At 35.8% G+C, this 72,089-nt stretch overlaps 4 protein-coding genes and 1 pseudogene across 5 annotated transcripts; 2 read left to right on the plus strand and 3 right to left on the minus strand.

Moving 5' to 3' along the window:
- Window positions 1-179: 179 nt before the first annotated feature.
- Window positions 180-5,624, minus strand: LOC143620743 (transcription elongation factor TFIIS-like; annotated as a pseudogene). The gene is made up of 2 exons (XR_013151389.1): window positions 5,449-5,624; window positions 180-1,299 (listed from the first exon to the last, which is right to left on the minus strand). The product of XR_013151389.1 is annotated as a transcription elongation factor TFIIS-like (transcript).
- A 24,092-nt stretch (window positions 5,625-29,716) lies between these two features.
- On the plus strand, window positions 29,717-30,214 carry LOC143620650 (uncharacterized). Its single transcript, XM_077092293.1, has one exon. It carries the CDS (start codon window positions 29,717-29,719, stop codon window positions 30,212-30,214), a length of 498 nt encoding a protein of 165 aa, XP_076948408.1.
- A 9,483-nt stretch (window positions 30,215-39,697) lies between these two features.
- On the plus strand, window positions 39,698-41,416 carry LOC143620684 (WRKY DNA-binding transcription factor 70-like). Its single transcript, XM_077092321.1, has 3 exons — window positions 39,698-40,105; window positions 40,316-40,417; window positions 40,839-41,416. The coding sequence occupies exons 1-3, from the start codon at window positions 39,813-39,815 to the stop codon at window positions 41,287-41,289; spliced, it is 846 nt and encodes a 281-aa protein (XP_076948436.1). The 5' UTR covers window positions 39,698-39,812; the 3' UTR covers window positions 41,290-41,416.
- A 16,161-nt stretch (window positions 41,417-57,577) lies between these two features.
- LOC143620652 (uncharacterized) lies at window positions 57,578-58,039 on the minus strand. The gene has a single exon (XM_077092294.1). The coding sequence runs from the start codon at window positions 58,037-58,039 to the stop codon at window positions 57,578-57,580; it is 462 nt and encodes a 153-aa protein (XP_076948409.1).
- A 276-nt stretch (window positions 58,040-58,315) lies between these two features.
- LOC143620653 (protein FAR1-RELATED SEQUENCE 5-like) lies at window positions 58,316-60,579 on the minus strand. Its single transcript, XM_077092295.1, has 5 exons — window positions 60,462-60,579; window positions 59,718-60,214; window positions 59,418-59,557; window positions 59,089-59,350; window positions 58,316-58,798 (listed from the first exon to the last, which is right to left on the minus strand). Exons 1-5 carry the CDS (start codon window positions 60,577-60,579, stop codon window positions 58,316-58,318), a joined length of 1,500 nt encoding a protein of 499 aa, XP_076948410.1.
- Window positions 60,580-72,089: the final 11,510 nt, after the last annotated feature.

A 72,089-nucleotide genomic window follows, 5' to 3' on the forward strand; every position in this document is an offset into this window, starting at 1 on the left:
TTTGGGAGGAAACATGAAAAAACTGATGTGACATGCAGGATAAAATGGGATAGGCTCCCCATGCTCTAAGTATCTCCAGATTAAAAAGCATTTAGACCCCAAAAGTATAGTTAGCCAGCATGCATATAAACAAAGCAAACATGAGAATGTGTACAAAGTTATCACAAATAAAACAGGTAAGAGAACATAAATAACTAAATGTCTCAAATAAAACAGTTATCACAGCAGCAACACCTATATCTCACTACATTTGACAGAAAATAAAAAAATCATAATAATGTAACTATAGCAGTTCGAAAGTTTATATCACCTGAAACAGGCTGCCTCAGAACAGATCTAAATCAGAGATTCATTCAACTTATTACTCAACAGAACTTCCAATGATTGTCACAGTTCACACACGTTACAAACGTCGTCATGGGTTCATCCGCACTCCTTGTCTGCAACTGATAATACGTGCACTTCCTTTTCCCACACCGACCGCACTTAAACTGATCGGTTGTAGCTTTTGGTGGCTTGCCTCGTTCGCAGTCAAACAAAGCTTTCTCCTTAATCTTCACATTCTCCATTTGTCTTTCGGTACTCGCCATCTCTTCAGGCGTCAACTCCAGAATCCGTTCCGGCTTCACATGCCCCAGCAACACTTTCCTTCTAAAATCCGGGTTTTTCGGATCCTTAATATTAAACATTATTGATCTGTACTTAAACTTTTGTGCACCGTTGGATCGCCCCCACTTTTCGAACATTGCAGACTCCACCGACACAGCAACTCTGTACGGGTCAGACGCCTCTGCTTCATCCTTTAATTCATCGTCAACCTCCTCAGAAACCTTGCATAGCGCCTCTGAAAGAAGCTCACAAATCTTGTCTCTTACGGGATCTTTACAATAAACAAGAGATGTCAGTTTTGGTGGGCCCACATTGTTAATCACGGGTTTGTTAACTTTAATGTCTTCTCACTTTTCGACTTTGACAACATTAGCAACTTTAATGTCTTCTCGCTTTTCGACTTTGACAACATTAGCGACTTTAATGTCTTCTCGCTTTTCGACTTTGACAACAGTAACTTTTTTGTCTGAAGATGATGATGCAGTGCTGTGAACATTTTTCTCAACCTTGATTGAGTTTACTCTCTGCACTTGGGATTTTGAAGATTCTTTGGAATCCGAGCTCCCGTTTTTCTTATTTTTAAATGTTTCTTCGACTATTACATTTTTCCAGATTTCAACTAGCTCGGTAGCTAAAAGACTGGATCTTCTTTCTAGGGTGTTTTGTCAGTTGACGAAGCCGCTTCCCCACCTGAAATGATGGCATTTATGTAACTTTTCACATTAAAAGAAAGTACACGAGTGTCTAAATCAGATGACGGGGAAACAACCAAAATACTAATCTTTCTAGTCATTTATGAGTGATTGTATCAATACAATATAGAGCACTAAAACAAGTCATTCTTGAACATAACTGTATCAAATTTTCACTTCCATGAGCTTACACTATCTGATAACACAGACTAGCAATGCATGTTGAAGTCTAAACTTAAACGAAGACAAGAATCAACTATGATAGCATAAGAAAGAGATGAACTGAATAAGCAACATGATAACGAAGCTTCACAATATTAATGTTATGCCAGAATAAACACATCATTTGAATAATGAAGCACATCAACTAAGCTGATGTTTATAATATTCACTTACTTGAAGACAAGGCCACATCCAGACATGCATCTAAACTGTAATCCTAAATGTTCCATCAGAGACATTTTGTACAAGCCAAGTGCCAAATACTAGGACAGGAGAACACCTCGTACAAACGGACTAAAAACTAACAATATACTTTTCCTGTCTGCTATTTAGTCACCACGGTGTAGCAGTCCAGTTTCTTATTATAGTGTACCGCCAGTGACCAAATAAAAGGAAAATAAAAAAAAACTGTAGAGGGAATTTCTTGAACATAAATCAGAATATGATCTTATTCAACAGCAGGCAAGAAGCCATGATTCCTGCTTGCAATTTGAGTCGCCAAGACTTAATATATAGAAAATACATGTATGTGCCTATATGTGATAATGGTGGCAAACACGTGCTTCATTACTACACTTGCATATGTTGAAGGCCACTTTAAATGAGAAACAAAATTCTAAAAACACTTTAGATTTTAGAACACAACCAAAGCTGATGCAGTTTCGGAAGCAATCAATGGCTCGAGAGACTCATGATTAATCAAAGACGATAAACGAACCAAAGGTTCAAAGAACAAAGTTCTCTTCAATTAAAATTCAATCAAAAACTAATGAAACTAAAGACCTAACAACTTTATATATAAATAAAAATAAACATTTGGGTCGGGCCGGGCCGACTTAATGGACCGGATGCTCCTGCATCATACTCTCCGTCTTCGAAAAAAAACTCGTCCTCGAGTTTTGCCTTCAAATAAAAGCCACCTGGATCAAAAGGAACATCAACCCGAGTCTGATTCATTATTATCATGACCTGCCCAAATAGATCAATTTCTGGGGACGTCTCACTTGGCTCTTGACCTGTACCGCCTGGATCGAAAGGAGCATTGAGCCGCGGTGTCTTGTAAACTGTCAATTTGACTCGCTTGAATAGTCCGTGATCATTTTCTTTCGACTTTTGCGGGGCCTCACAAGTAAACTTTTCATGCAAGCCATGCACAAAATCACAAAGGTTAGATGACTCTTTCTTCTTTTGAGCAGCAAGTTTCTTCTTAGAGTCCATTTGAATTATAGAAATTTGTGACTCTTCCAATAATAAAAAATCACAATTATTAGTATTATCAGAAAGAATATCTATATTTTTGATAACCCCACTAGTTTCTCGTTTTTGAATTTGAAAATATTTTGGAGATCCAATATTCTTCAACAACTCCGTCAATCCTTCCATATTTTTCTCAATTTGAATATTCACGTGAATCTTATTTAAAGAAACAATATTCTTTTTTTCCTTGGAGATCTCATGTTCTTTTTGAATTTGAATTGCCATTTATTTCTTATCGACAATCTCGTCCAACAAATCTTCCAAACAACCATTGTGATTCCCGACAGCCATCATACCACTGGTAGCCACCGTAGAACCACCTACTTCAACACCTATTATTGGATGAACTGTAATACCGTTAAGAGCCTCGCACATCAACAAGCACTCTTCTTCATCACTGTCAATGACGATATCATGATTTACCAGAGAACAAAACAAAACATCGTCACTGTTCTTTGCTTGGCCACCATTAACCAACATATCACCACCCATAGCCACCATATATTCTTCCTCATCCCCGTAAGTATCAAACACGGGTGGCGAATCATAACTAAAATCAACATTAGAAGAAATCACATCTTCATCCTCATAACTCGATTCAAAGAACCGAGGTGGTTGACGGAAAAACGGATGCTCCTCTCCGTCGTCACCTTCGTCCCAGACGACGATGCTCGACTCGGTTTCCGCCTTGCACGTCTCCCGTTGTAACTCGAGATCGCGGACTCGTTTTCGGAGCCGTTCAATCTCTTCAAGATCGCGGACTCTTTGTCGGAGTCGTTGGATCTTCATAAGATCCCGTGGGTCGGAACAGACTCCACCGCTGCCTCGGCCGGCGACTCTGCGAGTAGGACATCGATCTTCTCCACGAGCACGTGAATAGAAAATACTTCGATCGTTGCCTCGGTCGGCGACTCTACGATCAAGCAAGTATTCAACACCACGTCGAGCCATTTGGGAACCAAAAGCTCTGATACCAACTGATGCAGTTTCGGAAGCAATCAATGGCTCGAGAGACTCATGATTAATCAAAGACGATAAACGAACCAAAGGTTCAAAGAACGAAGTTCTCTTCAATTAAAATTCAATCAAAAACTAATGAAACTAAAGACCTAACAACTTTATATATAAATAAAAATAAACATTTGGGTCGGGCCGGGCCGGGCCGACTTAATGGACCGGATGCTCCTGCATCAAAAGCTGTGTACCATTCAGTACTCAGAAATTAATATCGCATCCAATAAACCAAACACAGCGTATAAAACTATAAATAAGTACTACCATGATCATCATAGGCAAAAGAAAGAAGCAAAATCCAAATTATGTAACAAATACTACCAATAGTCTTACTATCTTCTTCCCTCAAATATAAAGCTGAACCTAATCAACTTAACTCTTTCTTTCTACTAATGGTTTACTTCTCTTTGTTGCAATTGCATACCAGCCTTGGCATTTCACAGAACTTCAAATCCAAAGCCTCTCCATGTCTTAATATTTGGCAATTTTGACAATTCCAAAATCTTAATTATTACATATAAATTAGGATTCAAAATATCAAAAACCGTAGGTTTCACACCGTGTAATCACAATTCATCCCCAAATTTACAAAAAAATTACGCATGTGCGAATCCGTAACATAAAATTGATACTAACAACACAAAATCCAAAAGATGTATTATATGCTATTTTTCAACATTTATATACATACAAAAATTTTCAAAATTGTATGTTTATTTTTTCATATCTTTTATAGAGTTTTGACCGATTTCTACCACAATTTGCCCATATTTTTACGATTTCAGACCGGCTTTAACCGACTACCGATTTGTTGGTCCGGTTAGGTGAAATTGAATCGGTATCGTACCGATAAGCGATTAATCAGTGACTAATCGCGATTTTTACAACACTACTGAAGCCTACACTTAAACAAAGACAGGCATCTGATAATACAAATTTACATATTTCTTACTGAAACCTAATCAATTTAACAATCAATTCTCAACTCTTACACTTTAACTCTTTCTTTCTCCTAAACTTTCACTTCTCTTTCACAAAATTACAAATCCAAACCTTCTCTGTGCCTTAATATACCCTACTTTCACACATGTGCAGATCCATATCAGAAGTTTGCAATTAACAATACAAAATCCAAAGTAAAGTATTAATAATTCAGAAAAGAAAATTGCAGTCAGTTAGGTATCCGTGAACCGTTTGCTTGTCCGATAACAAACGAACACAAACAAGACCGTATTTGGTTCGGTTCAGTTCGTTTACATCCCCGATTATATTAATAGAACACTGAAACACAAGTTACAGCATCTAATAACACAGCTTCACACCATATCTTAAAAAGCCTAAACTCAAACAAACACAAGCATCTGATAATACTGATTAACATATTTCTCAATAAAACCTAATCAATTCAATTATCAGCCCTAATTATATCAACAGAACACTGAAACAAGTCATCCAGAAACACAAGTTCCACAGTCTGATAACACTCGTGTCTTAATATACGATAATTATAGCAATTTGATTGTTAAATAAATAAATGAAACCCTAGGTTTACAAAACATTGACTCGTATCCAGATCCATAACATCCACAACACATAACTTCACAATTAACCGTACGGCTTCCAAAACATAATAATAATATTATTATTATAATACCTGAGTGTTAACGAGAAGTTGATAGTTAACCGGAAACTTCTTCAGCGCCTTTAACGCGTCGATGCAGCGATCTTCCTCCGGCGAGTAATCTCCGGCGCGGCTGTCAACGGCGGCGACATCGGCGGCTTTCTTAGCCGCCTCGAACAGATCCTTCAGCTCTGACTCCATGGAAATAGAGACAACGAGAACGAGAACGAGAACGAGAACGAGAACAAATGAACCGTGCGGTGAGAGTTTTGATCAACAAATCATGGCCGTTGATTTATTCTGTCTTAGAAATTGATCGTGTGGTGGATGATCAACAGTTGAAGATAAAGTGGTGTTTTCTGGCTTTTGACTTTTGAAGTGGAAATATTATTTATATTTACCAAAGATGGGTGAATAAATAAATATATTGAGAATCACTTAGCCCTTGGGCCCAAATAAGCCCAATAAGAAACATTTAGCCCAAATGGGCCATGACAATAACTATTTTTTTTTACGTCTAACAGTGGAGGAGGTAGAGGTGAAAAGAATAACCGAACCCGTACCCGACCTTACTCATAGAGTACGGATATGGTATGATTATCAGTACTAAAATTCAGACCCGGTAATACCCAAGAATCAGTTTCAAATACCTGATCTCTATCTGAAAAACACCCCTAAAAACTAAAAAGTACAACCTTAAAAAAATCCCATCTATACCTTAAAAATACTCTCAAAAAAACCCAAAAATAGTTTGTTTTTCAATACCCGACAATAGGGTATTCAAATACCTGGTTTTAAAATACCAGGTTATATACCCATCCTGAACCCTGTTTTTAGAGACAGTACCTGGACCCGACCCGGGTATTGCCAATACCCGGTCATACCCGAAACCGGGTATTTGAAAAATTCGATTTGTACACCTCTAAACAAATCGGGTTTCGTAATACCCAGTTTCGGGTATGAAACTGGGTTCAGGTATGATCACTAACTGGCAATAACTAGGTGACTAGGTCAGGTTCAGGTTCGGGAATTCTCTAAAACCATACCATATGCATCGGGTTCGAGTTGGGTATAAAATCGGATATTCATAAAACCGGGTATTTAAATACCCTATTTTCGGGTATTAAAAAACCCATGTTTTCAGGTTTTGTTGTTACGTAATTTATATTATTTATATTTATGTTTTATTATTATTTTCATATTAGGGAGTGGTATGCTATTTTGGTTTAGTTGGGGGTGTCTTTTTTAATTGGAATTCTATTTAGTTACGTTTGATTTGGAATGAAGATCCGAATGTTTTGAGATAATATTTCCTCTATTTTGGTTTCTTCTTCTCCAATCTTTCTAATTGTATCATAGGTATCAGAGTTTTTTCCAGGCGATCTTCATCGGATTCGCAACCGCTGAGATGACTAACACTCGCAATCAAGAGGTTGAGAAGACAATCAAGGATCACGAAAAAGCCATATCCGAACTCCAAGCAACCCTAGCCACCATGATGAGCCAACAAGAACAGATCTTGAAGGCGATTAATGGTTCCGGTATGGTGATGCTCGCAACACCGATGTAGATGCACGAGTCAATTATCGGTAGATGCGAGTGGGTAAGGTCGATTTCCCCAAGTTTAACGGGGAAAACGTTGAGGGCTAGATTCATCGTTGTGAACACTTCTTCATCATCGATGAGACTCCAGATAATGCGAAACTCAGGTGTGCGGTTATACATCTCGAAGGGGATGCTATCGAGTGGCATCAAGCCTTTATTAAAATCCGCAAGGGTTCCGTAGCAGATCTGCCGTGGGCAGACTATGTGAAGGCTATTTCGGCACGCTTCTCTAATGCCATGTTTGAAGATGCAATGGAAGAAATAGCATCTCTGGTTCAGATTACTGATGACATCGATGGCCTACATGACTATAATACAGGTTTCGATTGCTTGCTTAACAAGGTTACGATTAGTGAACCATATGCTGTCAGCCTATATGTGAAAGGTTTGAAGTCGGGAATAAAAGGGCCAGTAAAGATGTTCAAGCCCCAAACAATACATGAGGCGTATGGGTTAGCGAGACTTCAAACTATCAAAAACACGAGTTTGATGAATCGACTTAAAGATGGTGAGGATGGATCGCAACGCGAAGATACCAAAATTACCCCTCCTATCAATGCTTCAAAACTTCCCTTGTTGCCAGATCCCACAACAGGAGTCACTGAGCCATCGGTTTATAAACCGAAAAACGTCAACTTAAAGCGCTTGACGAGTGAGGAACTTGATAAGCTTAAAAAGGTCAAAGGAGGAATGCTTTTGGTGTTCTGAAAAGTTCGTCCCGGGACATAAATGCAAGAAGAAACAACTTTTTGTGATTCATGTTGAAGCCGATGAGAACCTTGAACAAGATGATCGCGGTTGATGCTTGAGTTGAAGGGCTTACTTTTTTAGGGCAAAAAGTATGTTAACGGAGGAGTATTGTTACGTAATTTATATTATTTATATATATGTTTTGCTATTATTTTCATGTTAGGGAGCGGTATGCTATTTTGGTTTAGTTGGGGTGTCTTTTATAATTGAATTCTATTTAGTTACGTTTGATTTGGAATGAAGATCAAAATATTTTGAGATAATATTTCCTCCTCTATTTTGGTTTCTTCCTCTCCAATCTTTCTAACCGTATCATTTGTTTGGGATATTTTCGGGTATGATTAGGTTTTTTAAGGGGCTTCACTTTTTTGAGGGTATTTTTCGGGTATAGATCAAGTATTTGAAAAACCCAGTGGTTTTAGGTATTGGAAAAACCCGGTTCCGGTTTTCGGGTATTACTAGGTACAATTGGGTCCAGTTTTAGATACGGGTTTTGGTACTAAAATACATACCATATCCGTACCATACGGATAGGGTCAGATGCGAGTTCGAGTAGTAAAAACCCGTATATAAAAAAACATGGTGTTGAGTTCAGGTTTTTTTGTGCACCACTATTCAACAGAGTTATATTTTATTAAGAAAACACAAATAGCTGGCAAAGAAGGTAGAATTGAAAAGCAAGTTACATACTAATATCAAAGTTACACCTGATACTCCAATCAACCTTCTCGAATTTAACTCTATTTTTTAACCTTAAAATTGAGTTCCTCGTAATTAGATAAGAGTATGGGTCATTGTAACCTATAAGGCAATGCAGTATACTTCAGGGAGCATTACTAGTGGTGTTGAGGTTGTCAAACGATGTCATTGAAACACCGTACCCTCTTCCAATAATCACAAGTGAAGTGGTCTCCATAGGCAAGCTTACGCAAACAACTCTTTAACACACCACTCATATTTTTTCACTTTCTTTTAAGATTTTTTTTCATTTTCTTTTGTATTTAAATAATATAAATAAATGGTGAATAATTGATCTTAAATATTAATAAATTAAGGGTTTATTATGTTATATTTATTTTAGTTATTTGAATTATAATAGGTTTCGGAAATGTATGTCTTGAAGAGCAAGTTTAGTAGGTCTATATATATAGTCTAGATTCTTAGTTTTAAGAGAGTTAAGAGAAGTCTATTCTCAATGTACGTTTGATAAGTTCGTGAAGTTCGTTTATGAAAAGAGTCGAGGGTTGTTACCCCAATATCGCATGTTCGTTTGTTTGTTGAGTTCGTTTTATTCAATTGTTTGATCCGTCTGGGCCAACAAATGAAATGGTGGAGAATTAAGTATAACATAGATTGAATGACATAGTTGAAGAGTGGAGTAAACGCATAGCCTAAGGGTGTCAAAAGTTATGATAAGTAGAAAGATTCGGTCGTTGTTGATATCAAATTTCATGTTCATGTTTTTAGGTCAGATTTGATAATTTCCAATCAACCTCCGGGAATTTTCTCTATTTTTAGACCACAAAATTGAGTTCGCCATAGTTTCTTCCAAAAGTTTGTCCGGGTCACTTTTAATGTTATTAAACACCCAAAAAATCCAAAGCGAAACCAAAATGATGTTGAGTCACAACTTCTTATATATTTTCCTTCACTGAGCTTCCCACGACCAATAGAATCCGCACCATGCATTCACAAGGTTCCACACCGAAACCAAAAGAGGGCGAGAGATCAACAAACACATAAAAAACATTATGAATCAATATCTTTTGTGTATGATGTTAAGTTTGTATAATTGGATGTGTTTATCAGATCCAATTCCATTATGAAAAATAATCATATGCAACTTGGACTTATTGGTAATTTGCTAGCTAGCATTTCGGATCCATCAACGCATTAAAGTAATATTGGATCCAACCTTTGATCTATATATAAACAATTTTCAATCTCACTCATCATTAGTAACTTAGGAGTAGTATTTATTTATATTTTTTTTTTGTTTTTAACTCAAAATAATGTTATACCACCTTAATAAAGATATTTTGTTTTTTAACTATATGAACTCGTGAATGAATCTATTGATGTTTCCGATAAAACTATAAAATGAGATAAAACTATAAAATTGTACGTTTCGTAGAAATATAATATGATTTCACAGTCCTTGTTGAATATAATATGTTGTAGACTAATTTAACTACTTATCATAAAATATGATGAAAAAGACAAAGATAAATGAGATATGTCAAAAGAACTAAAACGTCCTTGATAGTTACACATGTACATAATAAATGGTTGGATACAGTTGTTCGTCGTTATATTTGACGGTAAGCTGATATATATTATTACTTCTGAAATTATGAGCACTTGATTGTTAATTAGAAAATTAATTTTGATGGAGATTTGAGATATTGCACTTTAATTGCGTAGAAACGAAGTTTGGTCTACAAATGCATGCCATCTCTCAAATAATTGATCTAAAGTTAAAATATGCTAAACTCATTGAACTTAACATGAATTAAGTGGTATGTTTAATCAATCCTTAACCGAAACCATCAATAGGTTCATGTTTATTACTTCATATTCGGGTTCTAGATTATACAAACATCTAAACGTGTATAGAAGGGCCTTATTTCATTTGCAATTAAATGATCGAACATAACTGTCTATGCACTTAAAATGACCATTGATATATATTCTTGACTTCAAGCTATGCATTAAACCATGAAAAAATATTTAAAAAAAAACACATTAAAACAAAATACGTAATTAACAATGACATATATGTAGTCATAGTGACATCAAGCAAAAGTAAATCATAATGGAAGAAGAAGAAATTGTGTGCAAAATGCAAATCGTGTCTATTGTCTAGCAAACAAATAATTAGCACACCATTAAGTGTCAACTCTTGTGATAACTTGACAAATAATTGGTGTAGTTACTATCAAAGCATATATATAGTGTATGTCAAAACATACAGTGTGTGTATGTAACATGACTCCCCATGTGTATGTCATTCATATGACCAAATATGACCTAGTTTACACTTTGTATGTGCATCAATAAATGATATATAATATGTAGGAAAAGTGGTTCACTTTTAATTAAAATAATAATAAAAATATAATAACGATACTCTTGTTAATCGTGGGAAATTCACTTAGTACAATACCGTTTACAAAAGTACATAAAAAGAATATAAAATACAATTTTATATACCGAAATGATTCAATCCATATCTTACTGGGAGTGCTTCCATAAGCTTGCTTCTAGCATTCATGTCACAAGTCTTCATCACTTGAGTCTCTAACAAATGTTTCTTCAAAACAACAATTCGTTTATTGAAATTGGGTAACGGTTTTAGTTGAGGATCGTGTTAGACACAGGGCCCTTAAAACAGATTTCGTGCCTACTCTCAAGCGCGTATGTTTCCCAGGTACAACAACCGGAACAGTATGTGTACTGCCAGAGATGGCCACGAACCCGAGGAAGTCACCGGCTATATTGGTGTTTATCAAGATGTAGGAAAATTTGTTGAAATTGTTTGACATAAGTATAGAGAGTGCTCCTCTCTAAATTTTGTCATGAGTGTGTGTAAGTGACTCCAAAACTTTTAAGTGTTATTACAACATGAACCAACAAGTTCATTATATACTTACACAAAATGAGAAATATTCAACCAAAATCAATATGTCATAAACAATAAAATTAATTTAGTCATAAACAAGATAATTAATCTTGTAATAAACTTGAAATTAATTATTGTAATTAACATGGTTAAATACTTCTAATTAGATTTAAGTGGTGAATCAAAACCATTATATTTATTCATGACATGAGTTGAAACAAACTATTTGACCAGGTCCAAACAACTGTTCGCAACAGTCCGTTCTGCAGGCGCGACACTCATGCGCTCCTACGTGGGACACGATGTCAAAGATAAATCCAATTTTCTCTCATTTGTTATTTCAACCATACAACTTCGAGCATTGATCTTCATTCATCTAAGCTCCGTTTTGGACACTCAAATCAATATTTATACAACACATATATAAATATATTATTCATGTCCAAAGTTAGTGAAAAACCCATTTTCACTAATAAATTTTCCAACATAATATATATTTATATGTTATTTCAATTCTTTGTAAAATTAGATGTGTCTGAAAATGTATAGGTAGATAGGTATGTCTTTAAATTGGGCATGAACTAAGTGTCTTTGGGGTTTATATATACATGATTATGAAAACCTTAGCGCTATGTTTAATGTCTTCTTCTCCCTCGATACATTACATAGTAGTACTTTGTTACGATGAATTTAACTGACTTGAGCTTTAGAGTGTGGTTTAGAGAATACGAGGTGTGATCATCTCTCCTTTATCATCTAGGAGCATATACACCAATTGTCTAGGAATGTATACCGGATGAAGGATGCCACTAATATAAGGAACATATTGCTAGGGTTTTAATAAGCTTGTATATGTTAGGACTAAATACGGTTATGGCCCAATTTTGAGACATACATCTATCGTATATTTTAGATTTGAAAATTCCCCCAAAATATTTATTTTGATCACCCACTTTCTAAGAATGTCCATTGAATTCAAAAATCCCCAAAACATCCACTATAAAACCCTTGTTCCGACCGGTTTACAAATCCTAGCCACCTAAATTGTAAAGCCAATAAAATCAAGCAGCGTATCAACTATTAGTTGAATTAATAAATGGCAAAATCAAAAAACTATTAATAAATGGCAAAAATTAAAAAACTAACGAATTCGAGAAAGTGAAAAATAAAATCAAAAAGACTTTGATAGAGATCATGATAAGATTTACAGACTTTTAAGCCCATTTCCAACAAACACAAATCGTTATTAATTAGTTAATTATTACAGTCAAAGATGTGATTTAGATTTTAGAATAGGTAAATGATATTAGGAAATCTAACAGGAAAAAGAGAGGTTCTTGCTATTGACTTGAAGGATTTAGTATACATAGTCTTCAAAAAATCAGGAAGTCGTGTGAATTCTATCAAACAAACTCTGATTGAACTCAAACTAGCGGTATTGAAATCGTCTCGTCAAACTTTACGATATTACACTTTAGGTTTTCGTTTTTCGATTTCTAACTTGTAGATTTTAGAATTTTTTTAAGATCATTGTGTATTTTTATTTATCATTGTGTTTTTTATTATATTCGTGATTGTATATATTATTTCTCACAGTGACGGATCTAGACTCGAAACCGAGCCGTAGCGCTCAATTTCCCCCCCCCATATTTAATACAATGTTAACGAAACAAATATAAAGAACACGACAACAAATAAATTTAAACTAACCGGGTTAACGAACCAACAATGGCGGATCTAGGTTGGGCTGTAAATATCTCCTCTTCGGTTTTTGATAGCTTGAAACTAGCGATATTGGAATCGTCTCGTCAAACTCTACGATATTACATTTTAGGTTTTCGTTTTTCGATTTCTAACTTGTAGATTTTAGAATTTTTTTTAAGATCATTGTGTATTTTTATTTATCATTGTGTTTTTTGTTATATTCATGATTGTATATATTATTTCTCACAGTGACGAATCTAGACTCGAAACCGAGCCGTAGCGCTCAAAATTTTTTTCTCCCATATTTAATACAATGTTAACGAAACAAATATAAAGTACACGACAACAAATAAATTTAAACTAACCTGGTTAACGAACCAACAGTGGCGGATCTAGGTTGGGCTGTAAATATCTCCTCTTAGGTTTTTGATACCTTGAAACCGAGCCATTACATTTTCTTCATTTACTTTATCAAACGTTTCTCTTTCGATCGCACAAACTAAAGCATTGTTCAAATACTCGTTACCCATTCAAATGTGCAAATCCGTCTTGATAAGCTTCATTTTAGAGAAACATCTTTCAACGGTTGCAGTTGCAACCGGTAAAACTAATGCTAGCTTCAATATTCGATAAACCAAAGGAAAAGTTGTGTGTTTTCCGGTTTCCACCATTACACGAGCAAGATCACCCATTCCACCAAGTTTTACAAATTTATCATTTTCCTTTAAAGTGTAATAAAAGGTCGTAAGATCACCCGGAATACACCCTCTTTCTTCGTTAGTAAAATCATTCGGATACATCTCTGAAAAAGCCACTATCTTAGACATGTCAAACTTGGAAAACGAATCACAAGGATTTAAACCCGACATATTTTCTAACAAAGTAGTTGAGACCTCACTAAAGCTATTTCCAAGTTCTTGAATTTGCATATTCAAGACCGTGTTAAAAACTTCAACCTCAAAATGATGTCGATTAGTAATGACATACTTCCGGTTTCTTTGATTACCATAACTTTTCTTCATATCTAACATCTTAATCTTGTTTTTTTTCACAAAAAGATGCAACTTTTACCAACATCTTGTCAAATCCGGTTTGTCTTTAGATTATTCAATGCTCGATTTGTCTCGCTTATCAACTTAGACGCTTCCAACAAATCTTGACTCTCTTTTTGAATATGTTTTGATAAAATATTTGTGAGGCCTAAAATTTCGTCCAACAAGTGTATACAAAACACAAATTCAAGAGTCTTAAACTATGATAGAATACCTTTCGTATTGTATCTTTGTTGCACACTATCTCCATCTAATTTAATAAAATTGAAGCACCTCAACAACTTCTGGGAATAATTTTAACAAACTTGTGATTGTTCTATGATGAGAACCCCATCGCGTGTCTCCGGCTCGTGCAAGGGAAGCCTCTTGATTTAATCCTTTTTTGTTTGGGCTTTGGCTTTTGATTGGGTTTAAAACATATATTGGTTGGGCTTAAAATCTTAGTCGTAACATTATTTTTTTTCCAGGCGTAATGAAACACGAAAATCTGCCAATTTTTTTTTACACTACCCGTAAAAATTTGAGCCGTAGCCTGGCTGTAAGGTATGTCCGCCTCTGATTTCTCAACATTATGTATTTTTCTCCTTGATATTGTGTTATATTACTTAAAATTGTGTTATATTATGCTATTTATTGTGTCTCCATACCCAAGGCCGGCCCTTGGGTAGGGCAAGCCGGGCGGTCGGCCGAGGCACGTAAATTTTAGGGGCCAAAATTTTTGATGTATATATATATATAGATAAAGGATCCAATACAAAAATTGGTTATCGTACATTACGTACGCGAGTGTCTGAAACATCGATTTATAAAAACACACGGTAGCAAGATTGTAATTTTCTTCAAATCATATTCCGTCCCAAATTAAATCATTCGCTCATCAACCACGATCATACATCGACTCCTAAATTGCAGACCAAGATCAGAAACATAATCAAATTTCATTCACACCCATCGTCTGCTGTTTCACGGGGTTTCACACAGGTCAGTTGTCAAATTGAGCAATTGAAATTGAAATTGTTGAACTAATTGATCAATTAAACTTTGAAATTGGTCCAGTTAATCATCAATTTGAAGTTTCAATTAATCAATTTTGAGTTTCGCAGAAACCCAGTTGCAGACGTTCCATATTTTGTTCATATGATTTAATCAATGATCAAATTAACGGTCGATTGACGATTGTTTGATGATTATGAGATTATATGAAATGATTTCAGTGTTCAATTTCATGTTTATAGGTGTTTAATTTTTTTTGTTAGTTTTTTAGAAGTTCTGAAGAACCAGAACTTCTTAGAACTTATAAACTTTATCAGAACTTTTAAACTCTTTTGAGCACCCAGAACTTCTAAACTTTATCAGAACTTCTAAACTTTTTTGAACACCCAGAACTTCTTAGAACTTCTAAACTTTATCAGAACTTCAAAACTTTTTTAAACACCCTAAAATTCTTAGAACATATTAGAACGTTTAAAAATGTTCGTTTTTTTTAACACCTAGAACTTCTTTGAATGCATTAGAACGTTTAAAGATGTTCTTTTTTTGTCAGAACGTATATAGGTCTTCAGTTTTGTTTCAAAACGTTTAAACATAATATTTTGAACCCTAATCAGAGCTTGATTGAGTGCGTTAATTATGCAATTCCATAATTGATTGATGATTCTAAAGCCTCTTACACATCAATTCGATTGATTAAATCATCAATTTTTGATCAATTTTGAAGATTTTTTTATGTTCAGTGACGTAAGATTTCAATTTTGGTTTTTAACTTTTGAGAACTGTAAGTTGTGATTAGAGTTTTATAAATTGAATGAGATAGATTAAGGGGTTCTGAATTTGGATTGGAATCGATTTTAAATCGATGAATTCGATCGCGAACCACTGTTTGGGTTATTTACCAAACTGCCACCGCGTGAAATTGAAATCGATGATCATGATTGTCGCGTACGTAATGTACGATAAGTCATTATTGTACATTAACTCAACCCTGTGTGTGTGTGTGTATATATATATATATATAGTAAGGATCCTAAGAGAACCCTTTGTAAATTTAGAACTTTGAGAACCATTTTGGATCACTAAAAACACCTTTAAAATAAATATTTAAAAAAATCATAAAATAAAAAATAATAAAAAATTTTAAAAAGTAAAAAAACCAAACTTCTTATATTTCATTCCAGTTTCATTAAAAAAATAAAAAAATGACAAAAATAGAAAAAACAAAAAAAGAACGTCGTATTATACACATATGTATAGTATTATATAATCTTTAGTTACGTAATATACACATATGTACAGTATCATTTATCTTAAATTATACACATGTGTACAAAAAAATCATGTAAATGTACATATATGTATATAATTTAGCTAAACCGAGTTTTTTTTTATGAAACCGGGATGATAAAATAAGAATTTTGGTTTTTTACTTTTTTGATTTTTTGATTTTTGTGTTTTTTTTTATTTTATGATTTTTTTTTATTTTTGGGTTTTTGTGGTCCAAAACTATATATATATATATCTTATATATATATATATATAGTTTTAAATCTTTTTTATATATAAAATAGGTATGGATCTTATCATCTTAAATATACCGGACCCAAAGCCTTTTTTATCCATAATCCATTAAATTTATTGAGCCCAAACTAAGTTTAAAAACTAAATAAAAAATAATGTTAAACGTCGTTTGAAAAAATTAGCTTATGCATTTCGTTACTCGTTAAGGCCTATGGGCCTTTTTTATTTCGTTTCGGCTGAGGTATTTAATTTCTCGAAGACGGCCCTGTCCATACCCTACAAAAATTTAGAAGACCGTGTAGGATAACTTAACTCTAGCTGAAATTTGGTACATTTTTTTTTGACAAATTTCTTTGTTGTCCTTAGGACTCGAACCTAAGACCTTTGTGTGCTTAAGAGACCTTGTTTTTACTACTAGACCACCAATCCCAAGACAAATGTTGTACATTCTTAATAACTTAAGAACTAGTTTTGATATTGAATAGATAATTGATTTGCACGTGACAGAAGTCGATAAGTTATTAGTACTCTTGTCCTAGTAAGTAGTAACCGTAATTGTCTATTAGCTTTGTTAACTAGTACACAAATGATGAAATGAAACTTTACGAGCTGAAAAACATCGCAAATTATTGACCAATTTGTAATTGAAAAAAGCCGTAAAATTAATGAGCGCTACAAAATCGTTCGCAAAATGATAGAAGAAATAAAAAAAATAGAATAAAAAAATTAAAATATCGATCACAAACCAACCATAAAAGTGAAGAGAATAAAATAAAATAAACAAATTCGGTCATAAATCTGTTTTAAAATAAGGTCTTTTACTTTGTTAATAATATTTAATATTGATGGGGTTGTGGAATGGAGTGAGTCGTGCCTTGGGTTCGACTTGGTGTTTGTTGCTAAGGAATAAAATTTAATTTATTCATGTTATATAACTAGCAATGTTAACCGCGCGTTGCGGCAGTGCTATTTGTGTTTGGTTACTGTCCGTCTTTATTTGATGACTTGGGTATTACATTCAAATTATACATGTAGCATTAATTTAATATCATATTATACATACAATAATTATATTTATATTTAAAATATATAAATGAGACAATTCAAGAAATTAACCCCTAGAAGATTGGTTTTATAGTTTAGAGAAACCACTATCAAACATCAGTTATATAAGATAATTCCAACCATAAACAAAAAACTATTTATATATATATGAAATTATGTAACTTATTGAAGAAACACTAACCGGACCCCGGACAGATTACTGGTAACCTGGGGGTTGGAGAGATGTTTCCCACGAGGGGTTAGACCCTTGGAAGATGGTTCTTCTGATAACCTGCAAAACAGACACCGTGAGTTCGTCACTGAGAAGGGGGGGTTCCTCCTTGTGACCACCCTCCGGCGTGAGAATCAGACTAGATTGCTCTTTAAATATAAAAGTATATTAAGAGATTGCTAGAGCAGATATCAGGTATAATATGATAATGTAGTAAGATATGTTAAGATGAGATGGTCATACCATTTGTGGTATTTATAGCCGAAGGTAGGTTTCCAAAGAGGTATGGCCGGCTGCAACAGTGTTCCTGTTCCACCAACAGTAGCCTACGCACGTGCCCTGCTGGTAGTTGGTGGGTAGGTAGCGGCTGATAGTGACCAGGCCTGCTGTATACTATTCCTGTTCCACCAACTGACGGCTACGCACGTGGTATGGCAGTAGTTGGTGAGTAGGCAGCGGCTAATAGTGATACAGTACAGGAGCATGCTGCTCGCCATACTGTATCAGTGAGCTGTCGTATCACTGATCAGATCTTTCGCCCATACCTCGTCAGGTACAGTAAAAGATCCTTCAGTATACGGACTGGCTTATTTGGGCGGGAGTATTCCCCCTCCCGCCTCTGTGCGGGATTGCTTCCGGCTTGGCTCATTCCTTCAGGTGACACTGAATGATCGAGCGCTAAGTGCCTTGTGCGTGTAGCCATGCTGCGCGGGTGGCCTTCCCTAATGGCTTGTATCCGAGGCTGCGGGGACAGGCGGAGTCCTTCACCATTGGGAGGCATTTCCTGCGGGACCAGCTTGCGTACTGCGCGTAAGGACGTCACGTCTCTGAGCATGGTTGGTCCTGCGGATCCAGTTGGTCTCTGCGCAGACGTCCCTGTTTAAGGTGATTCTTGCGGGTCCAACTGGGCTCTGCTGGGACCTACCTCTTCAAGTCCCCCCAGTCCAATGTTCTTCTCATGAGTGTTTAATAAAGTGAGGTGAACTTTTGGACTTGAGCAAAGGGTTTTGAAAAGGGTTTTGTAAGGTTTTCCATGGGGATTCTTTCCGCGGAAGTCCTTGTCACTTGCAGAAATGCCCGAGTTTCCTGCTTGGTCTTTGGGTATGATGCGAGTAGGTCTGTAACCTCCTCGCAAGTCAGGAGCATTGAGTCCCAGTTGTATGTATTTTCCATGAGGTTTTGGTAGTTTTGAACATAGTGATCAATTATGTTAAGACCACCAATTCCATCCTGGAGCTTCAAACAACGTAGTTCTCGACGTTCCCGCTATGCGGGGATGTTATTTCCGTTTCCGCAAGCATTGCCCAGAAGATCCTTCTTGGTTTCAATTCCCAGCGGAGCGCTAGGTATGTGAAGGGTTTTGCCTTAACACTGTACCTGCGCTCGTCTTACGGTTACTTTACTTCCAAGGTATTCCTGGCGTCAATTCCCTGCGGGTGCTAGGTATGTGAAGGGTTTTGCCTTTACACTGTACCCGCACCCGTCTTATAGTTACTTGGTTGCCGAGGTACTTGGCTTCAATTCCCTGCGGGTGCTAGGTATGTGAAGGGTTTTGCCTTAACACTGTACCCGCATCCGTCTTACGGTTACTTGTTCACCAAGGTTTTCTTGGCTTCAATTCCCTGCGGGTGCTAGGTATGTGAAGGGTTTTGCCTTAACACTGTACCCGCATCCGTCTTACGGTTACTTGTTCACCAAGGTTTATTTGGCTTCAATTCCCTGCGGGTGCTAGGTATGTGAAGGGTTTTGCCTTTACACTGTACCCGCATCCGTCTTACGGTTACTTGCTTGCCAAGGGGTAAGGGGTATTTTCCCGCTTACTTTTTAATATTTTCGAATTTTGAATTTTGAAATTCGAAGAGTTGGTGAAAAGATAACAGTCCAAACCTCTGAAACGTCGTGCGACAGTTTCTTCTGTGTCAGGACGTGCAGGAAGTTATGGTGACGTGACAGAACATGGTCATTCCAGTCGCTTTTTCAGGCGCGTGGGCGTGTTTTTTCGGGCGCGTGGCCGCGAAGTTACTGGCACGTCCTTTCAACAGCTGTTGCCAGCTTGCTTTTTGCCACGTGTCATAGTTTCATTGCACTGTCGATTTCTCTCTCCTCCGCATTAAATTCACCGCATTAATTGCGATTACTATATAAAGGGGAAGAGGGTTATTTGCAATTCACACTTTCACCTCTCTTCTTCTTCTTCTTAGTGATTTCCGGCAAATACTCCCCCTTTTCAGGCAAGCATTTTCCCGAAATCACTCTTCTTTCTGCAAAAATGTCTTCTCATGATGCTGAAGCTGTAGCCGACGATAGGAGTACTGCTGGCGAGTGCCAGTGTGCTCTACCTGTCGATCAGTACCAGTACATCGTCAGGAAGTTCATGCTCGAGTCTCTCGAGCCTGAGTTTCCTGAATCTCACCAGACTGTGTACGATGCCCCCAGTGGCAAGATCGGGGTATATGCTGCATTCTTTGTTTATGGAAACCTTAGGTTCCCATTGACAAAGTTTATGTACCGTGTCCTGGAGAGGCACGGGGTGCACCTGACCGAGGTGCATCCGATGGCGATTGCCAAGGTCCGGCACTTCGAGTGGGTGTGCCGGATTCTGGGTATTGAGCCCTACGTGGACCGCCTGATGACCTTCTATACTTGGAGGTGCGTCCAAGGGTGGTACACCCTGACAACCCGTATTAAGGGTTTAAAGATCTGCGTGACCGAGCGCAGTCTCCGATCGTGGAAGCGGGAGTTCTTCTACATCTCTGCCCGCGCCATCCCCATTGCTATGAAGTTCAAGAAGGGTCAAGCGCTTCCGAGCCTTCACGCTTCCAGCTACCAGGAGGCGGAATGGTTCGCGAAGATATCCCGGGTCCAATCTCCGGTTTACCGGTTTGCGGAGTCCGGGATGGTGCTGCTGGGGATGAGCCGGGTATGGAAGGATGCGTCTCGGTTTCCTATCCTTCTCGAATACGGTTTGAACTCTATTCCTTATGGTATGTCTTGTCTTTCTTGCTGATATTAGTTTATTTTCTAACTGTTTCTTTTCTTTCAGAGGGGAATAATTTGGAGTCGCTCCTGTTCCCGCGGGAAGCTGACAGTCCCGTGCGGGTGTGCACTCGTGCTCTGGACGACAATGAGTTGCCCATCCTGGAGCAAACGGCGGATAGGTTTGTGGAGGTCTATCCGCCGGGCCAAGAGATCCTGAGCCACCGGCGGCCAGGTAAGGAGATATTTTATCCCGAACCCCTCAATGCTGTACCCGCTGTTGGAAATCCTTACATCCTATCTTCTTCTGAGGAATCCGCAGATGGTCCTCCCCTTGTGCGGAAGAAGAAGACTGCTGCCGGCGTGAAGGGGAAGGAGAAGGCCTCCACAGCTGATCCAGTGGTTCTATCTGACACGGAGTCAGATAGTGAAGAGGTGGCGGGGAAGCCCGGTGGTGAGAAGACCACTGCTCCGGAGGCTACGACCGTTACCTCCGGAGAACCAACGAAGACGACGGTGACCGGTACCAAGAGGCCGGCTCCATCGGGTTCCTCCCCGCCCGTCCGTACGTTCAGGGTCAAGAAAACCCGTAAGTATAATCATAATGCCTTTGTAGATTTGTCACTTCATAATTTTCTTTTTAACACTTTCTTCTTTGTGCAGGCGTGGATGTTGACGCAATCCGGGGTGAAACGCAGGGGAGTACCTCCTCGCCAATGACGGTAGGCACGGTCAGCCTTCCTGAGGCGTCGACCCAGTCGCCTGCGCTTGCATCCGCTGGTCCAGTTGCTCGTTCCGTCGAGCCAACTGTTCCGGCCGAGATGACGTCACCGCCGGCCGTGAGTGCAATTTTTACAGCATCCTTCACGGAACCGGCGGTTACTGCTGCTTTTAAGGAGGCGGCGACCGTGGCGGAGACCACGACGGCGACCACGGCGGCTGCCACCATGCCCGCGCCACCGGCACCGACAGCCGGACCATCAGGTACGCGCAGGGCTTCCCGCCGATCTTTGCCACCTTCCCATCTGCCTGACCTGTTGGATGGATTTCCTTTAGGTTCAGGTGATGGGTTTGGCGGATATCGGCCTGTCATTGACCCTACAGGTGCGTAGGGTTCCTTTGTTTTTCCCTTTTTTTTTTTTTTTTTTTTTTTATCATCTTTTCCTTACTGTCTTTGTTTCTTTTGCAGTGTCGGATTCCAATGAAGTGTATGTTCCACGATGGAACATACGCCGAGGAACAACCCTTCGTACCCCTGTGGAGTGCGTGGACTGGGCTCGCCACGCTGCTCCTCATGGTGCGTTGGGGGAAGCCATGGCTAGCTACCAGGAGGGTAGGCTAACCAATGAGCTTCGGGTTCTCCAGGCCCGGATGCAGCCGCGCATCGAGCTGCTTTGTCGTGAAAATGACAAGTTGAAAGCAGCTCGCGCCAAAGACGTATCTGAAGCGCGTGCTCTCCGGGAGGAGAACCAACAGCTGGCGGCAGCTGCCGCTGCCAAGGAGGAGGCCTTCAAGGCCCTCGAGGTTGAAGTTCAGGCGCGACTCGAGGCCCGTTCCAAGGCTGCCCAAGCTGTGAATGAACAGCTTCGGCTGGCCAGGGAAACTGCGCGAAACGCAACCGAGAGGGCTGCCCAGGCTGAAGCCGTTGCTGAGCCTCTGCATTTGGAGAATGAGGAGCTGAAAGGCAAATTAGAGGCTCTCCAACGCGCTCATGATGCCTTGGCAATGGAAGATGCCAAGAAACTCCAGGAAATCCTGGACCAGAGGGGGGTGCTTGACCAAACCGAGCGGAAGCTTAAGGGCGTCGAAGAGGCTGCCGCTAAGGAAGTTTTACTTGCCAACCTTAACAAGAGCGAAGCCGAACGCGCCCATACCGAAGCTCAAGCTGCCCTCCAATGGCTTCTTCGAGAAGCGTTGCCTCAGGTATGTTTAGATTTATCTTCACGCATTTCTTTTGTAAGAAGATTCTAATACTTGTATTTTTTTCTTTGTAGGTTGTGCGTTGGGTCTTTTCAGAGACCTCCTACGATGATGCTATGACCGCAGCCCTCAACGCTTCTCATGATGATGGGGAAAAGGCCGGCTTCATGCTTGGTCTAGGGTTTGTTGAGAAAGGCGTCCCGCCTTCCAACTTCCCTTTGTTCGATGTGGATACCGAAGCCATTTACGACCAAGCATTGAACCAATACGCCGCCTTCCCGCATCCAGTGGTGGAAAAGGTGGATGAAGTAGCTGTTGCTGATGATGGGTTAGCTGTCCTCAAAGCTTTCCTCGAACCACCCCGTTCTTCTGACGGAGCGGGTCCTAGTGGAGGCGGCCCTGAAGCTTGACCCCGAAGATCCCTTTCCATTGCTTAGACTTGTATAGATTCTCTTCTAGGCGGGTAGTAACCCGGCCATTCTTGTAATATATTATTGAAATATAAATCTTTTTGCGTATAAGATTGTTATTTCCTTCTTTGGATTCCTTGCTTTATAAACTCATGACTTGCATACTTAGTTTAAGTTAGCAATTTTCCAAGTGTTTAGAATAAGAACCTTTGAACGTGGTTGATAATGGGTTAAAGTTTCGCTTCCTCCTTCGTGATTGTGCGGGTAGAACCGTCACTTGCACTTGGTAGGATGGCTAAACTTTAGCCTTCATTTGACCTGCGTGTAGGTTTTCTTTTTCGAAATTTCTAAGGCATTAAGATAAGTTAACCTTTGAACGTGGTTGATAATAGGTGTGAAGTTTCGCTTCCTCCTTCGTGATTGTGCGGGTAGAACCGTCACTTGCACTTGGTAGGATGGCTAAACTTTAGCCTTCATTTGACCTGCGTGTAGGTTTTCTTTTTCGAAATTTCTAAGGCATTAAGATAAGTTAACCTTTGAACGTGGTTGATAATAGGTGTGAAGTTTTGTTTCCTCTTTCGTGATTGTGCGGGTAGAACCGTCACTTGCACTTAGTAGGATGGCAAAACTTTACCCTTATCTGACCTGCGTGTGGGTTTTCCTCATCCTTTGAGGATAAGTTAACCTTTGAACGTGGTTGATAATAGGTGTGAAGTTTTGTTTCCTCTTTCGTGATTGTGCGGGTAGAACCGTCACTTGCACTTAGTAGGGTGGCAAAACTTTACCCTTATCTGACCTGCGTGAAGGTTTGCCACGTTATTGGGTTCGTGCGGGTAGGACCGCCTTCCCACGCAACGACTTCACGTAATGTGAATGCCGTCACCAGTGTTGCATAGTTTAACCGTTCGACGCGCGGTTGCGTGAAGGTTTGTCACGTTTTTTGGGTTCGTGCGGGTAGGACCGCCTTCCCATGCAATGACCTCACGTAATTATGCGGTGAAAACCGGCATATTAGTGTTCAGAAAAGTATAAATGTAAAATCATCAGCTTCGATGTTCTTAAAAGAGAATAATTTCCATTAGAAGTGGCTCTTGGCCTTTTCTTTACAAATTGGAATTGATTTACATGCAAACTGTGTAAATGAGCTCCCTTTCATGTTGGGATAGGAGCGCCATCGAGCCGATACGCACCTGGTTCGGGATCTCGTTCTTTACGCAGCATGTAGTCTCAATGTTGAAGCTGGAATTTTTATTCGTTTTCCCCAGCTGGGGTTCTACACGCATCCGCCTGCTCAGCCTTTATTGCGCCACGAGGTGCGCGAGCGTCCCATCTATGACAAATGCTTCGACCATGTCTTTTACATCTATGCATTCTTCAGTGTTGTGGCCCTTTGTCTTGTGAAAGTCACAGTATTTGCTCCGATCAGCATCGTGACGATGTCGGATTATCGGAGGTTTTGGCCACGGGAGCTCTTCAGTGGCGAATATCTCAGTGACGCTTTTGGTGAGTGGCGTTCATCTGGAGTTTCGGTGCGGCTGTACATTATCCCTTCCGCCCAACCGATGTTGCAAGCCGGATGAGGTGTCAAAGTTTACCCTTGACTGCCAAATGCCTAGCTTTCGTTTTTTATTTAGTCGGGCTGTGAGGACGTTGTCCTCTCTCGTCCTCTGGGTGTAGAGGTTTGTGCTCTGTGGGAGATCTTTACCCAGTTGCTTCTCCGTTTCCGCATAGCGTTTTGCTGCTGTCATGATGCCATCCCATGTGGATGGCATGCCATCTTTACCCGTTAGGGTGCGGATGAGCTCTGGGTCATGTGCGCCCTGGATGAAGGCAGCGCGAACAAGATCTTCGCTGATATTGCCCAAACTTAGCTTCTTTGAGTTGAAGCGGGTGATGAAGTTTGGCAGAGATTCATCTTCCTCTCGTATGCATTTGAGGATTGTCCATTGCTCCTCGGTATACTTCCGTTGCTGGCTGAAGTGTTGGCTAAACTTCTGTTGGAAGTCTGCCCAGTCGTAGATGTGGTTGACCGGTAGACGATCAAACCAAGCTCTAGCAGCCCCAACAAGCGTCATTTGGAACATGTAGCACCACGTGGGTTCCGTCCAATTGCTGACGGTTGCCCCCGCTATGAACCTGTTCAAATGATCGTCTGGATCAGATAAACCATCATATGTGCCTATGTTAGGCATTTGTTTGGCACTCTTTGGGGCGATTGCTTCCGCAATGTCCCTTGCAAACTTGGACGTTCCTGCATTTGCAACGTTTGGTCTAAACGTTTTGGAGAAGTCTCGTGGACTTCCACCTGTGCTTTTCGGTTTGAAGGCTTGTCCAAAATGCCTTTTCGGTTGGGATTCCGTTTCCTTATGCTTCCCTTTTGCCCTATGGCGAGGGTTCGCGTCGGAGTCGGATTCCTCCGAGTCATCCTCCCAGTACTCGAATTCGTCGGCCTGTTGCACGGAACGCAAGCGTTCGTCCAACTCAGCCTGGAATTCCTTTTGTCGTGCCTCCGCCCATGCCTTAACTTCATCGAGAGTCTGGCGGGGGAGTCTTCGTTTCTCAAACTGGGTATCGGTGGATCCCAGTAGGCGATCATTTACTGCACTTGCCCCAGCTTTGGTAAGTGGGGTAGTGTTCGTAAAATTTACTTCACTTACCCCGGCTTCGGTAGCCGGGGTAGTGTTCGTAAAAACTGTGTTGCCGGTACTCCCCCTAGTAGCTGGGGTTGTGGTTACCGGAATTTCTCTAACCATCTTTGTAGAAGTTTGAAAAAACTGGAGAAAATTGTAGTTCTAGCTTTATGCACGGATGGCGCCAATGAAGAAACACTAACCGGACCCCGGACAGATTACTGGTAACCTGGGGGTTGGAGAGATGTTTCCCACGAGGGGTTAGACCCTTGGAAGATGGTTCTTCTGATAACCTGCAAAACAGACACCGTGAGCTCGTCACTGAGAAGGGGGGGGTTCCTCCTTGTGACCACCCTCCGGCGTGAGAATCAGACTAGATTGCTCTTTAAATATAAAAGTATATTAAGAGATTGCTAGAGCAGATATCAGGTATAATATGATAATGTAGTAAGATATGTTAAGATGAGATGGTCATACCATTTGTGGTATTTATAGCCGAAGGTAGGTTTCCAAAGAGGTATGGCCGGCTGCAACAGTGTTCCTGTTCCACCAACAGTAGCCTACGCACGTGCCCTGCTGGTAGTTGGTGGGTAGGTAGCGGCTGATAGTGACCAGGCCTGCTGTATACTATTCCTGTTCCACCAACTGACGGCTACGCACGTGGTATGGCAGTAGTTGGTGAGTAGGCAGCGGCTAATAGTGATACAGTACAGGAGCATGCTGCTCGCCATACTGTATCAGTGAGCTGTCGTATCACTGATCAGATCTTTCGCCCATACCTCGTCAGGTACAGTAAAAGATCCTTCAGTATACGGACTGGCTTATTTGGGCGGGAGTATTCCCCCTCCCGCCTCTGTGCGGGATTGCTTCCGGCTTGGCTCATTCCTTCAGGTGACACTGAATGATCGAGCGCTAAGTGCCTTGTGCGTGTAGCCATGCTGCGCGGGTGGCCTTCCCTAATGGCTTGTATCCGAGGCTGCGGGGACAGGCGGAGTCCTTCACCATTGGGAGGCATTTCCTGCGGGACCAGCTTGCGTACTGCGCGTAAGGACGTCACGTCTCTGAGCATGGTTGGTCCTGCGGATCCAGTTGGTCTCTGCGCAGACGTCCCTGTTTAAGGTGATTCTTGCGGGTCCAACTGGGCTCTGCTGGGACCTACCTCTTCACTTATGTTACATGTATGCCAATATTTTTTCTCTATCTTCTATATGTTAAAAAATCTAATATCACAAATGAAAAAAACGAAATATTGAGAATTATTATAACTATCAAATAATGTGTGATTGAACGTCCTGGTTGGTAATGCATATATGTCAATTTTTTTATTAATGAGTTCAAATTGGTTTTGACGCTAAAACTTGGATAGGATCATCTTCTTTCCATCATTATTTCTATCATGAGATGAGTTCTTTTGTCGTTAGAAAACAAATAAAGGAAATCACTCTTCATTTTTCTGTCACTACATAAAATAATTTGAAGGTTTAAACTCTCTCCTTCAAATTCTATGATTAAGATAACATTGCATAGCGAAGGCATTTAAAATCTCAGTGACCATCCGGCATCTTTTAACCGTTCATCCGCGCCTTGTTACGTTTGTCCCCATGCACGTTAACCGATACGCCGACGCTCTTGCTATCCCATATCCGGCGTCTTGTAACATTCACCGGTAGATTCGATAGATATGAAGATGTATTTATAGATTTGGGATTTTGGCGGTTAGCGGAGAAACGACACAACGGTTAAGCAAACGTTGTTTTGTTTAAATAAATAAATGGTGTCTTGATAATTTGCAATAAATAAAAGTGGTTTTTGTTTCGGTGCTACATAATTAAAAAAGAATAATACATACCCAAACTATAGAGCAAAAAATAATATAAAATTAAAAAGAAGCTTAAAAAGACAGGGTAAAATTTGACATCCCAATTCTATAAAGTGTAAATTTACTTAAAATAAATTTAAAATTTTTAAAAATAAAGGTATGTTATTATAGGAAAAAGGTTGGGAAATAGAATAGCCTTGAATTCTAAATGTAGTAGATAGAATTAGTCATTTAAGGAATTGTTAAAAAGTGTAAATGATTTTCATAGGTGTGCTAATTCCGATACGAGTCAGTTTTCATAGTTTTCAAGTTAGATAACGTGCTGGGGATTGATGATTGAAGACTGGAGTATGTCTTATGATTTTATGTTGTTGTCATTCTTTTCATTATGAGCAGCTAAATTACTTTAAATAATTACTTGTATCTTTTATGTATAAAATTGACTTTGATATGTTTTGATGTTACTATAGTCGGCGGGCATATAAAGGTAGTTATGGTTTTAGTCGATCATTGTTTCTAAGGACTAAGTATAGGCCTTTGTTTAAAGATTGGCGAATGTCATTTCTAGGTTATAATTGATATCTTAATTTCAGTTTTAAATCTTAATGTGTTTAGTACGTTAGTAAATAACTACTTTTTAGAAACTCGCTCAGTTGGCTAACAGTAACCCTCTAAACCTCTCATAAATTTATACATTTGACAACCGTAGGATTTCAACCCCTCAAGCTCAAGAGGATGAACAACTTTTAAACATATTTTGGTATCGCTAGATTAAAAGTCCTTTGATCCCACTCGCCGATTGAATTTTCAGGTCCTTGATTGGAATATTGAGCGTTGATGAAGTCATCAATTTGAATGTTTTTAAGAACCGCTATCACGCAAATGTTGATGCACGAATGTTTAGGAACTTGAGCAAAACTTAAGCAATAGTATAATTGTAGATATTGTTTTCTAATGCTGTAGTTCAAAAGAAATTCGATTGCAAAAAAAATTATAAAACTAATTTATCACGGGTTATCAGCTACAACTCAAAAAGTGTCTCGTGTTTTGTTTGCATTAGTATGTTTTTTCTTCCTTTATTGATATTGATATGGTCATTGATATAGGCGGTCAATCTAGTACGTTTTAAAGTTAATTGTTCTTATTAAAAAGTTCACAACCACGATCTCTTAAAGGTTTTAGGTACTTTTAGATTGGGAGAAAATGAGGTGGAAGTGAGAAAAAGGTGGAGAAGTTCTTTCATATAAGAACATACGTGATGGTTTTTCACTTATGTAGTTAAAGCGCCTGGTCATATCAATGATACTTAGGTTAGAGGACTTTCACTAACCAGAATTAATTTCAAAGTGTGTAATTTTTTAGTTGGAAATTAAATAAGATAAGAAAAAGAATTAAAGCCAAGCTATATGAGATGGCAGGGTATGACTTGCTCTCATAGTTGTTTGTGTTTGATTAATTTCTATTCCGGGTCACAAGTCAGTGAACCAGGCCTAAGAGGTTTTAACAAGTCGGTTAAAGTCTAAGGGGTATTATGAAACATTCCATTTGCTTGGTGGCCAAGTTCACCTTGTTGGCCAAGTTGACCTTGTTGCCCAAGTTCACCTTGGTGGCCAAGTTGAGTGGTGATCAAGTTGGGTTACTAGTATAAATACATGTACAAAGTTAGTGTTAAATACAACACAACACAACAAACACAACAACACCTCCATCACTACCAAAGCTATTGTAATCAGTTTTTTGAGTTATATTTTCTGGTTATAATATAAGTCGGTTATTTCTAAGTTGTGCAATAATTATCGTTTATCCTTCTTGAATTGGTATCAGAGCTCGATTCAAGAACGTGATAATTAACGGCCAACAAAGAAGGTGTCTCGATCGAACAAGTTGGTTTGATTTCCTGAAGAAGTTGTTATCGTGGTTGACCGAACAAGTTGGTTTGATCTCCCAAAGAAGTTGTTGTCATTTTCAATAGCATAGTTTGTTCAATTTTTACTTTATTCAAACAAGTTGGGTTTGAGTAGCCATGGGTGACACGACTCCACCGCCGCCGCCAAAGGGGAAAGAGAACGGGCCATCTTCCGTTCAATGTCCAATGTTAACTGCAACGAACTATACCGTGTGGGCTATGAAGATGAAAGTAGTCCTAAGAGTTCACAAAGTTTGGGACACCATCAACTCGGGTGTCCCCGATGAAGACAAAAATGACATGGCTATGGCCTTGTTGTTTCAATCCATACCTGAAACCTTGATAATGCAAATTGGAGATCAAGAAACAGCCAAAGCCATGTGGGATTCGATTAAAACCCGACACTTAGGTGCCGAACGGGTTAGAGAGGCACGTCTCCAAACATTGTCAATGGAATTTGACAATATGAAGATGAACGAGTTAGATTCCATAGATAACTTTGCGGGCAAGATATCGAGCATTGCCTCGAAATCAGCGGCTATCGGCGAAGTTATAGATGAAGCAAGGTTGGTAAAGAAGTTTCTCAAAAGTCTCCCAAGATTGAAGAAGTTGTAGGCCGACTCCGAGCCTATGAGGAGCGAATCCGAGAAGAAGAAATTCAAGGGGGTGACCAAGGTAAACTTTTATTCGGAAAATATGATTCATCAAGTCATAGAAGTTTTGAATCTAATGGGGGACGAGGACGAGGAGGTCGAGGTCGCGGTCGAGGCCGTTTCAATGGCCAATACTGAACCCCTAGTACCGAACAAGGGTCATCAAGTCGAGGAAAAGTAAGGGTGAAGAAAGATCGGTCAAATATTTTAGGTTACCGATGTGACCAGTTTGGTCACTTTGCATCCGGTTGCCCGGACCGAGTTCAAAAGGGTCAAGAAGCAAACAAAACCGAAGCCCGTGAAAATTTTAATGATGTGGCGTATATGCATCAAGTTGTGTTCTTAAATGAACAAAACCTAATACCAAAGAAATACGAGACCGAGCGGGTCGAAGATGATGTATGGTATTTGGATAACGGGGCAAGTAATCATATGACGGAAAACCGGTCGTATTTTTTAGAGTTAAATGAGAACATAACCTGGAGGGTTAAGTTCGGAGATGGGTCATTTGTTCAAATCAAGGGAAAAGGCTCAATTCTTTTCCAAGGAAAATCGGGTGACCAAGACTTGCTAACCGAGATTTATTACATTCCGGAGTTAAAAAGTAATATAATAAGTCTCGGTCAAGCAACGGAGTCCGGATGTGACATTCGGATGAAACACGATCTTCTGACCATGTACGATGAGAACGAGAGGTTACTCATGAAGGTCAAGAGATCTGCAAACCGACTTTACAAAATACGAATGAAGATTGGAGCTCCCGTGTGTTTGCAAATCAAAGATCAAAGATGATGCATGGCGTTGGCACGCAAGACTTGGGCACATCAATTTCAAGTTACTGAAATCGATGGCTAAGAAGGATCTTGTACGAGGCTTACCACATGTTGAACACGAAAATCAGTTGTGTGAATCGTGTTTGGTGGGTAAACAAACGAGGCGTTCATTTTCAGCTACATCCTCGTTTAGAGCATCCCAACCTTTGGATTTAGTTCATGGTGATTTGTGCGGTCCAATAACCCCATCAACTATCTCGGGTAATAGGTATGTCTTTGTTATTATAGACGATTACTCACAATATATGTGGACGTTTTTATTGAAAGAAAAAGGTGAAGCGTTTGAAAGTTTTAAGAGGTTTAAAGCCCTAATCGAGACGAAGGCGGGTTTACCAATGAAAACTCTTCGAACCGATAGGGGAGAAGAATTCACTTCACGTGATTTCAATCGGTTCTGCGATGAAAGTGGAATTATTCGGCATTTAACCGCCCCGTACACTCCGAAACAAAATGGCGTGGTAGAAAGGCGAAACAGAACTTTAATGGGGATGGTGCGGAGTATTCTAAAGGCAATGCAGGTGTAACACCCCGACCAAAGGCGGATTATACATCGGGGCGCCACATATTGTTTCATTACTCGTGACACTATTGGGTGTCAATATTTAATAAATACATTCATTCGCGCACGCGCAAAGTAGACATAAGATAACATAAATCATCATAAATCAATATATTATAAATCATAATATTCGAACAGCAATAACTTGTCTTGATACATTTTAATCTAGGTCCAAAATAAAGAAAACTTCCTACGTGTCCTCGAGCTCCAAAACAGCTACTGCAAACCTGAACATGTGTTAAAATAAACGTCAAACACTTGCGTGTTGGTGAGAAATCAAGTTTAATACAATACATAGATAACAATAAATCTGCGCGCAACATGTGTATGTCTGGTTTTCAACAAGGGTGTAATCCGATCGGGACCAACTCTAAGATTCATACTCATAGACTGCCAGTGCTCACAATTGAGCTCACAAACAAGAAAAACTGTGCAAGTGTAAACAAAAGAGAAAATCATAAACGATAGTTCTCCCGTGTTCATCTAATGGTACCATGAGAACTGCGGAATAGACCGACAAGACGGTTAATGATCCACTCATACAAATAAACAGCCAAGTCTACGTCCTCAACACATGGGATACTGCGCGACTAAAGTTCATAAACAGTTTAAGACTCTAAGTTTGTATGAACACATGAACATCCCAAAACATTAAAAGCAAAAAGGGATTAGGTACGAGATTACTCACTTGATAAACGATGCGGTGTAAGATAAAGCAAGAACCAACTTTAAACAAGCACAAGTTAACCTATAAATAAGATTATTGTTTTAATGATTTGTTTTAAGTCTTGATTATAAGTTAGCATAATTAATAAGTAAATTATTATATATAATATATATTACCGGAAAAGCAGGGCAGAACAGAATAGAAGACGAAGGCAAAGAGAGATGAGACGGCAGAGGAAGAACAACGGCAAGGAGCAAGAGAGAACATGAGAGTTTAAGTGTTTTGTGTGTGTAGTGTTAGGAAATTAACATTATTATTTATAGGAAAACCCTAGGGAACACAATCCCTAGAAAAGAGGAGAAGATCTCCAAAAAGTAAAAGATTCCAAAAGCAAAAGATATCAAAAGATATGGCAGCTGCAGGGGGCAAAGGAAAAGCTGACAGGGAACAGTAACAGGCATGGGCGGGTCAGATAAAGGTACTGGTCAAGCATGGAAAAGCAGATCTCAAAAGATAATGTCAGTCACTTTTTCTGTCAACCAATGGGGTTGGTGCGCATGCTGCGCCAAAAGTGGCTTTTCAGACATAAGATAGGTCAGGTCAACAGCACAGAAGATAAGACAACACAAAAGTAAACGGCTGGATTAAACAGAAGAAAAGACTCGACGTAGCGCGAGAAAGCTTGAGCGCGAAGGCAGACACAGAAGGTCAAGAGTGCGCGAGCGCGAAGGCAGACAGAACCAACCTTAACGCGTCGCGGGAAGAACTACATTTCTAAGCGCGCCGCGGGAAGAACTTCAATTCTAAGCGCGTCGCGAGAAGAACTATATTCCTTAGCGCGTCGCGGGAAGAACGGTATCCATAGCGCGCCGCGGGAAGAACTAAAATCCTTAGCGCGCTGCGGGAACAGTTCGTATCGCGTATCGCAGTAACAGGTGGTCTTCACGCAGGCTTCCTTGTAAGGAGTCTGGCGCGTGGAGCTGCGCAGACAACCTTAGGCGGGAAGGAACAAAGGACAGGGGTTCAAGGCTTAAGGGCGGGACGGCGACAAGATGGAAAAGAAGGAAAAAAGAGAGAGAGAAAGAGGCGGGAAGAAAAATATATTATTATTATTAAAAGTAAAATATAAGTATAAATAAATATTAAATCATAAAAGAAAGAGATCGGATCAGAGAAACGGGTACCTGGGTCGGGTCGGATCGGGGCAGATGTCACAGCAGGTACCAAATTATATGTGGGGAGAAGCGGTCCGACATTCAACCTTTTTAATCAATCGGGTCCCAACCCGGGCCTTGGTTGATCAAACTCCATATGAACGGTTCAAGAAAAAGAAACCGATTATTGAACACGTTCGAGTATTTGGGTGCATGGCGTATGCTAAAGTTGATAGTGTACATCTAAAGAAACTTGATGATAGGTTAAGACAGCTCGTTTATCTCGGGTCGGAGATGGGTTCAAAAGCATACCGTCTCTTCGATCCGAACACCCGGAAAATTGTTGTTAGTCGAGACGTTGTGTTTGACGAAAACAAAGGGTGGAATTGGGTAATGAAAGTCGAGAAGAATGACTACGAGCCGGGTATGTTTTCTATTGTTTGGGGGGGGGGGTGCGGTTGACAATGGAACTGGTCAAATAGAACCCACTATTGAAGAAACGTCTAGAAGCAACCCGGATAGCCCAAGCTCTGAACCTATATCACCGGTTCAACCCGAGTCCAACGACTCAGCCGAACCAAGTCATATCGGGCCTAATTCCTTAACCCGCTCTCAAGTTCAATCGATGAGTAATGGGTCACAGGTCCATTCGGGTGAAAAGGAGGCCCAAACGGGTCTAAGACGTTCAACCCGAGTCTCGGTTTTACCAAGAAGATTACAAGAAGATTATGTGTTACATATTGACTCTGACTATGAGCAATTGCTTCTCACAGCAAGTGGTGAACCGAGTAGCTATTTTGAGGCTAAGTCGAACCAAGAATGGGTTCGTGCTATGAATACCGAGATCGATTCGATAAACAAGAATGAAACATGGAAGTTAGTCGAACTTCCAAAGGGTGCAAAATGTATCGGGTTGAAGTGGGTGTTCAAAATCAAACGAAATGCGGATGGAACGATAAATAAGTACGAAGCTCGGTTGGTTGCAAAGGGTTACGTGCAACAACCCGGGATTGACTTTGACGATGTTTTCGCTCCGATAGCCCGAATCGAGACTGTTCGGCTACTAATTGCATTGGCTGCATTTAATGGGTGGGAAATCCACCATCTTGATGTAAAAACGGCTTTTCTACATGGTGAACTGAAAGAAGTTGTGTTCGTTTCACAACCCGAAGGATACGAGAAAAAATGCAAGGAGATAAAAGTTTACAAGTTGTCAAAGGCCTTGTACGGGTTAAGGCAAGCTCCCCGATCTTGGAACACAAAGCTCGATAGCATCCTTCGAGACATGAAGTTTCAAAAATGTTTCAAGGAACAATCGGTTTACCGAAAGACGGATGGGAAACATTTTTTGATCGTGACCGTGTATGTGGATGATTTATTTGTGACAGGTACAAGCTCGAATATATTTTCCGATTTCAAAAAGGGTATGGCGACCAAGTTTGAGATGTCGGATCTCGGGAAGTTAACCTACTATCTCGGAATCGAAGTATTCCAACGAGAGGATGGGATAGTAATTACACAAGAAGGATACGCCAGAAGAATTCTAAAGGAGACCGGTATCCAAAATTGTAATCCGTCTCAAGTCCCGATGGATCATGGTGTGAGATACTCAAAAGCCGAGAATGAAGTCGAGCTTGATGCAACCGAGTATCGAAAGGTAGTGGGTTGCTTACGGTATTTATTACACACTCGTCCGGATATGGCATACTCTGTGGGTATTGTTAGTCGATATATGCAAAGCCCACGAGAATCTCATGGTATGGCAATACGACACCTATTGAGATATTTGAAGAAACAACGAGTTACGGATCAAGTACGGGAAGAACGGGTCCAAAAGACTTGTAGGCTATAGTGATAGTAGTCACAACATAGATGAGGATGATGGTAGAAGTACCACGGGGCACGTGTTTTATTACGGGCAATCTCCAATTACATGGTGCTCACAAAAGCAAGCGACAGTTGCACTATCATCGTGTGAAGCCGAGTACATGGCGGCTTCAGCAGCCGCATGTCAAGCTGTATGGCTCCGAGAGTTGTTGAGCGAGTTGACCGGAGAAGCATTGCAGAAAGTTATGTTGAAAGTTGATAACACGTCCGCAATAGCCCTTGTGAAAAATCCAGTTTTTCACAACCGAACAAAGCATATAAAGTCTCGCTTTCATTTTATCCGAGATTGCTACAACGACGGCGAGGTCGATATTGAACACATTAGCGGGAAAGAGCAACGAGCCGATATCCTCACTAAAGCACTCGCAAGAATCAAGTTCACGGAGATGTGCGAGTTACTTGTAGTTGAAGACCTTACTAATCCGAATCATAAATTAGGGGGTGAATGTTGGATTAATTTCTATTCCGGGTCACAAGTCGGTGAACCGGGCCTAAGAGGTTTTAACAAGTCGGTTAAAGTATAAGAGGTATTATGAAACATTCCATATGCTTGGTGGCCAAGTTGACCTTGTTGCCCAAGTTCACCTTGGTGGCCAAGTTGAGTGGTGATCAAGTTAGGTTACTAGTATAAATACATGTACAAAGTTAGTGTTAGATACAACAAACACAACAATCATCTCCATCACTACCAAAGTTATTGTAATCAGTTTTTTGAGTTCTATTTTCTGGTTATAATATAAGTCGGTTATTTCTAAGTTGTGCGTTAATTATCGTTTATCCTTCTTGAGTTTGCTCCACCCACTTGCCCAAAACATTGTATCCAAATAATAGACGATGTATGGATGCGTCAGTAATTCGTCTATATTTAAACTATGTTTTATGGGTACCTGGTGTGAAACGTGACGCAAAGCCAGTGTAAAATTAGTGCAAATTTTGTTCTTCACCGATTTATGCATTCGAAATCCCTAGGTCCAAAAATATTTTTAAATACCCATGAATTTTTCTTTTAAACACGGATTTGGCCCTGGTGGGTAGAATCTGTTAATAAAATTTTGTCACACTGCTATAAAACATGCCTTGCTGAGAGGTAGAATATGTTAATAAAAATTTGGTCAATTTGATAGTGTCCAGATGATTATATGTACATTGAATTAAATAATGTATAAATACAAAAATTACACGTTATGTTAGAGAAAGTAAAATGAATCAAACAACCTTTGATGGTGATCGTGTTAAGGTTACAGACTTTCTTAGCAAATATATGAACATTATTAATTCGTTAATTATTTAATTAATTATATCAGTCAAAGATAAGTGATTTGGAATGGATAAATTAATGAGATTAGGAAATCTAAACGGAAAAGGAGAGATACTTATTGTATATTGACTTATAATAAAAAACAAAATAGTTTTTTCAAAGCAAACTTATCACTCGGTCCATCCGTATTACATTTGTTATTTCGACTAGAAAACCACAAAAACGACAAAGGCATAATCGAATCAAGAAAACTATACTTATTGGCATCGTAATTGACTGGAATATTGAGCATAAGTCGATGAAGTTTTTACTTTGTGTTATCGTGTGATGTTGATTTAAGTTGTTCTTTCAAGAGCGTCTATCACATAAATATTGAGGCGTAAAAGGATTAGGAACTTAAGCAATAGTATAACTGGAGAAATTGTTTTCTAATGTTTATTTGATTGCAAAAAAGTTTATAAAATTAATTTATAATGAGTTATTAGCCACAGCGTAAAAAAGTGTCTTGGCTCTTTGTTTGCATTAGTACGTTTTTCCATTGTTGACATTGATGTGGTTGTGAAATGTAGTGACAAGTCTTGTCTAGGATTTGACATTGTGTTTGTTGGAAAGTCTATGATTAAATTATTGGTTGTGTACCTAATTATATATTATTTAAATATTTATTCCTATTAACTCTTCCAACACTTATTCAAACATGTTAATCAATAGTAACTTTTGTTATATTGTTCTGCTTGGTAATAACACTTTAGCTCTTTGTATTACCTCTATGAAATGTCTTTTGTTTGACTCTTCGAACGCATATACGTCTTTCGTTATGCAGTGGAATAGTTGGGTGTTAAAGAAAATTAAGATTTTTGTTTGGAATGCGAAATGGATCGACTTTTGACTCTTGTGGCGTTAAGGTGTAGAAAATTCAAGCGGGCTCGGTGGTTTGTAATTTGTGTGGAGAATATGAAGAAACAAACGATCATTTGCTTACTTCATGCTACTTTGCAACCGTGGTTTGGTAATATGTTAGCAAGTGATTATGAATTCCTTCCATTTATGCTTACCTGGTGAGAGATTTGCTTTTGGTTTATAATATGTGCAACTTGGGTCACCAGAAGAATTAGGTGTTATCAGTATTGTCCTTACAATGTGCTGGTGCATTTGGAAAACGAGAAAAAAGACTACTTTCTCCAATAACCCGAAACGTCTTTCTAAAACCATGGAATGTATAAAGTCCTTAGGCTTCTCTAGGATAAAGAATTGTTCCCCGAATAACAACAGTTTTGTGTGGAGGGATTAATGTAGTTTCTTGTTTGAACTTTTGTTGTTTGTTTTGACCTCTAACATCTTGCTGTTTTTTTTCAATGAAATTTGCCATTCCAAAAAAAAAAAGGAAAAGCGCCCGACACCCAGCGCCTTAGACTAGAGAAAGGAGATGTGGGGTGAAGATGGCTTTATAGTGGTTTTAGGTTATCATAGACTGCTATGTATTAAGAGTAGTAGTAATAATAGTAACAATATATTATAAGTTTTCGTAAATAAACAAAACAATCAATAATGCAGTACTAATATATTATCTAATTTTTTTAGAACGATGACTTTCTTATGTGTTAGGTCACCGTATTTTTCAATTTGGAGAGTCACGTTTCCCTACTCTGACAAGACTAAGTTGTCTTAATTGAGCCCACGCTGACTTCAGAGTTTGACTTAGACATTCTATCGGGAAACAATAACTATACAACTAAAAAATTCAAATTATGTGTTATCTAGAAAAAAAATCCGTTAACATGTGTCGTTAAAAGTCAGCGGTTAACCAACAAACTTGTCAATGGTTTCCGTAATTAGCCAACCAAAGTTTTCCACAAACCAAATAAATCAATAGACTTCTTTAGATTTATTTTCAGATTTTGGCATATAGTGATACTACTACGTCAGCAGTGATGAAAAAGGCAAAACTGGAAATTAAAAGGTATAAATTATTCGAATGCAGGTTAAATGAACACTACTCCTTATCTTTATGTCATTTTCACTCTGCCTCAACGTATCTAATTCATTAATGTTAAAAGCTAAGTTTTAGAACATCAATATTTCCATAAATGCCCCAACAAACTTTACCCTTGACGGATCCAAATTCGGGGCCCCATTTCTATTTTAACAGTTTTAAGTAATGAAAATGTTCTTTTAACCATCCATTTTTCTGGCATGCTTATTTCACAATGTTCATTCCCAATTTACTTGACGGAAATTTAACCAGCTAAATTCTATCACTTGTCTAAAAAGTCTCGTCGGAAGAAAATATATATTGTCGGAAGACGGAAAATCTTGTTGGAAGCAAAAGACAATTTCGTTGGACACCAAAATAAATCTCATCAGAGTGATCGGACACCTAAAAATCATGTTGGCTCCAAAGATTTTTTAAATTTTTATTTTGAAAAAATGAAGTTTTATAATGCGTGATAGAATCTTGTTGGTTGAAACAATGGAAAAGAACACCACGATAACACGATGATTTTGTAATACCTGTAAAGACTCTTTTCTTGTTTATTAATAAAGAGCAAAACAATACAACCACTAAAAATACAATAAAAATAAACCATCACCAAAACTCTAATTTGCTAATCAAGTCTTTTAAGTAAATTAATTAAACTGACTCAAACTCTTTAAAACTTTATAAAGTTAACCCTTCATATGTGATCAACTTTTCTCCATAATGTCCATCCTTAATATCGTTGAACCATACAAGTTCTAATCATTAGTCAAATCGTGTTACCATGTTTTGTTCTTCATCAATATACAAGAAAAGAGCCGTAAGAAGTTTCACAAATCTTTGCAAAATCTTTTTGTTAGCCGCTTAAATGGACATTGTATCATCTTTGGAACCTAAACACACGACACCCGTATTGTTCGGATCATATCAGATCATATACTATTTTTCAATTATTTTTGGTGCCAAGTAAGCACATGATAACGTCATCCTAGTGACATCACCACAACATTTTCTAGATTTTCTTTTCTATTCTTCAAGGAAATTTCGTGGAACTGATTTACAAGGTTCTTGGTTCCTTACTATATCACTTTCTCTCTCTATATTATCACACATATATTTCATTTCATATATATATAAGCCCCTCACTTCAACTTCACTTTATACTCAACCAATTAACCGTATACAACTTACAACATATTTCGGGTATCATACAATATATCCGAAATGGAAGCGAACAACAACCGATTGATCGAAACCTTAATTAGGGGACGAGAGTCTACAAAGAGGTTGCAAAGTTTACTTAACCAAAAAGTTAATGTTGATGGTTCGGTTTCGGCTGAAGAGTTGTTAATGGAGATACTCGGGTCATTCACGAGTGGCATTTCGATGTTGAATTCATCGGTTTCGGGCGAGATTTATGAGATTCCGGCGACTACGGTTGAAAATATACCGGAAGTTTATGCCGGGAAGAAGCCGGCGCCGGTGGTGAAGGATGGGAGGGGTTGTTATAAAAGAAGGTATAATAATATGTACTGATTTTCCTGATCTCGAAATTTGAAAAAATTTGATACTGGTATAAATTTTATTGAGTCGGTACAGGTACAGGTACAGGTATCGGTACCAAATGCTCACCCCTATTAATATTTTATATGGTACAACTGATATAGCTTATGGTGCAATTAATAATAAGAAGTTATTAATATGTTTATTTGGTTTAATATTTGTAGGAGGACTATAGATTCTCATGTTACAATTAGTGCTACAATGGAAGATGGATATGTATGGAGAAAATATGGACAAAAAGAGATCCTCAACTCTAAATCCCCAAGGTACTAATTAAATATATTCTAACTTTTTTTCACTAATTTTTGATTTGTTTATTAATTAAAAATATAATATGGTTCTTAACTCTTTTTAACTTGTTAAATCAACAATATTCTATACTTTTCATATCAAAACCCCAAAAAATACAAGTCTTTAACTGATAAAAGTTTCGGGATTGTATGTTTAACCAAACAGATTGTATTAAATGTATCTTCAGAACTATCTTATTTACTTGTTTAAACAATTTATTTAACTTGTAACTTCAGTAATATTCTATACATTATACACGAATAGACAAAATTAAAACCTCTTAAGTTATATGTTTATATGGTAACTGATAATAATAATAATTCGTTTAGCCAACCCCTATAGCAAACTAATTATATTTATTCATGCCACTAATTAAATATTTTTCTTGTGTTGTAGGTGTTACTTTAGGTGCACCCACAAGAATGTTCATGGGTGCAAAGCACTCAAACAAGTCCAAAAGCTGGAAGATGAATCAAACATGTACCACATCACATACCTAGGCCATCACACTTGCCCTACTTTCACAAACCATGAAGTTGTCCTTGATTTTCAGGATTTCAAAAACCACTACCAAGTTTCCATAAACAGCCCCTCCACTATCACAAATGTACACATTGACACCTCTGTGAAACAAGAAGTTGTTGACTCCAAGGACCAAAGTACTGATGTTTCTGACAATGTTTCATCGGCCAATGATGACAACTCATCCCAAGCTTTAAGGTGGAATGATGTATTGAGATTTGGACATGAAGATTCTTGTGCATCCACTAGCTCACAAGACTTATTATTTAACGTGAGTTTTCTTGGTAGTGATGATTTGCTGAGTGGATGGTCTGCGTCGCTATAGGATCGACGTATCAGATGAACTTTCTTGTAGCGTTGGTGTAGACTTGTATATCAGAACATTATATATGTATGTTCTTCACGTCCTTTAATCAGAAGCAATCATCAGAAAAACTGAAGTTTTGTAAATAGATCTAGTCATTATCGATTGTTTCGTTTACTCTTCTACAAAGTTTTTCTTTCTTGTTTTGTAAATTAAAGCGCATTTTTGGTTTTAATGTGTCCTTGATATTAGAGGCGAACAACACCAAATGCACAATGTACAATGTAATATAGAATCCTTTCCTTTTTAAATTTTAAGTTAATTATATATGAGATCTATAATTAATGTATTTGATCCCAACCATAATTTTTAATGCTTAATAATGATACAATTTTGTATCAAGTTGTGTATAAAATAAAAACATTAAATATCATTGTGTGAACACGTAAAGCACGGATGGGACCATAAGTAAACACTTGTAAAGTGGGAAAGGCATAGAATGCACGAGTTTGACTAGTTTGCAAATATATCGGCTTTATTTATTTACATGTGGACAAATGAATAATAACTCTTTTTATTTACTTTCTAAATTTGGAGAGTCATGTTGTTTCACTCTTATCCGACTATGTTGTATTTATAACAAAGCTCACGCTGGCTTTGGAGAGTCCAGTTCCACCAACCAATGAATAACAAAGCTCACGCTGACTTCGGAATTTGGCTTGGGCGTTCTCTCGGGAAACCATACCGTCAACTGTCACTTGACAGTCGGGTGTCATCACAAGAACAGAACTCTCTAGTGTAACTCACGGTGGGACGAAAATCCAGGTGGGCTCAGGATTTAAACTGACAATATTTGCACAAAGCATAGCTCAAATCCTTTATTGTCAATATTCACCCAAAGTGACCGAGATAAGTGAGAATCGAACTTGAGTCTCCATTAGAAAACCCAAGTCTCTTACCACTAGGCCACAAGTTGATAATAATATACATTAACTATACATATATTATATATATACATGCATTTATGTTCATTTGTATTTAGCATATCATAATTTGTTATGCTATTATTATGAGGTTGAAAATGGTTAATAATACACACTCAACATAAACTCACTTTCATGTCGAGTATTTTGATAACCACATAATATCCTTTTGCGTTGTGCTTTGCTGATTTAACGTGAGAGAGAAAGTGAATGAGGCAAACATTTGCATAATCACCTTATATTTAGATTTGTATGCACCCTTACGGCCTTACATATACCAATATTCTATGCCGGATCTAGTATGTTAAGATAATGCAATAACTGTAGATATGATTTTTAGCCAAATTAAGAAAGCATATAAACCTTATCCTTTCGAAAGTTTGTACTCTATAATTTATCAAGAAAAATGATTGGGAGACTTCACCTAACAGGAATATTGATATTAATTAATGATAGAATTGGGCCTTAAAATAAGTTTTCAAGATATTTTTTTATAAAACTTGAATAATAAAATCCTTACAAAATTAAGCTAACAACAAAATGATATGATTGCTATATAGACGTTCAAAGAGTTTTATAAAAACCCTCTTAGTTAATACAATATTATGTATACAGTATACTAATTTTATTTGTTCAGAAATATACAATATTTTTCTAGTTAAAAACATTTATGTATATGAAAGTTTTCGTTTATAGTTAAGGGTTCTGAAATAACAGTATTTTATGATATGTTGTTGAGTAAATAAATATAAAATTGCAAAACATCCAAACTTTATATATCATTGGGGCACTTCCATAACTTTTTGAACCTAACTTTGTTTCTTTAGAACGATAAAGAACTTTTGAAAATAAAGTTCTTTTTAACTTTTTATTCATTATATTAATATATTATTACTTTCCATATTTCTTTTCTCACACAGTTAAATTATTAGGATGTATATGGTTCCAGATATGAAGATAATGATGTTCTACTTACGCATTTTTCTTGAACGACCAACCAACATAGCCTAACTATCTGAAACAATCTAACGACAAAAGTCAACCTCATTCGTTTGCATAATCGTAGACAGTGTCGGGAAACCCTCTATTCCTGTTCTTGGAAAGACCCACCGTCCGAAGGCCCACTGCGATAAAACCCGGTTAAGATCTGATTCGAACTTAAGACCGGCCAAAATCTTCATTTTCCCTCTAATGGCAGTTGAACTACAGCTCATCGAGTCATTGACATTCTGGTTAGCATTAATTTATACTTTTTAACTGCAAATCAAACTCAATTTATAATTATGTTCTTTTAACAACCATAAAACTTAAATCCTCTTCCATTAGAAAGATAATGCATTATCTAGTACATTGGTATCGCTAAGCCAAATACCATTCGATATATAATAAATTATTCATGCATGCATTATCTAATCACATTGATAATAGTAAGCTAAAGACCATTTGTTTAATTATTCTTCATTCGCGTCTGTTTTTTAATTACATTAACTTGGCGTAGATAGTAAATTCAAGAATACATATATATGTGGCGGGGAAATGTAATATTTGTCTCGGTTGTTATTGATAAGAATATATATACATACTAGTATATATACTACACAAATCACTTTTAAGATGATAAATTCAAGAATACATATATATACTACACAAATCACTTATGATATAAGTAATTTCATTATTTTACTTACAACATTCATTATTCTAACTTTCCGTAACTTTTAACATAGCCAATTATTAAGACCACTATTAAAAAGCTTTGTTGAGCTTGACATTTGCAAGACACACGAGACAAATTGGTCACGATACAATCTCTCCCATCTCATTCTTCACCTCATCTTCTCCACCACCATAGATTTTCAAATCCAAACCCAAACACAAAAAACACACAAAAAATAATATAAATTAAAAAATCCCATTAAATTAATAATTAATTTAAGTCATGACCACCCAAACATGTATAGAACATGCACTTTAATTGCACAAACAAAATCTTCAATTTTGGTTTGGTATTTTAATAAGAAAGAGTAGTAGTGAGTTACCATAAAATACTGAGTTGCTTGATCCCATTAATTTTAATACAATCAGCCCACTTTAGAATATTAACTTAACCATGAAACCAAACCCATAAAACTATTTGAATCGAATCAAACCACAAAATCAAAATCTGATATTGATGATGGTGATCATAACAATTCTTAATGTGTAATGACTTTCTATTATTTCTGTTTAGAAATTTAATATATAAATTTTGATATGAAAAACTCTGCATTTAAATAACATAAAAGGTGTTTTATGAGACTAGAAAATATATAGTTCATGTATGACAAAAATAATTTTTTAACAAAGTTTATACTTTAGATCATAGTATTGAAAAAATAATTTTTTAAGAAAGAGTAGTAGTGGCCTAGTAGGTTACCATAAAATACTGTGTTGCTTAATCTCATTTGTTCTGATAAAAATTACCCCCCTTTAAATATTAGTTGAACCCTGAAATCAAGCCCATAAAACTATCTGAATCGAATCAAGCCTCAAAACCAAAAGCTGATTTTGGTTATGACGGTCATAAAATTTCTTGATGAGTAATTACTTTTTATAGTTTTTGTTTAGAAATTTAATATATAAATCTTGATATGAAAAAATAATTCATGTGACAAAAATTATTTTTTAACAAACTCTATATCAGCTTGTTGAAAAAAGAAAGTGAACAAAACTATATATTTAAACTTATCTATATTATATATAAAGCATGAGTGAAGGACCTCTTAAATTTTAAGAGGTACAATCACTATTGCATAAAATACAATCACTAATGCATTCAATTTTGAAAATATAAGGGCAATATAGTATTTGTGACATCTTGTACGGTTATAAATGGTTACTTCAGAAAATATTTACAAAAGTAATCCTTCAATACAACTTTGTTAATTTATAAATTAGTTACACATAAACCCTCTATCTTTACCCATTTAATTGACAAATTCATTAAAAAAATTTATTTCTTCAATATCTTTTAAAATATTAGGTTTTAAACAAAAACGAACTTACCATTGCAACATACTTATTTTTGTTGACGTTTCAATATATAATTTGTTTTATTTTGAGGTGTTTATTATTACGTACAAGTCAGTTAAGCACAAGAATACAACTCAAATATGCAATTATGAACCTAAAATATAATTACAAATTTAACCCTTCAACTATACTCAACTTTTGTAAATTTAATTAATAATTACTCTTCCATCCCCTTTAGTTTACCCATATAGTCATCTATATTCTTTTTCTTTGTTTTTCATTTATATCTTTGAATATAATACGTATTAATAATTTTCAAACACACAATTACGACGTGTTTATTTTTGTTGGCATTCCAATGTAAGAATATTGATGCGCATGTTATAACCAAAATGATTTAGTGTCATTTAGGAAAAAAGTATCAATTTTAGTTCAAGTTAAAATGACATCAAAATGAGTTTTGATCATTTTTTTAAATATTTTTATTGTTTCGGATCAACGAATGAGGACTTTGACAGGTCAAAACGCATTTTAGTTATAACTGGATATAAGCCAAATAAGTTTAGGTCATTATAAAAAAAGATTAAAATTTTGTTTAAGTCAAAACATGTAATAATTGTAACATCACGTAAAATTCGGGCCAAAAATGTCAAGTTTCCAAAGTCAAGGGACCAATTCTGTCAATTTCTAAACTCATAGGGCAAAAACGAAAATTCTGTTTTCTTAAAATTCGCGGTACGCGACAGGACAAAAGACAATGCCATCGCGTACCGCGATGGGACCTGGTCAAAGCTTCTAGACAAAGTCAATAGAGGTACGCGACCGCTGTTGAGCCAACGTCATCGCGTACGTGGCCTGACACGTGTGCCACGTGGCAAGCGGTGGCACAACGTGTGCCACGTGCCGTCACGTGGTGCCACGCATCACAACGCCTGCCACGTGTTGACACGTGGCAGGTCTATGCACTTTGTCATCAAGCCTATATCGCGGTACGCGATAGGCCTCTAAGTGACCCATCGCGTACCGCGATGGTATCCAAAAATTGCTATAAATAGGGCAGTCACGAACTCAGCCCTCTCACACCTCAAAACACACATTTACTCTCTCTCTAACTTTCTCTCTCTACCTCGTAATACGTGCCAACGATCCGTCTCGATAAACGTGCCCCGAAACCTCGTTTTCCGTGCCCGTTACCTCGATTTACGTGCCACTCCCCGACATCCCGAACAAGAAGGAAGTACTGCCCGACGATCCGGTGAATTTCTCGAAGTGCGTGCCAAAAATGTTGACGTCTCGAAAGGCGTGCCAAGTGCGAAAGGAAGTATTGATCAAGTAAAAGTTGATAAGCGAGCAGCGTTGAAGTGCCGCCCAAGTATCTAGGGTACTTCTAAGCCAAACAAGGTAGGCATAATGCCCGACCAAAATAATATTAAAATATTATAAAAGGCTTAATGCCTAAGTCGGAATTATACTCGATGAATATAAAAGAGAAACGAAAATAACAAAGAAAAGAAAGAAAAGAATATATATATATATATATATATATATATATAAGTATATGAGTATATATATAAGTATATAATTATTCTTTGTAATAGAATATATTATTTAAGTATTATGAATATACTTAAATAAAAGAAATACGTTTTTTAAAGAAGAAGAAACGTCGGGTTTTTAAATATAAACTAAAGGTTTATAAAGATTACTTTTTAACTAAAGGTTTTTAAGTAAAAGAAATAATGAACTAAAGGTTCATCGAGATGATAAGACTAAAGGTCTTAAGCCGGATCGTGTATCCGACTAATAAATGTTATACTCGTACTATAGGTGCGAGATAGCAAGAGGAGAACAAACGGACGGTGTTGGAAGCCGATTCCATTGAAAAGGTGAATACGCCCCACTTTTACAAACTTGTTTTCAAACAAACAAACGTGTTATGTGTAAAACTTTACATGAGACTACGTGTCTCTAAAAACATTATAAATAAGAGTATAAGCCAGCCCTCAGGCTATGGTATACGTTTGTCTGGATCCTTACATATGTGGAACGCGGTGGGCACATCGCACCACGCTTGGTCACGACTAGAGATGGTCAAAAAAACCGGTCCGGGAACCGGTTTGCCGGTTTAAACCGGAAACCGGTTTTTTAAAAACCGGTTTGACCGGTTTACAAACCGCCGGTTCGTATTTCGGTTACACGTTTTAGAGCCAAAACCGGTTAACGAACCGGTTATTAAAGCATGGAAAAACGCTAAATCCGAACTAATTTCATACTTTTCAAACTTACAAACTGGTGTAAACTTAACAACGGATGTGTGGTCGGTACCTAATGGTTCGCCCGACTCATACATTTGTGTGACGGCTCATTGGGTTGACCCCGAGTCGTGGCAAATGATGAAACGAACCGTTGCGTTTCAATTGTTTGATTACCCGCACACGGGTAGAAATATTTTTAAACTCTTGGATAAAGTCATTCGACAATACAAGATTGAACATAAAATCTTTTCAATTTCGTTTGATAACGCGTCCAACAATACGGCCGCGGTTGGCCATTTAAAATTAAAGTATAAACCTATTTGTGATGGAGCGTTTTTTCATAGCCGATGCATTGCACATATTATCAACTTGGCCGTGCAAGATGGGTTAAACGTGATCGAAACGCAAAGAAACAATTTTAAAAGAATGTTACGAGATGTTTTTAGCAACAATAAAACATTTTCAAGATACAAAAAATTTTGTGTAGAAGCTAATTGTCAATGGTTGGGGCCAAATTGGGATTGTCCAACAAGATGGAACTCGACTTGTGATATGTTTGAGAAAGCCATCCAACAAAAAGAATCATTAATTGCGTTTCATCAAATTTTGTCAAGTAGGGGTAAATGTGCACCGTACGATCCTAGAAACTGGTTATTGATTGAGATCGTTACGGAGGTCCTTCAAATTTTTAAATCTTGCACAACTAGTTTATCTGGGGTTTACTATCCAACAAGCCCCATTGCTTTACCAAAAATTGCTGTCATGTGCACAAAGTTGAGTGAACTTCATTGTAGGGGTGCACCTTATTTTGATATGGGTGTAAAAATGAAAGAAAAATTTAGAAAATATTTTCAAGAACTTCCCGCTGTTTTGACATGTGCTGCTGCGTTAAACCCTTGCATCAATGTTGGTGGTGTTGAAGCTTTAATAGAAAAAATTTGTGATGAGCTAGAGTTAAACGACGATCAAAACCCCTATTATAGCCAAACTTTAAAGAATGCTTTAAACACCACCTTGTCAAACATGTATGATGTTTACCTTACAAAATACGGGTCGTCTTCCCAAATTCATGACTCGTTAAGAGCTGTTGCCCAATCCCAATCCCAAACCGACCTTGAAATGGGGATGTACTACATGATTTGGGAAGACGCCGGTAAACGTCAAAAGGTAAACACCTCAAGCAGTGAACTTGGAAGGTATGGTGGTACCAACTTTGTGAAACACATGACTCCGGATGAATTTAGAAGTCTTGATTTGCTGACTTGGTGGAGAGGTAAGGAGGATGAGTTTCCGATCCTCGCCGCCATGGCCAAAGATTTACTAACGGTCCAAGCTTCCACGGTAGCTTCGGAGTCTGCTTTTTCTGTTTCTGGCAGGGTTATATCGATTAGGAGGACTCGACTCACTCCACCAGCTGTAGAGATGTCGATTTGCTACAAGGATTACTTGGACTCTTTAGATAGGGCACAACATCAACGCTCACTCGAGGGGGAAATGGAGTATGAGGCGGGCTTGTATGAAGACGAGGTCAATCAAGGACACACTCAACCAATGACCGATGAAGAAGCCGCGTACGACGATTACCTAAGGAATAGCTCGGGATCGGGTAGCGAAGAAAATTAGTTAAAGAAACAGCAAACATGGAGGCAAATAATGAGTAAGAAACAGCAAGTTGTTAATGTAATCGTGTCTAAGCATTCTTTAATGTTTGTATTTTTGAGTTACGAATATGCGATAACGATTTAATGTTTGTATTTTTAATGTAAAAGCTATAAATGAAAGTTATGTGTTTTTAATCTTCCAAGCAAAGAACCCTAACAACGAAAGCAAAGAATGGAGTCAGTCCATTTTACCTTGTAGTTACCGGTTTGCCTTGTAGTTACCGGTTTGTTTATACTGTGAAAAAATAATGGTTATTTAAAAAAAAAAAAAAAAAAAAAAAAACCGGTTAACCTAAAAACCGGTTATTAAAAAACCGGTTAATAAAAAAACCGGTTTATTAACCGGTTCTAACCGGTTTCTAAACCGGTCCTAACCGGTTAGACCGGTTAGGGTTTTGAGATACAAAAACCGGTTATTAACCGAACCGGTTTTTTTCCGGGCAAAAAAAAAACCGGTCCGGTTAATAAACGAACCGGTTTTTAAAAAAAACCGATTTGTGCACCTCTAGTCACGACCTCCAGCCACGATGGGCCGGACCTAAGTTACGTCCGAGTGGGTCGTGGCCGGACCTAAGTTACGTCCGAGTGGGGAATGGCCATGTGTATATTTATGGTACCTAAGTTATGTCATAAACGCTGCGGTGTTTCGCTGAGGTGATCTCAAGCAGAGACTCGAGTTTATAATGATTATTTTAACTTGATTATTCCTAAGCCAAGATGGGCCGAGACTTATGTGGTCTCGAGGGGTGATTAAGTAAAGAAAGTATTTTTAGCGTCAGCCTATTCACCAGCATTCGTTGCTGACGTATTTTATTAACATTTTGCAGGTAATCAGGAATAGAGCTTGAAAGACGAAGAAGCTCAAGAATCCGATGGTTCGGATAATTTTGTGTAAATATAAAATATGGTGGTTTTGTAAAACATATAAACAAGTAAACTTAAAACGAGACTTTCGTCTCGTCTTTTGTATTGTAAATATTTTAATAACGATCCTTTGTTTAAAGTCTTCCGCTTAAACCCGCAACTCTGATTTATTTACAAATATGGTACCGACTATGGTTCACACTCCTAGGCCTATAATGGGGGTGTGACAATAATAAAAGGAGTTTTGAGTCATTTAAAAAAATATTGTCAATTTTGGTTCTGATTAAAACATATTATAAGCATAATGAGTTCGAGTCATCTTAAAAAAATGGTTTTGGTTTGCGTAAAAACGATTATATTCAAAATGAGTTTAGGTGATGTTAAAAAATATTAATTTTGGCTCAGGGTGAACATTAAATCTTTGGTCGTTTATGAAGGTCTCAAAAGACTCTAAAATAACCGTGACTAACATAGTAGATTTGGTTCAGGTCAAAATGTCCAGCAAAATGAGTTTCAATCATTTTTTTTAATATTTTTATTTTTTTGGGTTAACGACCGGGGACTTTGATATGTTAAAATGTATTCGAGTTATAACTGGATGTAAGCCAAATGAGTTTAGGTCATTATAAAAAAAAGTTATTTTGTTCATATTAAGATGGGTAATAAGTAAAATGAGTTCGGGGCAATAAAAAAACTGTCAGCTTTGATTCTGGTTAGAGCATTTTATAAGAATAATGAGTTCGAGTCATCTTTAAAAAAAATAGGTTTTGGTTTGCGTCATAACAATTATATACAAAAACGAATTTATGTTCAGCAAAATTTCAAAAGACTTCCAAAATAACCGTGACTGCCATAATAGATTTGGTTCAGGTCAAAATGCTTAGCAAAATGAGTTTCGATCATTTTTCTTAAACTACCATGCCACGAGTATAAAACTTGGTTTTTTTGATTCGTATTGTAATTGTAACGTACAAAAAGCAACATTCATTTTTTATAAAAAGCGTATCGTACCATATGTTTAAAAGGTTGCAACTACCAAAAATCCGTTTAAATATATCATCGTCACCGCAGCATTGCGCGGGTATACTACTAGTAATAAATAATAAACATCACAAATCTACTAAAAACATAGATTATGCCTGACCCGACATTACAAATCGACAAATTTATGTCGAAACGTTCATTAAAAACTTGACCCGATTCAATTTTGAATAAAATTTATGTCGACACGTAAATAAAAGTATGGACGTCTCAATGGTATATTCGAAATTTTATAGAACTTTATATTTCAAAAGTTATAAAAGAAAGAGTAAATATGAGTAAAATTAATTATAATAATTAAATATATAGAAACAAATAATTATATGGAAAGGAAGTCAACAGGTAATTTGTTTTGAAATAAAGGCAAATTTGTTTGAGGTTAAATTTTAAGAGGTAAAATAACTATGGCATAAAATACAGTCACTAATGCATTCAATTTTGAAAATATAAGGGCAATATAGTATTTGTGACAACTTGTACGGTTATAAATGGTTACTTTAGAAAATATTTACAAAAGTAATCTTTCAACTTCAATACAACTTTGTTAATTTATAAATTAGTTACACATAAACCCTTTATCTTTACCCATTTAATTGACAAATTCATTAAAAAGTTTATTTCTTCAATATCTTTTAAAATATTAGGTTTTAAACAAAAACGAACTTACCATTGCAACAAGCTTATTTTTGTTGACGTTTCAATATAAAATTTGTTTTATTTTGAGGTGCTTATTATTACGTGCAAGTCAATTAAGCACAAGAGTACAACTCAAATATGCAATTATGAACCTAAAATAAAATTACAAATTTAACCCTTCAACTATACTCAACTTTTGTAAATTTAATTAATAATTACTCTTCCATCCCCTTTCGTTTACCCATATAGTCATCTATATTATTTTTCTTTGTTTTTCATTTATATCTTTGAATATAATACGTATTAATAATTTTCAAACACACAATTACGACGTGTTTATTTTTGTCGGCGTTCCGACGTAAGAATATTGATGCGCATGTTATAACCAAAATGATTTAGTGTCATTTAGGAAAAAAGTATCAATTGTGGTTCAAGTTAAAATGACATCAAAATGAGTGTTGATCATTTGTTTAAATATTTTTATTGTTTCGGATCAACGATTGAGGACTTTGACAGGTCAAAACGCATTTGAGTTATAACTGGATATAAGCCAAATAAGTTTAGGTCATTATAAAAAAAGATTAAAATTTTGTTTAGGTCAAAACATGTAATAATAAAATGAGTTTTGAGTCATTTAAAAAAAATTTGTCAATTTTGGTTTTGATTAAAACATATTATAAGCATAATGAGTTCTAGTCATCTTAAAAAATTGGTTTTGGTTTGCGTAAAAACGATTATATTACAAATGAGTTTAGGTGATGTTAAAAAATATTAATTTTGGCTCAGGGTGAACATTAAATCTTTGGTCGTTTATGAAGGTCTCAAAAGACTCTAAAATAACCGTGACTAACATAGTAGATTTGGTTCAGGTCAAAATGTCCAGCAAAATGAGTTTCAATCATTTTTTTTAATATTTTTATTTTTTCGGGTTAACGACCGGGGACTTTGATATGTTAAAATGTATTCGAGTTATAACTGGATGTAAGCCAAATGAGTTTTGGTCATTATAAAAAAAAGTTATTTTGTTCATATTAAGATGGGTAATAAGTAAAATGAGTTCGGGGCAATAAAAAACTGTCAGCTTTGATTCTGGTTAGAGCATTTTATAAGAATAATGAGTTCGAGTAATCTTTAAAAAAAATAGGTTTTGGTTTGCGTCATAACAATTATATACAAAAACGAATTTATGTTCAGCAAAATTTCAAAAGACTTCCAAAATAACCGTGACTGCCATAATAGATTTGGTTCAGGTCAAAATGCTTAGCAAAATGAGCTTCGATCATTTTTCTTAAACTACCATGCCACGAGTATAAAACTTGGTTTTTATGATTCTTATTGTAATTGTAACGTACAAAAGCAACATTCATTTTTTATAAAAAGCGTAACGTACCATATGTTTAAAAGGTTGCAACTACCAAAAATCCGTTTAAATATATTATCGTCAACGCAGCATCGCGCGGGTATACTACTAGTAATAAATAATAAACATCACAAATCTACTAAAAAACATAGATTATGCTTGACCCGACATTACAAATCGACAAATTTATGTCGAAACGTTCATTAAAAACTTGACCCGATTCAATTTTGAATAAAATTTATGTCGACATGTAGATAAAAGTATGGACGTCTCAATGGTATATTCGAAATTTTATAGAACTTTATATTTCAAAAGTTATAAAAGAAAAACTAAATATGAGTAAAATTAATTATAATAATTAAATATAAATAAACAAATAATTATATGGAAAGGAAGTCAACAGGGAATTTGTTTTGAAATAGCCGGTCAACGGCAAATTTATTTGAGGTGGGAAGACGAGTTTGGTTCAAAACTTGTTAAAGCACATAGATTGGGTGCAAACATAGTTGAATTGTCAGATTTTAGACAAATTGCATATAAAACATGTCGGCTTTGTTGATATTATTTTTGTTATGTTTATGTGTAGCTTCTATATGTCAACACTATGACATGCAAGTTAAATGATGAGTGTCAAGTTCAACCAATCAAGTATTGGACGTTCGAAAAACTTAGCAAGTGAGAAGCTGATGAGCTGAAGAGAGGAGGGTTTGGGCTAGGTGAAGTTCGTGAAGTATCTGATGATAGGCAGTTAGTTACTGTTGATGTGAATCAAACGGACCACTTAAAGGTAAAAAAGCCTCCTAAATTCTTATTTGAAATCACAACAATTGTTGGTTGGCATAATCATTTAGTAATAGTAAAATTATTATGGGTTTGGTTTGTATGTTTTTCACGGGTGTAATTTATATTAATTATAGATGCCAATTTTAATATAATGGGTTTGATTTCTGGTGCAATTTATGTTAATTATAGATGCAATCTGATGTATTGTCAAATTTACACTAGTGTATAATCATGTGAATCAGTTTAATATTAATCAATATCTTGTGTAAATATGATGATTGAATTGTTAAAAATACAGGAGCATGTTGGGAAAATGATAGAGATTGTTGATTGTATTTTGAAGGATAGAAAATTATTTGAAAAGTTCGTTGTTGAGGCTAATGAGAAATATCCTAGAAATGAAGAGATAAGTGAGTTGATTGAAAAGTACAATGGTACTTGTATAAGGTTGGAAGGTGTTAAAGAAGATGGTAGCAATGAAAAGGGTATAAAACCCCAAAATAAAGAAGAAATGGATGATAATGAAGGAAAAGAGTATAGCGTACAAGACGGTAATATGCAATGGACCCAGTTTTTTGAAGACAATTACCAAGAAATCGAGGATAGTGTAAAAAAATATGATACCGGTTTGGTTGGTATAGATGCAACAATTCCTACTTTTAGTTTAGGTCTCACACAAGGCTGTCCTTCTGTAGAGCCTGATAAAATAGGTTTGATTTCAAGTACTCCGAAATTGGATACCGCACCTCGTCGAGTAAGTCCTGTTAAAGTTGGTTTGTACAAGAGAAACCCAATAAGGTTGAGACATCTTCCAAGTAAATTACGGTCCCCGATTCTTATTCGACCTATCGACATGAATAAAGGAGTTTCATCACAAGAGGCACGTATATGGAATTACTTGTCAGATGGGAAGAGGATCGAACCGTAAGAATCTTATGATTAATATCTATAATTTTAGTGATTTTTACATTATAAATGCTTTAATAGTACACAAGTGTAAATTGATTTATGGTGCATATATTAGGAATTGTACTAATTATTTAAATATCAATGTGTAGGGTTGGTGAGAACAGAGTTGATCAATAAATGATAGAAGTGGCAAGGGATTTCGGGTATGGTTGTGACTAATAAATTATTTATATATGTGTAAACTATATGACAACATCTTTTAATTTATGTTTTTGTAGCGATCAAATTTTTAAAACAAATTCTGGAATAGGCACGACAAGGTTTTTAATGATGTCGTTGTTACCGGAAGTTGAGATTGAGAGTAGTGTTATAGATTGTTGGGCTGCAGTACTAAACTATGAGGAGAGGAACCGAGGCTCAGAATCGTTACACAGGCTTTTTTGCCATTCATGTGTTATAGTAAGTTGTTATGTTCATTAATAACTCAAATACATGATGCGGTTATTGGTTTTTTAAAATATATATTTCTTTTTTTTTCTATTTCAGACAAGAGATATGCTTGATGGAAAGCGATTTGCATCTGCTGCTAGGATTTCATTTCTTAGAACAAACATGTTAGCTATTGTTGATCAGGATCCTAGTCTATTGAATTTTAAGCCATATAACCTGGTTTTCTTTCCAATAATTGAAAATCACCACTGGTATTTAATGTGCTTTGATTTGAGGCATTTGGCAATCATAGTGATAGATAACATGCATGAATCAAAAAGCCCAGTTGGATTAAAGGACGACAAGGATTTTGATAAAAAAGACACCCCTATGAAAGTGGTATGCTCAATTGATTAAATTTTGTGTTATTTATTTATAAAATATTATAACAAACACTTTTTTACATTTGTGTATAACTGTTTGCAGAAACACATGTTTGTGGACTATTTGAAATCTGTTGGAAATGAGAAATGGTTAGCTTTGAATCACGTCAGCCCACATAAGTTAAAAATTGGTTGGGCAACTAAGAAAAACTACTTGGATTGTGGTGTATATGTCATGAGGCACATGGAAAAGTATAAGAGCAGTAAGGAGAAGAATTGGGATTGTGGATTCAAATTTGAGAAGTCGGGACTGAAGTCACAAATAGCCAGGTTGAGGAAAAAATATGCTGCAAGGATATTGCTTTCAGATATCAACCTACATAAGGACGTCGCGACAAGGGGAGCGATTGAGCTAGATAACAAAGTCAAAGCACTAAGGATGGCAAAGTTGCTTAAGGGTTGCTCACGGTTAAATTAGGTGGTTTTGCTCAGCTTAAACGAGACGTTTGCATTATGCTTTTCATTTATTTTGTGGTATGAATGTTTTTCTTTGGTTTTTTTGGTTGATTTTGTGGTACGAACAAAACTTGAATATGAATGTTTTTCTTTGCTTTTGTTTGGTTGATTTTGTGGTATGAACGGAATTTAAATATGAATTTTTTTTCTTTGGTTTACATATATGTACATACTAAAACAAACATAATATTACCATATGTAACAATCTGGTTTACATATAGGCAAAAAGTGTGAACAAAAATTTCATGGTTTGATATAAAATTTTCTGGGCATCTAAAATTTCTTTGGTTTTTGGTGTAACTTTTAATATTGTATATTGTAAATTTAATAATAACTCATAACTCAAATGTTATAAGCAATTATGCGTATATGTAAAAAACCAAAATTGCATACATGTAAAATAATTTTACCACCAGCTTCTTAATTATCCTCAGTAGTGATTTGTTACAAACTTTTAGTACATATTTTTTTGGTTCTTGAACATAATGAACCTTTATGTAGACTCGACAAATCTGACCATCCCACTAAGCAAACCTTTACATACATGTAGCCTTTCGACTACATGTTCTGAGTTCTAGTCAACCTTTGACCAACGCTGCTTAGATCCACTGACCATAATTACTTCCTTTTCGACAACCAAAGGAAGAGTTTTCCTAATTTCTCTACTCAATAGTCAATAATTGAAGTGAAAAACTATTTTGAACACAAGCATTCATGTTGTCATCCGAACCAGAAGTTTTATCAGTTGAACTAACTGTAAGGTTATGATTTTTGCATACATGTAAAATAATGTTTTACATACATGCTTAAACTAAGATGTTGGGAAATAAAGCCATTATTCTTTTTCAAAAAATTCCTGTTTTCACACTTGTTTTTTCTCTTTCCTAAAATCATTAAAATTTAGAAAAATCATACATATTAGTTACAAGTTACGTAAATTGTGAAAAAAATTGTTTTCTGTTTTTTGTTTTTTTTAATTTTTTGGATGACTGTGTATATAAAAATAATTGCCCATTCAATTACATAAGTATAGCTACCAAGTTACATATGTGTTCATGTAACCCTGTATATAAGTAACTTTGAATTTGGTATTTTGGTGGATGCATATTCAAATCCCATTCTTTTCTTCAAATTCGGGTACACTGGGTCGGGTCCGGACTTGACTTTTTGTGCACCTCTAGATGAAATACAAAATCCTAGTAACCTTAATACAATCCAGATAAAAAATGTCATAAATTTAAATATGCATAATAAACAATCAAAATCAAAAGTACACAAAATAAAAAGAAGTTTTAAACCGCAATCAAAATTAAAAGTACACAAAATAAAAAAAGTTTTAGACTAGACCGTTGAACAAAACATGTTAATGTAAAAATAGAACATCACTCAGAACCGCAATCATGTTCTTCAAAACTAGATTCATTATCAGTTTCGTTTTGGTTTTCTGCCTCTTTCTCTTTCTTCTTTGGACAATTTCTTATGTCATGATTAGCATATTTCCACAATAACTGCATAAACGTCTTTTCTTCTTAGCCTTCTCCACAGCCTTCTCCCGTGCGCCGATTAGCCTGCGTTTCCCACTACCTTTGTTCTTAATACCTTTAGGGGCTGTAATACAAACCTCTTCAGGTTGAGATTGTTGAAGTAATTCTTCAATCATGGCTTTCTGATTTCTATGGTTTGGGTTGTGTGGAAATTCTTCAAAAATTTCTTTCTTCAGTTCCTTAATCTTTGTAGCAAATGCATTAAGTCTTTCGTTTTGATCCCTTAAACGGTCCAAACACTTATGCACATCATCAACAACCTCAATCCTAATCCTTGATTTTTCGTTGTTGTCAACCCCAATCCTATTTTCAATGCTATACACACTGTTTGGCAGCGCATAAGTGTCCCAATGCTTGGATATGTAATGATCTGGAATTTTGTCAATATTCTCCATTCTGAATACAGAAAACACATGACGACATAATAATCCAATACGTGTATACAACATGCACGAGCAACTAACAGTCGTATCAATCAAATAGATGGAAACCTACATTGTTATATCCCGAGTACAAATTTATCATCAAAAAAGTATGTAAATATAAGAAAAAAAATATTCATGATTTATATACATATAACAATACCTTAAACCTCCTAACGAAACCAGATCTTTTATCCTTGTGATGAATCAAATAAACTTTGGTATCATCTACAACTTCAGGAATACCTATCATACAGGATGTTGCACTTTTATCATCTCTTTTTGAACCTCGAAAAAAATGTCCCGAGTGTACACATAACCAGCATGTTGTTCGATAGGAGTGTTAAGACGATAACGAGGAGTTTTTGTGATAGTTTTGTTCTGCAAAACTCTTTCCTTTTCCCGTTGTGTACCCATTGATAATTCAAAACACAACATGAATTGTACAAGTGTGTTGGAAGGGCTAGAATTAACTTTAAAACTAGCATTGGAGCTCTCGCATCTGGACGTGGTCTTCATCAAACAACACATGGGTATATCCCTAAAATAACCAGGGACCCATTGTTCACGAATATCATACATTTGTTTAAGCCAATCGTGATCATTCAATTTAAATTCTGTCATTAGCGCTACCCATTTTCGCTCAAACGTAGGTGGGTCAATAAAGACATTCCAAACTAGCTTGTGTATACTTCTATACAACTCTCCATTTTTTAACTGTTCCTTGGATACCTATAAAACATAATTAATGCAACTATACATTAGTATTCAAAATGTTAATTTAAAAAAGGTTAAAATAATATGTGAATTATTATTTCTCCTTATATGCACAGAATGTAAGTAAAAAAGAATAACACTTATGTAAACAATGATTACCATATGATTTTTAGAAATTTTATAAATACGTAATAAGAAAAAAAAAGACAGGAGCTATAAAAACTGCTTTCGTTCAATTAATTTAACAAAACTTAAATTTCTATGCTTATTTATAACTAGTATATACAGATACATATGTGTCTAACCTTCAAACGAAGTTTATCCATAATGTGCCACATACAAAGTCGATGAACAGATTTAGTTAAAACGATAGATATTGCTTGCTTCATTGCCGGATCTTGATCGCTTAAAACTAGTGTTGGTTGCTTATTACCATGAGCTTCAAGAAAAAACTCTAACAACCACTTGTATGATTCGATTGTTTCATTGTGTAACAAACCCGCACCAAACGTTACACACTTCTTGTGATGATCAACTCCAGTAAAAGGGACAAAAATCATGTCGTACCTGAAAAGCGAATTAAAAATTAAAAAAGTAAATACATTAATATAAAAGACGACATATAAAAACTTACATATTTGTTTTGTATGTGGCGTCAAATGCTAAAACATCGCCGAATGCGCTATAGTTGCATTTTGCAACGTCATCAGCCCAAAATAAAGATCGCAACTCGCCTTTGACAGCAACGTAAACAAAATAGTAATTATGTAAGTTCTTCATACATCCGTTCATGGTATTTAACACCATCTGTGCATCTTTATCTCCTATGAAAGCTTTCACAATCCTTGAACTATTTATGTACTCTACTTTTGTACCTCGAACCACCCTTTAACGCAGATTGTATTCTGTAGGCTCTTGTCGCACCAATACTCACCAATCGTGCTTTGTGTATAAATTCATGGTCACTAAAATCCAACTGACGACGACTACGTGTTAAGTCCTTATTCTCATCAGCAACAAGACCATGATTATGACTTTCCACAAACTCGTTTAATTGGAAGCTGGGGGTACCTTTTACAGCTTTTAGTCTTACACGTGCTTGGCAATCGGTAACCTTGTAGTTGATGCTACGTGGAGACTTTTTAATTAGTGTATCAATGTCTTTGCCACGATAAATACCTGCTCTGTTACAAAGGATATACCTATTAGTAATAACACCCTTATGTCTCTTGATAGTAGATAACCGTGTATCAAATCCAGCCTTATCCGCATACAACTTATACATTGTTTCAGCATCCTCCCATGTGGGATATATCCTACCCACAACTGGTTTAAGGTCATCGTCAACGTTGGGCAACCAATATCTTGTTTCATTAGGTGATGTGTATGACTGATTGTGTGATGAATTTTCATTATGACTTTCAAGCAAATCTACAATTAAGTGATAACATTTAATAATTGACATATATGCAAATAAATCAACAGATCACAAATTCTTTCTCAATAGCAAAACAAATAGAATTTTATTGAATAGATAAAACTAGAGTTTAACATCAGAAAAGAAAACCCAAAGCTAAAATTTATTTAAATGGACAATTCCTAGCATTATGATAACCAAAACGACCACATTTGCTACAAAATCTTCTCGTCATCTTCATACGAAACAAAGTATTAGTACCTCTTTGATCACCACGTTCTTCAACACCAACTTCTTCACCAGCATCATTATCCATCAACTCTTCGTGAACAACCTGAATAGGTTCTTCAATTTGGTATTGAATTGGAATAACATCCATATTTGAATGTGTGCTCGATTTATCCATAACTACAAAAAACAAAGAATTAATAATTATCCTATTAATATATAACAACCTTACAATGAAAGAAAAAGGAACTGTACGTATATTGTGTTTTTGATTCAAAACACATTTAGTAGATAAAGGTATAGTAAAATAATTGGGACTCTTCGATTAAAGAATTTATACATACCTGAGAATATGAAAATTAATTTTCTTGATTTGATTATCGATACTGATGAACGATATTTAAAGATCTGATAAATAATATGTTTTGATCTTGGATTTGTGTTTAGTATAACTTCCCTATGTTAATGGAGAGTGAAAATAGGAGAAGTTATTCAAAAAGATAATACGTTAATATTTATTAGTTTTTCAAAAGACTATACTACCCCCCATTTTAAAAATATTAAAAGAAATGAATAAAAATGTTTGATTGGTCAAGAGGAGTTCCTAGAGTTCCTAATTTAATTTGGGTTCCTAATTGATACTAGCCCTATATATATATATATATATATATATATATATATATATATATGATCAGGATTATGAGAGAATTTTTTAAAATTGAGAACTATGAGAACCATTTTGTACCACAAAAAACCTAAAAATAAAAAAAATGATAAAATAAAAAAAGACAAAAATTAAAAAACCAAAATTCTTATTTTATCATCCCGGTTTCATAAAAATAAAAAATAAAAAAAACTCGGTTTAGCTAAATTATATACACATATGTATAATATATACATATATGTACATTTACATGTTTTTTTATACACACATGTGTAATTTAAGATAAATGATACTGTACATATGTGTATATTACGTAACTAAAGATTAAATAAAATTATACATATGTGTATAATACGACGTTTTTTTAATGAAACCGGAATGAAATATAAGAATTTTGGTTTTTTTTACTTTTTTAAAATTTTTGTTATTTTAGTTTTATGATTTTTTTAATTATTTTTTTAAAAGTGTTTTTAGTGGTTCAAAATGGTTCTAAAAGTTCTCAATTTGCAAAGGGTTCTCTTAGGATCCTTACCCTATATATATATATATATATATATATATATATATATATAGAGGGAGAGCAAGGTTAAAATAAGAAAACATATTTTCCTAAAAAGTGTAAGAAAGAATCTGGACCGTTAGATGCAATATAACATACATGGGCATGATGGTAATCAACCAAATCCTTTGATTATGGAATTTAAATGTGAATTGTTAATGTGATCCCTCATTTTCTTCTAATATTCAAACAACCAAGAAACAACATTCGACATGATTTTATTTTCTTAAAAAATGTTTGTTATCGATTTTATGAAATTCAATGTAATTTTTACTAGTGTTCATCTTTTTTGTTTTATATGAACGTTAGTTTATCTTCTCGTTTTATGTAGAGATAAGTGTGTTTCTGTAAAACAAGTATGTCTTGACCGGTGTTCATCTTCTCATTTCAATATGTGCATAAGTGTGTTACTGTAAATCATGGTGTGTTATTGTAAGGCAATAGTTCATTACAAATGGTTTAATTCCCCCCTGTACAAATTGCAATAACACACCGCTCCACACCAACTTCATTATTTTTACAGTAGTGTGTTTTATTATTTGGATACAATTATGTGTTTTAAAAAAAACTAGCTTCATTACAGTTACAGTAGTGTGTTTTATGTGTGTATATTTTGAATGTAGTGTGTTATGTTCATGTGTTTTTAACAAAATTGGCTAAACCTATTTGAATATTGTGTATTATGGTTCAACAGGTAAGAAAATCTTAAACATAGTTGAAGTAAATAGAGAATGATTACATAAATTTAGGAGTTTCCAAAGATACCTAGTTGACATCCTGCATGTTTCCATAACTACTATGACGGAAATATCCTTTAACACACCCTTATAGGCCTTTCAAATAAAACACTCCTTCAATTATCTTACATTTCCATCTTAACCATTAGTTGACAAGATCCAACCATCCATATTTCTTCCTACAATTTTTAGACACTCTCATCTTTTTAGGATAACCCCTCCCTATACACACACATATATATATATATATATATATATATATATATATATATAGAAAATGGTTCAAATAAAAAACAATTATTTCGTGAGAAGTGTGAGAAGGCTTTAAAATCAAGCACACCACTAAAATAGGACACTATACCATATAAATAGGAAACTATACAGTATTTAGAAACTACTAATCTCAACCACCAGATCTTAGATCCAAGGGCCAAGATCTATTCTTATGCTTCTCACAAAACTATTATTTTTTACGTTAACCTTACCCAATATATATATACACATATTTAGGGTTAGTATCATTTAAGAACTATAATTAAGATGAGAACTTTAAGAACTCATTTCAAACCTTAGATTATATATTCAATGGTTTAAATACATTGTGGCATGATAGTAATCTAGAACTTTTAGGGCTAATCTAATTTGAGCAAAAGGATAATTTAGGAACATCAAAAAATAAAAAATCAAAACCACTATATTCCTCCCTTATTAATCGTTCCAATTTTCCCTGTTAACCAATTAACATCTTACTTAATATGTTCTCTCTCTATCTCGAATCAAATTCTCTCACGTTCCCCTTGAATTGAATCTCTATTATGGTTGTTTTGAATTTTCCGGTGAGCATACAAGGAGAACTATTGTGAAGTTTCGATTCCGACTACATGCACCGAACCGATTAGAAAAAAAAAATCGGTCATCATCGTAACTGCACAGGTTCGCATCTTTAACTAGATATGAGTCGTTACAGCGATACTCAAATATTGCTGCGTCTTGCCTAATTGTTTGGTAAGGTGATCCAAAATCATTACTCTATTTTAACATATTAGTCATGGTGTGTGTGTGTATCATTTTTTTTGAATCAGTCACTATAGAATTTGAGCCTCATATTGGGACATTGGTTGATGTATATTAATTTTGGTGGTTTCGTTATAAAGAAGATGAATAGTAGAGGCTAGCCTTTTAATTGAATTTAATACCTCATTTAAAACAGATGCAATAGAGTGGTCAAACGTATAAATATTTAAAAATTTTACTTTGATTAATCAAAATGAAGTGTGATAACTTTATATAACTTTTGAGTTCGAGTGATTTGAATTTGTGTTTACTATTTTGATAACCTAGGTTGGGTTTTTAAATAATATGAACCAGGATATACATATATGTAAAAAGTTAATTTACACATACGTAAATAGTAAAAAAAAGTTAATTTACACATATGCAAATTGGATATACAAATATATAAAAAGTTAATTTGCACATATGCAAGGTTTCATGTAGAACTAACTGCTCATTGTTTCAATTAAAGGTTATTTTATTATTTATTTTGATGTGTATCCTAGTTTTTTAGCTTTCATGATAGTTTTTGTATTTGTAGTTTTCAGGTTTCTATCCATTTGAGACTTTGAGTCACTCATATCACTTTGGGAATAATTGAAGATCAACGAGAAAGTACCTTTGCAGTTGAAAAATAAAGAGAAAGTGCTTGTGAATTAGGAAAAGCTATTTAGTTTTTTAATAGCATTAAATTACATGTGTAAACATCTATTTTGGTTGCATACACGTAAACATTAGTGTAGATGTAAATTATAATTATGTTTTGTCAATTTAGATTTCTCAAACACACAGCAATACAAAGTATTATTTTTTATTATTTACACATGTGTGTAAATATATGTGAACATCTAAATGTTTGAACCACCTATAATTTCTGAATGTGCGTTATGTGTAAAATCTAATTTTGAAGAAATGAATGATAATATTTATGATCAGTTTGATTTTAACATATGTGTAAATATTTAAAAGTTCCGATGATAATATAAATTTTATAAGTTAATTAACGTAAATATAGAATACATAATTGGTTCAATAAATAGATTATCAAATTCAATGACAATTTAATCCTTAAACGTTAGTGTATAATATATAAAATATGAGAGAGAAAGGAGAATTAATTAGTTAGTGTGTTAGAGAGAGAAATATTTAATACTTTTACTATTATACCCTTTTCATTTAAAATTAAAGTCTTAAAAATGAAAAATAGTGATTGGTCCATATGAGTTCTCAAAGTTCTTAATAGAAATAGAGTTCTTAAAAGAAACCAACCCTACATATTTATATATATGTTTAAGTTCAAGAAAAAAAATCAAATAATTGCAAGAAATGAGAGAAATTGAATCAACCAATAAGAAGTTTTATATTCTTTTTTCTTTTTTATAAATGTAGGGGTAGGAAGGTAAAAACCCAATATTATTTTATATGGAAAGTTTTATATTTGTGTGTTGCTAGAATAATTTTCTTGTTTAATTAAATTATGTATATTTTCATATTATTTGAAATTTATACATCAGATTATATTATCCCTATCTTAACATCGATTTTTTTCAATCGGATCAACATTATCAATTTGATCTTCACTTATTCTAATCGCAATCTTCATCAATTTGCGATTTCACTTATTATCAATTTGATTTATCGTGATCTTCAATTATTATCAATTTGCGATCTTCACTTATTATCGATCTGATTTCTTACAGAATATAATTCAAGGCAATCATCAGAAGAGATGATTGAGGAATAAATTATCGAAGAGTAAATGCGATCTTCAGTTATCCTCCACCCTCCTTAGTGATTCTGAATTGGATAATTATATAACCAGGTTATGTTATTGTTATTATTAAAATCAGTTTTGAACCATTAGTAATTGTAACTGATACATAGTCTTATAACATAGTATTATTCACTATTAATTTTATTGATCCTTTGTTAACTCATTCCTTATTTGGCATGATATTACATCAATATCACACTTTATTAGTCTGTTTTTTTGTTAAGAATAAAATCCATAATTAATTATAAATGTTCTTCAACTACAACGATTGTATTCATTATAAAAACATAAAACAATTGGCTTTACCTTTCTACACAACATCAATTTATCAACGCATTCTTATATTGGTAAACAAGAGGCGATGGATAACCAATCACCCTCATTATGTGAAGGTTATTTTTTGTTGAATTCAATTTGTTTCACTCAATCGTTTTTTCTGAATCTTTGTTTCTGTTATAACTGTTAATGTTTTGGTTTATATGTTGAGAGGTTGTTTCAGTTTTGTGTAGGTTAATTTTATATGTAGATGTTGTAGTGTTGGTTGCGTAGGTTTATTTGATATGTAGATGTTGTGGTGTTGGTTGTGTAGGTTATTGATAATTTTTTTTTGATAATTTTGTTTTTGTTATAACTTGTAATTTTGTTAATGATTGTTATCGATTTTGTGGTGTAGGTTATTGATAATTTTGTTTTTGATAATTTTGTTTTTGTTATAACTTGTAATTTTGTTATTGATTGTTATCAATATTGAAAGTTTTATAGCTAATTGTCGTGTAGATTGTGTAGGGTAATAATAATTTAGTTTTTTATAATTTTGTTTTTGTTATAACTGGTAATTTTGTTATTGACTGATATTGATATAACTGGTAATTCTTATAGCAGATTGTTATTGATTATTTTTTTTTGTTTTAAATGGTTATGATTTGGTTTATATTTTGAGACGTTTGCATTTTTGTGTTGGTTAGTTCGATATTTAGATGTTGTTGTGTTTGGTTTTGTAGGTAAATTTGCTAGGCATTTTGTTGTGTTGTTGAAGGGTATTGTGTATTGTAGGTTCGTTTGGATTTAATTTTGTCTTTCTTCCAAAGCTTGTTGTCCATTAATGTGTAGGTGGTTGATTATGTCCGTATAGGTTCATCTAGATTTACACATGTTGTGTTTATTTGATATGTTTTACGCATTTTGACATCAGCTTCTGGTTAATCTTATATGATGTAGGTTAACATGCTAGGCATGTCGTTTTGTTTGCTGATGTTGATTATGTATATTTTTTTAAGTTTCTTGTGTTTTTAAGTGCATACGTGTATTTATCGAAGATCTGTCATACTAGAACTCCGTTTCTTGTCATCTCAGTTTCGCACTACTTACCTTAGAAATTGTAAGATAACATGTATGCTTGCGATTGGTTATGTAGGTATGTGTACACATAAATATATTTAACTTCTTTTTAACCAGACTGCTATTTTTTTATCTTACACCTTCTCATCAGCGTCTACCGATCTAACCAACACGACACAAAGTTCCCAAGCCGCTAACAACACATATACGGAAATTATTGACGAACGTAAGTACAAAAAACGTACGGAAATTATTGACGAACGTAAGTACAAAAAACGTAATACATTAACAATCATGTTATTTCACAAAATTTTATGCGTTTTGATCTTTTAATTATTTTTTATCCTTATACCTACTCATCAGCGTCTACCGATCTAACCAACACGACACAAAGTCCCCAAGACGTTAACAACGCATATACGGAAATTAATGACGAACGTAAGTACAAAAAAAATAATATATTAAGAGTCATGTTTTTTTACAACATTCTAACCTTTTATCTTTTAATTTTTCTTGACACCTTGCAACCAAATAGTTAAATACATCACTAAGACATCACAAACATTAGTAACATTTTAATATCCAAAAATACAACCTAACATACTAGCAAGACATGTATCCAAAAAAATCCTAGATTAAAAAAAAACAGATTCGAAAATTTCATTTTACAAAAACCAGCACAAAATTTTTTCAACTTCAAATACTTCATCAACAATTTTTACTTCCACTAATAAAAGTGAATATAAACCGTTACGGACTCACTTAAATACTTCATAAACAATTCTAACAGCCCTACACAATACTTCATCATAAATTTTAACAGCCCTACACAACAACTCTAACATCCCTACACAACACCTCATCAACAATTCTAACAGCCCTACACAACCAATAACCAATAAAACTCAATACATGTTACGGACCCACCTAACATCGCAATGCATCATCAAATAACCAATAAACTCAATACAAACCCGTCACATGAAACATACTTAACCCATCCCAGATTCAATATAAAACATAAAACAATTAAGAACTCAACATATGTAAAATGCCTACACATATTTGCAACATAAACCTACACTTAAGACAAAATATGATGACTTTCAACAACAAATAACAAACATCGTACACAACTGTCACACCCTCAAAATCCACTAACGGAGTTTTACCGTCAGAGGGTGTGAACTAACAGGATCGGAATCATTAGTTATAATCAAACCATAAGTAAAGTTTTCAAACCACGAAACATTTAAGTGTAAATAAGTGCGGAAGCGTAAAATCATAAACCAAGTGTTGCGTCACGCAGGACGACTTAAAACCCAATTAATAACAGTTTAAAAACGAGTTTGCAAAAACGATAGAGTTCAATGTAATGCATGTTCCTATACCGCGCGCCCGCCTCGGCTACCTGAGAATAATTGGGTTTAAGTGTTTGCGTTATGCGTTTGCGTTTTGCGTTTTGCGTTACCAGATAATGTTAAGTCAATTATATATCGATAGGTAGCTAGCCTATACAACAAGTGTTACTAAGTGTTCGGCACCGAAGCTTACTGTTTATCAATTGCCTTGCCACCATGTCTATCCCGACCATGGAAAATGTGTTAGCCAAGATTACACCCACTCGACCTCCAGTCGAGTTTAGCGTTGGGTGGGGTTTGTCAAACCCAGTAGTACTACTCAACAGTGACTCGCTATTATCCAATATTAAACGGTTCGATTTTATGAAGGACTTTAGTTGTTTCGTTTGCCACTTAGCCTTTACAAGTGATATATAATCTAATAACAAAATCTAAAGCGTTTCGGAGTATGTATTCTCCCCCAAGTAAAAGCGTTTAAAAGAGTAAAAGGGGAAACGTGAAACTCACTGTTTGCGAAGAATTCAAAAACAAGTCAACCAAGAGATGCGCGTCACAGAAAATCCTCACTAGCGTTCTAAAACAAGAATGAGATTTTCTAAGTGTTGGAACTATTATTGAGTCTCTAGACTCGGCACATAATACCTATGCATAAGATACGTTTCGTGTTTCGTTTGTGAATTGTGTGTGTCTCAACAAACACATTGGTGATACGTTACATGTGTGAATAACTACTTACGTGTCAAGTATTAATATTGTACATTACTAGCAATCATTCCCCACAAGGGCAATTTAGTCAAAAACATAGCAATTATCTAGCAACAAGCACGTTTCATGTATTCTCATATAGTTCAGCAGCTAGTTTTATCAAGACAAATTTCTACTTGAAATATTTCTCTATTCAACAGATCATAACATATCAATTAATTCATAAAAAATCGTCACAAAAGCACACATGAGTTAGGTTTCCAGAACTATTTTTATTGTATTTTTATTCCACATAGATTTCTCACAATGATCAAAACATTACAGCAAACTCACGGCAGTCAAAATCATGCGCAACAGAATGCTATTTGTTATTCCTGTTAAATGAAGAATCCAGTTAATGCAAGACCAATTGAGTTAGGTTCTTAACTCAACATGTTAACTTCCAGAAGTGGAACCAACCCATTTTGTCTTGTGGTTTATGAGATATGATAATTACAAAACAACCTAACAGCAGACCTCACAATTCAGACTTGCACTTCAGTTTTGTAAAATAATAAAAGTTAACTTTTACACGTCCAAAAATTACAAACTTAGACTTTATAGAAACTAGACTCAACGTAGTACACTGTAGTGTTAACAATCTCGACCAATTACCACATTAACATTCAGTTACAGTTGTCTAAACATAACTTACAATCTGTCCAGTACCAGTTTTGACCTTTGATCACATTTAAATCGTTTGAGCAACCAAAACACCTCCAAATCAGGCGTGGTTGGGTTTTCTGAAAACTAGGCTCAGAGCACTACCTTTTAGACTCATAAATATTATAGTTTGGTTTTATATTTAACAAGTTACGCCTCGTTCAAGTTTAGCTATCACTGCTGTCAAAAATCAGCAAGCACACACAATCGTCTAGCATGCATCCTAAGCATATGACATATCTCCAAACATGCAATAAACATAATTATCCATAAAAATCAGTAGTAAACCCTGTAGGGTTTACGAACAATCAATGATCTAACAATCTTTCACCGTTCAAAATCACACATGATCATCTAAATCAATAACCGAAGCATAATCAAGCATCATCTAATCAAAACAAAGCATATGAACACTTAACACATTATTTACAAAATTAGGGTTTTATGTTTATACCTTAAAAACGCACAAACGAGCAAGAGGAAGGTGAGAGATGCCTAGAAACAAGTGCGGGATGCTCCGATTATGAAAAACAAAGCCAAAACGGAGGTGATATGGTGTTGGTGGTGTTGGAATTACGTATGCCCGAGACACATACTTAAACTAATGTGGCTAACTGTGTTTGATCCAAGTCGGGTCATACCCAATAACAAGCTAGACAACACCAAATGTATTCTTTTAACGATTTGATCATTTAAATGAATACCGAACACTACGTGTTTAGAAAATTGGTTTTCTAAACAAACACACTTGAGGATTCAAATAAATTATTTGGATAATTTGTTTATATAAACTAATTATTTAATTGGTTAAATAATTAAATAGATGTATGCACATTTTATGAAAATGAGTTTTATAAAATGAATGGAGAAGTTTTAAATGTTAAAACACAAAAAAAAAAAAAAAAAAAAAAAAAAAAAAAAAAACAAACAAAACCGGCCACCCATGTGGGGTGGTGGTTTTACCCAATCAATAACAAGATGCTCTATGTAACTTGTCTTGGGTTCCTTTTAATCCTCCATTTCCCCATACATGCAAATTGTCTTGTTCTTTGATATTTTTCAAGTGTTGTAACAAGCAAACAAACTCTCTCTCTTTCTCTCCAAAACCCACGGCTCACTTGGGCATCATTTGGGAGTTTTGTGAGCTAGTTCAAGTGTTCAAAATCCTAGCAACTAGTTGGTGTTGTTGCTCAAAGCTTGGGGTATACAAAGCTTGAGGGTTTCTCTTTGCAACCTTGCCATTTGAAGACATCATCTTCTTCATCCATCTACATCTTCTTATAAGGTATAAGAAGGTACCATTTACATTTTGTAAGCATATTGTTCTTGTAATATTGATCCTTGTTCTTTGGGTTTTAGTTTTAACATAATGGTATGTTCATAACAAGTTTTAAAATCTAAGCTTCCGTTGCGTTTTCTAGTTAAATATGGTTAACTTGAACTTTGATAATCTTGTATAAAACCCAACAATGGCATCAAGAGCCGGTTACAAGGACTTATGCTTCTTACATGTTCATAGATTTCGGGTTTTTCATGGGTGAAAAAGGGGTCCGAAATTTGGGTGGATTTTACCCCTCATGGATTTGTAAGATCTTGACATGCATGAAAGATCTTAGGAAACCATTAATAACATTTGGATGTTGAAAATAAAAAAAAATAATAATAATAATTTGGGCCGTAGCCTCTTGGGGGGGGGGGGGGGCCGATTTTATTTGGTGATTTTGGGCATTGGTTGCTTAGGTTGCATGCTTAGAACATTTGGTATGTTTGGATGTGTCATAACCGAAACCTAGACCTTGGATGTGTTGATTGTTGTTTGTGTATGTTGATTATGTTTATTATTCAATATGGTTGTAATAATTCATAATCTTAGGCTTGTGTAATTTATTTATTCATAAGTTGGTTTGTAATAAATAGATTAGTTGCATTTTCTTTTTTTTAGAAAAATATGTATTAGGATACATTTTGTAAAAATTGAAGATGCAAGAATTGGTGGATTTGGGCCTTGGACCGAAATTTTGGGCTTGTTGGGCCTCACCGGCCCATCATGGGATTCAAGCCCATTAGGCCCATAAATTTCACTCTTGGGCCCAAGAAGACTTTTGGAAGTTTGGAGCCCATTAACAAGCCCAACAAGAACACAACAACTTGGAAAGGATACTTGAAGCATTTGGATGCAAGGTCAAGTGGGAGTCAACATTCCATCCTTGTGTCATGTTTTGTCCCTTAGGTGTGACTTATGACCTATACTTGTTTCGGCTAACAAGTATGGTCAAACTTAGCGGTTCTCGGTTATGACTATATTTTGCATGTGTTTGCTTGGTTGTTTGTTTTACTTATTGTAATGTGTGGTTGATAGATATTAGGATATCCAAACCGTCACATAGGAACGACAACAAGCATAAAACGGGTTCTAATATATATTTGGTAATATCGCGTCAATTAGTTTAATTAAATGGGTTTATTAAAACTAAGCGATTACTCACATATAATAAAATTGGTTTTATTATAACTTGAACCTTGAAAATTGGTTTTCAAAATCGCCATATTACTAAATGCATGTTAGGATATGGCATAATGTTTTTCAAACTAGAATATTGGAAAACTTAAAATCCCTTTTTCATAATTACCAAGGAAACAAGTCTTACACCATCCTTTTGTATGACACTTAACGTATTAGGGAACTTTAAATGGGATAAAGGTCACCTAACCATTTTGAGCAAACTAATATACTTAGGGTAATATTAACATATTTGTGGGATAAAGGT

This window comes from Bidens hawaiensis, unplaced genomic scaffold (assembly GCF_021521415.1).
Source record: "Bidens hawaiensis isolate Kalapana, Puna unplaced genomic scaffold, B.hawaiensis_p1.1 tig00002631_1, whole genome shotgun sequence".
Taxonomy (NCBI): Eukaryota; Viridiplantae; Streptophyta; class Magnoliopsida; order Asterales; family Asteraceae; genus Bidens; species Bidens hawaiensis.

Bases quoted from the DNA above. Each gene is read 5' to 3' on its own strand.
- LOC143620650 (XM_077092293.1), top strand. From the start codon at position 29,717: ATGGGTGACACGACTCCACCGCCGCCGCCAAAGGGGAAAGAGAACGGG.
- LOC143620684 (XM_077092321.1), top strand. From the start codon at position 39,813: ATGGAAGCGAACAACAACCGATTGATCGAAACCTTAATTAGGGGACGA. The intron at 40,106-40,315 runs GTATAATAATAT...TAATATTTGTAG, and splicing joins AGGGGTTGTTATAAAAGAAG to GAGGACTATAGATTCTCATG. The intron at 40,418-40,838 runs GTACTAATTAAA...CTTGTGTTGTAG, and splicing joins CTCAACTCTAAATCCCCAAG to GTGTTACTTTAGGTGCACCC.
- LOC143620652 (XM_077092294.1), bottom strand. From the start codon at position 58,039: ATGGAGAATATTGACAAAATTCCAGATCATTACATATCCAAGCATTGG.
- LOC143620653 (XM_077092295.1), bottom strand. From the start codon at position 60,579: ATGGATGTTATTCCAATTCAATACCAAATTGAAGAACCTATTCAGGTT. The intron at 59,558-59,717 runs GTGAGTATTGGT...GGATGTATGAAG, and splicing joins TTATACACAAAGCACGATTG to AACTTACATAATTACTATTT. The intron at 58,799-59,088 runs GTTAGACACATA...TATGTTTTATAG, and splicing joins TGGATAAACTTCGTTTGAAG to GTATCCAAGGAACAGTTAAA.